The sequence below is a fragment of the Lolium rigidum genome, chromosome 4 (assembly GCF_022539505.1).
Source record: "Lolium rigidum isolate FL_2022 chromosome 4, APGP_CSIRO_Lrig_0.1, whole genome shotgun sequence".
NCBI classification, from domain to species: domain Eukaryota; kingdom Viridiplantae; phylum Streptophyta; class Magnoliopsida; order Poales; family Poaceae; genus Lolium; species Lolium rigidum.
Genome location: NC_061511.1, coordinates 35,914,294 through 35,986,159, shown reverse-complemented (window position 1 = coordinate 35,986,159; position 71,866 = coordinate 35,914,294). Strand labels below are relative to the sequence as shown.

Here is a 71,866-nt window from a genome sequence, read left to right as displayed (position 1 = left end):
AATCACCATATTTCTTACCTTCATGCTTCTCATGTACTAAAGTACTCCTCTGTTGAGGTAAAGCATGAGTTTAGGTTGGTACTTCCTTCGAGTATTGTGGTTGCTTCCCACAACTTTGTTTCCTTTATCTGATGAACCTTCTTCTTGTCTTCAAAATATACAGAATTCGTCACTTCCTCACACGAATACCATTACCCTCTAGATCTATAGCACCAAGTAAGGACTTGATATAGCAACATGCATTTGCATATCAAAGTCAAACTTCATGTATGGATCTAGTCAAACAGTGAAAATTCAATAAAATCCAAGAAGATTCAGCTTTGTGTTTATAGTACACACCATCATAAGCCTGAATATGCTTGTTGAGTAAGACATCTCTAAACATCAGGCTCTGATGTGTAGTATAGAACACCACATAATTTAGGTTTATATCGTGATACTTAGCACGAATATAGGGAATTTCTATTATTTGTATCAACATTTATCTTAATTGCACATTTGCAACGAGATAAACTTGAAACAAAGTGGCCTGGAATAGTTGAAATTAATTTAGTTTTCTTTGGAAGTACTAATTTAGCTTCCCCTTTTGTTGAGGAATACCTCACATGATATCTTTAGGTTCCAACATCGTTACTCTAAACATATAACTATTGGAATATAACTCTTATACTTCCATGTGTTCTTACCATGTAACTAGGGTTCTAATGTACTTGACACAGTTCCCATGGTTTTGGAATACCAATGTTGAACTATTGTTTAACACTTGGCTTCTTATTGTATTCCTCCTAAATATTCATGATGTTCTAGTCCATCACCTAATGATTCTCAGGTGATTCATATGTGATTACTATTTCTACCATATAAGTAGACACATATTATTCCTATCACTCTTCCTTATTTCCCATGATTGACTCATCATGGTCTATACTACTTTATCTAATTTATATTTATCACTTACTATCAAATGTTTCACAAGTTTGGATAGATTTTACTTACCCATTACTTGTCTGGCTATACACCTTCTAGTAGGATATATTCCTTATATACTTATCTTCATCACTTGATATCACTCTTATTACAGATCTGAATAATTCTTACTTAACCATAACATGTGTTGATACACATCTTCCAATAGGATATTTTCCTTATGGTTGTATCCTCTCTTTGGACTACCATGTATTGTATACCAACTGGGGTCTACTCATCTATTGTTTAAGGACTTCATGGTGTACTATATGTTTGGGATTAGTTACTAACTTTGGAAGGATAGGTAAGACATGTTGACTCAAGTGTGTCAGGATTATTCTCAAGTGAATATCCATCTCAAGTCCTTAGAAGTATTTGGTTTAACTAAGATAACTTCCTATAGACACTACCAATCCTATAGGTCTCCTTTAAAGGGTTTTAATCCTAGGTCAAAGCATTTGCTCTGATACCAACTGTGGTGACCCGACATACCACTGCATGGTGTAGTATGCAAGTCTGATATAACACCAATGAAACACCGTTCCACTAGCATTATATCGCTCAGAGTGGTACAACAGAAACATATGCGGGTCCAAGACATGTCTATAGAATTACAACACTGACTCTGTTACATAAGATCATCATAGCCTCCTACTTTACAATGAGGTAAAACTGCAAATAAACTCCAGAAGAACGACTCGTAGTCTAATCTTATCACGAACTCTATTTGTAGAGTATTTGACTAGCTATAAGGACTATGAATAGATTCTAGCTAAATAGGAGCTAGGTTTAGGAAGCTAGTTCCTTTCTATTGCTAATCTAGGTTTTCTCCTTGCTGGATGTGGTATTTGACTCTTCCGGCAGGTTCCTGTCCCCTTGAAGTATTTGTAGACTCTTCGGTCTTCGAGTTGCACGGTAGATCCTCCTTCGATGCCTCCATATCTAAGCAGGGAATTTAAGAGTGGGATGAGTACGAGCGTACTCAACAAGTTCATTATAGGGAAGAGGTTTTTAATGCACTAGCTACAGCATTAGACCAGACAGTCTAATACCAATGCAAGTTTTCATAACCATTTCTTCAAAAGGTTGCTTTTATTCAGAAGAACTATGTCCGTCAGCCTTCACCGGTTTACTAGAACTTCATGGAGCTCCTTTCCGGCCGCGTTCGCAGTTCCATATCCCGGAACGAGGAGTGACGAGTCACGGTTCTTTACACTCGCGAGAGGTGTGTTGCTTTACCCATAAGAGATCTTAACCTTGGTGCCAACCGGGCGCGCAACCCGTCCACACTTCCTATGGTGTGAGGCCCGATATAAGGTCATAGCCAATCATATTCCTCCGCTACCTCGCACACCCACCCTTTTGTAAGATTGTCTTCCCCTATATCTATGGTGAGACCGACCCAGGCATTTGTTCTCTCCTATACCAATTAAGGTAGACCGTTCCGAACAATTTTTATATGCCCTGCCCTATCAACCATAGATAGACCGTTCCGGACACCTTACAATCCATCATAGACCGCATTACCGTGGGGACTTTAGGCTTCCCCAGCCCACCGCTTGTCCCTCGGGATACAAGTGTCTACGGCAAGCGCATCCGTTGATGTACAAGAGGTGGAAATACGATTGACTATTCCGTCCCACTCCGGATCTTATGGTTAACACGGGTATTACGGCACAAGAATCATCTGGCGACATTTGTTGTTTAATCCTAGATGGATATAAACCCGTGCAATGGAACCTCCACCATATCAACACAATCCATGGTTCCATTGCCCACCACATAGTCATATTCATAGTTATGAAAGTAGTGGTTTTGGTTTTTATGCAATAGTGATAATCATAGTACTTTGCAATTAATTTGATAGAAATACTCAAATGACATGAGCAAGTGATGAACTTGCCTTTCTTGACTGCAAGATTATGCAGGCAAGGTCTTCGATACGCAATAACTCCAAATTCTGAAATAGCATCATCGTCCGGTAAGGACGATGTTTAAAAGATTGGCAAGGATGCAATAATGCATAATAATGAGATGCAATCGCTCTAAACGTGACCTAACCCCGATGATTTAGGATTAGTGATTGGTAATGATTAATTCAGGGTGTGTTGCACTTTTAGAGTGATTCACAAACAAGGTTCTTATTCAGGTTTGTGTTGCTTTAGAATCATAAGCAAGTGGTATAATGTAAAGTAACAGTCATACACACCAAAGCTTAGTAGTACTATAGTAAGTAAAGAACCGTTGTCAGTTTTAATACCATATGGCATGGTTAATGATTACTTGTTATATTCTTCAAAAGAATATCTTTTGAAGAACATGTTCTTTAATAAAGAACAAGTATGACAATTGGGTTTGGGGTCTGCTATAATTTATTCTGGTTCCAGGTAGTTTCTGGGTAAGTATAAGATGGATCACAACATAGTTGGATTCATCAGCAACTAGACTTGATTTGTTTTACTTAAGCATGGCAACTTAAGCAATTAATTATCCATGGTTGCTATCACGGTTGATTCATCTTGCTGGTGATTGCTAGCTAGGGTTTATAGGTCCTTATAAGCAGGGTTGATGAGAATTCCTTATTTTCTTCAAAAGAGTAACTTTTTGAAGAACATACTTTTTAAGTAATAAGATGTATATCAATTAGGGTTGAGGTTACTCTCTATTTTCTTCAAAAGAATAACTTTTGAAGAACATACTTCTTAAATAATAAGAAGAACAATAATTAGGTTGGGGTTGTTTAGGTTTGCTATTTAGTTCCCTAAGTAAAGATTGGTTGGTTCCTAAATAGGATGTTCGTTAATTATCTAACACTAGTAGGGTTTAGTGGTATGGTGTGTGATGCACAATTAATGGGCATGGTTGATATTAGGGTTCATCACAATGGTGTGATGCTAAATAGGGATAAATAATGATGATGGCTTTGGTAATAGGATCTAGGGTTTTCACTTGGTTGACCCCCACTTGATTAGTTAGGTCAGATGAGGATGATCACATGGGATACCCATATATTAGTGATAGGTATTCTACATTTTATGTGGTCATGGCAATTATTTAGTTGCTATTATTGTTCTATGTTTGAAAATAAAATATTATGATCACCTGTTCTAATCTAAGGTTTAGGTTAGAAGCACTTTAGGGTTTACATGTAATAATGGAGCTAGGGTTCCTAATGATATTAGGGTTTTAGGGATCACATGAAATGATGGGTTGTAATATCATTCAATTTGGAATTAGGGTTTACTATTTACCATATAGTTCTATGATTAATAACTTCATTCTAAAGTTGAAGTTATTAATAACTTAAAAATAATATTCAATTTGGTATTTTATTATTTTTAATTAATTAATAATTAGGTAATTATTAATTAGGGTTTAAATCTTCCACTAATAAAAATGAATAGGATAACAAATTAAGAAAATTAGTTTTCTTGTTTTCTTTATTTGCTTACTGGTTTTATTTATTTTATAAATGTTTTCTTAATTTCTGAATTTTAATTGTATTTAAAATTAAAGGAAAGGACTTAATTAACAAGTATTAAATAATTAAATTTTTATTGAAAATAAAAAATTTCATATTATATTTTTATTGGATAGATCTTTCTTTTCTAAGAATTTTGATATCTTATTTTCATTTTTCTGAGTTATTATGAATTTTACAAATTCATTTGAAGTTTCAGATATTATTGAGTTTGAATTAAAACAAAAGGAACTGCTAAATCTACCCGGGTTGGCTACCCTCAGGGACACTGACGAGTGGGCCAAGGTCCACGTAAGCTGCCACTGGGGCGCCGATGTGGCAGGGAAGTGGCCGGCCGACGGCCAGTTGCCGGCGGCGACGTCGATTCAGGCCCCCCGCGCCCATCCTGAGCAGCTGGGGAGACGCACGGCGTTGTGCTGAGCCAGAAGGGGGCGGCGCCGTGACCAAATGGTCGCCGGAGCCTTGCCGGCGGCAAGTCCGAGCGGCGGCGGACGGTGAACGACGACGAGGCAGCGCTACAGGGCACGATTGAGCAGGCCAGAGGCACTGCGAGATGCGGGAGCTCACCGGGAGTCTGTAGGGCTTGATGGCGAGGCCGATGGAGCTCAGACGGCGAGGATTTCTTCCCTGGACATGACGGCAGTGGTTGGAGGAAATGGCGAAATTCGTCGGAACGGGGGCTTCCCAGCTTGCACGCGTCGAGGAAAAGAACGAGGGGAGGACGGCGGTGCTGGGAGCATCCTTGGCGAGGCTCGGGGCGGCCCCAATCGCCGGCGGTTTGACTTGGGGTTCTCACTTCCATGATCAAGTGTTGTCTTGATCAATTAAATATAGACTTTCCTTTATGGTTTCTTGAATGGGCATGGTTATAGTTGTCTCAATTATCTTGAGTATAACACCATAGGTTGAGCTTTCTCATTTAAGAATGGTTATTCTAGGGTTTATGTGTACTCCTAATATCTCCTTAGGTATCTATGCTAAGGTTTCATTTGTCTAGCTTAATTGGGTTAGTCTCTTCCTCACCTTATCAATTCAGGGTATAGTATTATTCCATGTGATATTAGGTTATCACACCACTCCAAGGGAAATGGTTTTCAACCTAATACTTTAATTCAAAGGTTGTCCTTTATTCTTAAATAGGTATAGCTAAGATTGGTATGAGTGGTCTCTCTCTCATCTAGGAAAGGACTTTTAATACCATCTTAAGATTTTGTTCCATAGATAATGAGGTGATCATCAATATCTATGTTTAACATAAAAGGTTCTCTTTCTAGGGATGGTCTTGATTAGTATCCTAAGGTTATGTTCTTAAGATGAGGTTTTGTTTACATGGATGTATATCCAGGGTTTAACTCAAGGTTTGTTATTGCTTCTCTAATAATTAATAGAACTCTCACTTCTCTAGGTTTGATGCTTAATAATTTGGAATAGAGAAGAGTTGTATTCCTTAGTTGGATCTCCTTGTCTTGTTTCCAAGATTAAAGTAGAATGGATATCATAGGGTTTATGATAAGTGCATGGATTAATTTAAGACATGGAGAAGATAAGTGAAGAATAGTTTCTCCAATTATTGTTACTTGATTTCAAAATAGATTGATGTTCTTAGGTTATGGCAAGGAATTCAATGTTATGATCTTTAATAAGATCCGATAATTGTTCCTTGATTCATATGTTCTTGTGTTGGTTTTAATTCCATTTGATCTAACCCCTTAGATCAAATCATCTCTACCCAAAACAAGGTTTTAGTAAAGTCACATTGAGGTTTATAGCGCTTGACTTGATGAGCTACTTCAATTCCACCAAGGTCAAGTGAAACTTCGATTCATTGTGAACTGTTTTACTTTAAAGCGCGAAAATTCCCCAGATTTTCTATGCATGAATGCAATGCACACATCTGTTTCCTCTATTTTTGTAACCCCATTACCTGGGATATTACAGTTCACCCCTGGACTATGGGTCCATAGCAGTAGCTAGATGGTTGTCTTCTCCTCTTGTGCTATCATGTTAGATCTTGTGAGCTGCCTATCATGATCAAGATCATCTATTTGTAATGCTACATGTTGTGTTTGTTGGGATCCGATGAATATGGAATACTATGTCAAGTTGATTATCAATCTATCGGATATGTGTTGTTTATGTTCTTGCATGCTCTCCGTTGCTAGTAGAGGCTCTAGCCAAGTTGATACTTGTAACTCCAAGAGGGAGTATTTATGCTCGATAGTGGGTTCATGCCTCCATTGAATGCGGGACGATGACAGAAAGTTCTAAGGTTGTGGATGTGCTGTTGCCACTAGGGATAAAACATCAATGCTTTGTCTAAGGATATTTGTGTTGATTACATTCCGCACCATACTTAATGCAAGTGTCTGTTGTTTGCAACTTAATACTGGAAGGGGTGCGGATGCTAACCCGAAGGTGGACTTTTTAGGCATAGATGCATGCTGGATAGCGGTCTATGTACTTTGTCGTAATGCCCTGATTAAATCTCATAGTAGTCATCATGATATGTATGTGCATTGTTATGCCCTCTCTATTTGTCAATTGCCCAACTGTAATTTGTTCACCCAACATGCTATTTATCTTATTGGAGAGACACCACTAGTGAACTGTGGACCCCGGTCCATTCTTTTACATCTGAAATATAATCTACTGCAATACTTGTTCTTTACTAGTTCTTCGCAAACAAACATCATCTTCCACACTATACATTTAATCCTTTGTTTACAGCAAGCCGGTGAGATTGACAACCTCACTGTTACGTTGGGGCAAAGTACTTTGATTGTGTTGTGCAGGTTCCACGTTGGCGCTGGAATCCCTGGTGTTGCGCCGCACTACACTCTGTCACCAACGACCTTCACGTGATCTTTGACTCCTACTGGTTCGATAACCTTGGTTTCTTACTGAGGGAAACTTGCTGCTGTACGCATCACACCTTCCTCTTGGGGTTCCCAACGGACGTGTGCTTCACGCGTATCAAGCTGCTGGTCCAGCTCCTCCCGCCGCTGATCTTGATGGAGCTCTCGCAGCTACAGACGCTCCTGCAGCTCCTCAATGCGTCGCAGCTCGTGCAGCTCGTCCGCACGCCGCCGTTGCAACTGCTCTACACGTCTTCGCTCGCCCATCTCCTCCGCCCGGTGGAGGCAGGTCTCTTCCGCCGTGGCGGCAGCGAACGCAGCTATGGTGGCCGCTTGCGCCGCCTCCTCCCACGCTTCGTTGTCCGCTGGCTCTGGGTCAACGTCGAACTCCGGTGGTGGTGATGGAGGTGGAGGTGGAGATTGTGGTGGAGGCAACTATCCGCCACTAGCGTGGCTCATCATTGCGTAGGTGGTGAGCATGCGACGAGGCATGTGTTGCGACGTAGAAAGGGATGCCGACGGCTGTGATGACATCCATTGAGCGGAGGACGACTTTTAGGCGCCGACGACGCAGGAAGAGGCGAGAATAAAGCGCAGGAAGACGCCAGAAGCGAAGAAAGAGCGGGAACGCGCGAACGGCAGCAACACGTGGAAGAGGCGCAGCGCCGACAAGACGTCTCGCCTGCCCCTCCGCCGCCATTAAGGCAAAGCTGCGACGCCTCGTTCGTGTCTCAATGACGCGTCGAGCCTGCCACTCCCCACCTCGCTTCGCGCTCTGTCCGGCGCGGCCGAAGCGTCTCCTGTAGAACAGAGACATCAGAGTGCCGGACAGCGTATTGCGTCACGGCGACAGAAAGGGCCTTTGGACCGTGCGAATGAGGCAGATAAACTGTCTGGCGCGCCCCCAAAACATTTGAGGGCTGCTTTAGGGGGACGCTCTAGTGCCACCTTTATAAATAACCGTCAAGCTTTCTTCTAATTACTAGCCGCAACCTTCACACATTTCTTCTCCACGCCCTCACATTTGCGAAATTGCCACACAAGCCCTTACGGCTGCCGCCGCGATGAAGTCCGGTTCAGGAACAGACCACAACCAAGAACCGGTCCATGGGCACGGGCAACGCCAGGACTCCAAGAACGGCGCTGAGGCAGCCCAGGGCGGCGCCGAGGCCTCCTCGCCGTCGCGTATCCCTGCAGCGCCCGTCGACCGACCGCAGGAACGCGTCCGTGAGCAGGCCGGAGGCGGAAGCCGCGGCGCCCATGGATCGAGCTCCGCCTCGGTGGGGGTCGACCAGAAGGGCAAGGGCCCCGCCGCTACTCCTCTTCCGGAAAGCTCCGCAGGAAGCAGCCCGTCCACCCCCTCCCCAAGCGCCTGGCCATTCGGAGCCGGGACGGTAAGCTCCGCGACCATCGACTGCAAGGAAGTGTTCGACCGGCTGGTTCGAGCGCAGGCGGCTATCAACGGGGCCGGCAGGGGATCGGCCGAGGAGGGGGAGAGCAGGAGGAAGAACCCAGATGCGGAACAGGTGATGCCGCACGCGTATCTCCTGTCCGCCCGCGATTTCGGGACGTGTTGTTTGTTGTTCCTTGGAGTTCTTGGAGCTGCGTTCTTGAGCGCGCGTTTCTTGGGTTTCTCTCGAGCAGGTGGAATCGTCGCGCCCCAGGGAGGCGCTCTGGAGCAAGCTTAAAACCTTATTCGCCCGCAAGGTATATCCTGGTTCTCGCTTGTGATTCATCGGTTCGTCTGTGCATTTGTGTGCCATTCTCAATTGCTCTGGATGCGGATCGTTGAAATCCTGGGGGATGATTTAGAGTAAACAGAAGCCGAATCTTTGGGCCAAGAGTGTACCGAGCATTCCAGTAGCTACGGATGTGGAATCGGGATTATGGATTTTCCTTCTTGATGCAAGAACTTGGTTACACCCAATCTGGATTAATTTCGGGGCTAATGCCTGCAATCAAGGCAAGAACTTGGTTACAGAATGACGATGTGGCATCCTAGAGTAGAGGGGGAATCTTGGACTAATGTTAGGAGTGGCTTGGTCTTTTGATTTTGCCAAGAGCACAGGCTTCCTTGTTGCTTGTCGGTCTTCCCGCAGTGTGGTATTTGAAACAAATGGCTATCTTGTTGTAATTGCTTCAAGTCTGTAAATTGTGGGGAAATCATGAGGTATGTCCCTATTACTGCAATATTTTGGTACTAGAGCTTGAATAATCAAACTTGAGCTTTCTTTCTAACCAAATGTTGTTATCAGAAATTTAATCTAGACAGTTACTTGAGATTGCATAACTTGGACATAGTTTCTGTAAACCATTTGGCATTTACATAAAAAATCGCTGACCTCCTACTATGCAGTTTTGTGGACAAATTCACCATTTGGTTGATTGGTACCTGGAACTTGCTCAGAAGCCTCAAATTATTCATGTAAAAAGTTGGCAAAATCAAAGAAATTTTTGTAGTCTTGCTATTACATTGTTGTTTATCAATTACATTCATTTCTTGTTCCCCTGTTTCTTATTTTCAAATGTTTGATCCTTAGATTAATTCTGTAAAACAGTTAGTCTGGCACGATTATATGGATTTTAACCTGTTTTCTTGTCGAATAGGTTGTTGATAGAGAAAAATGGGAAATGTATGAGGAACATGTGGGTCGCCAGGTTTGGCTTCATTCTTTTCCTTTTATAATGTTCAAAACAAAAGTGCATGAAATATCAGGATCAAAATCCTAGATCACATAACTCTGATTCAGAAAAGTGGGTCACCCTGTACAATCAACTGTTCAGATGGATGATGTTCTCTTTTATGGAATACTATATTATGTTACCTGTTGATTGTGTTCTCAAGTTCATCTAACATTAATATATACTATATTCTTCTCTTATTGAACAACATCCAATCCGTATCAATGATAGAATTATACATGTTAGTGGTCTCATACATTTTCAAAGCAAACGGAAACCTGAAAATTGAAATAAAAACAAAATGTCCCATCACATTTGTAATATGATGTTTCGATGTTCTACTCAGTGTAATTTGAATTCCTATATTTGTGTGTTTGTTGCAGACAAATCCTATCGCTGAAGTCTTTGATTATTATCGTGTTCCCGAAGATATGGCTATTTGTCTGAATCTTGATGCCTATTTGAGATTCAGACCGGTGTATGGAGATGGGGAGTGTTTCTACAGGAGCTTCATATTTTCCTACCTTGTAATTTGTCTCCTCTCTTTTCCTTGGCACATGATGTATCTTTAGTAATTTAATTGTATTTCTTTTGTGCGAATGTCCAACAGGAGCAAGTTCTTGATAGGCAGGACACACATGAGGAACACCGCCTCCTTGATACCATTAATAGAGTGTCTACGCAACATACAAATCTTGGATGGACCTCCTCTGGGTTTCGCAGGAGCTACAAAGTAAGTTCTCTTCTCCATTTTTTTTCTTCTGAAATGAACAGGCTTGTAAGGGATGATTCTCTACAGGTTACAGTAACTTCAGGCTGGATCTGGCATCTCACTATCTTTGTTTTGTCATTTGCAGGAGATGCACAACTGCTTAACAGTAGTGGCATGCCATCACAGTTTTACACACTGTTGGCATAAACTCAAATTCGAAGTTTACAGTAAAGTTAACAAGCCAATTCTAACAACAATGAACCTTAAGAGAAATCTACTTCCAGAGGAACAATGAGACAATATAACGGGGAGGAATAGAATTGTATACTTGTTTCATTTGAAACCAAACGATGCACACATGCTGCTGCTTCTTATGGTGCAGCTACCTCACTGTTCTGTTACCAAATATTTTCTGCCATAACTACTATGCTACATTATGTGCTTAATGACTGAAACTTTCAGACGTGTTGTTCTGTGTTCTTTCATACCCTGGTACAATTCAACATTCTGTAACTTAATGTTGTAACCTATGATAATGATTATCAGATGTAAACTATTGAGTCGCTGATTCTTTCAGGCATTTAAGAAGCTGATAAAGAAAGTAATGGGATGGAAGAGACAGGGCAGGTGGAACAGCATAGCATCACCTAACAGGTTTTTGATTCGCTTGGTTTTCTGCAATTCCATCAAAGTATCATGGCCAAATGCATTCCATCTTACTGACATAACATGTGTGTTCTTTTTAGCTACCGTAAAGAGAAACTTCTTGCGTTCTTCAGCACCTACAATAAAACGGAAGACAGTGAGAAAAAAAAACACCCTTGAACTTATCATTCCTTCAGCTCATCATAATTCTTGTTTCTGACAAATTTTGTCGGTTAGTTTTTGTTTTCCTCAGATTAGTAGTAGCTATCCAGATCTGCTCGCACGCGGAAGAGTATGGACAGCTTATCACTGGGCTCAGCCAACATTACACTCTGAAAGATGTCAGTATCAACATCTCTTCTTCTCTTTACATTCTTGGATATACATACGGTCACTCATTTTACCTGACCCATTTCTGTACAAACAGTGGTGCTTTTTGTACGTCACCCCAGCTCGTGAGTTTACGGACCATATTATGATGACGGCCTTGGCCAGAGCGCTTGAGGTACCCCTCAGACTGGAGCGGCTCCATGGAGTAGGATCTGATGAAGATAACATCTACACTGGGCCTGGAGATGTGAGTGTGACGTTGCTGTACACGGGTAATCACTACGACGTCATCTACCCACGTCCTGTGCTGGTAGAACATCCTGCTGATTAGAGTTCAAGTCAACAGATTCTGCTGTGTTGAAGTTGAGTTTGGCTGCTGCCTATGAACGAGAGCGTTGCTGGGTTTGGTGGTAGAGAATTAGACACGGACTGATGTAGTAGGAGTAGGCATGGCATAAACTTGTGCATTCTTCTTCTGTTTGCCCAAACTGCTGGTGCCGATTGATTGATCACAGGATGCTCCCTTGTCTGAAGAAGAGCGGTGTGTTGTATTTTGTTTGAATTTTTGGCTGGTATATATACAGTGAATCTTTGGTTATCACACTCAAACTTCTTAATTGTGTCCATTTTTAAGCGTCTATAATCATAGACGTTATTTAACATTTCAGCAATGATGAAGCAACATTTGCTTACGACAGTTGGTACTGTAGCTTCCTGATATCATCTTCTGTGGCATGGAATCAAGGCATGAATTGGTCTGTCCGCTTGTTGTGGAAGAAACAAAGTATTGCCACTTTCGTGGCTTCCCGGTTGGTTGATGCTCTTCATTTGGTATCCTGTTTTTATATCATCCTACCAGTACATTTTATTAACCACTCAAACAAAGCTGAATTAAGCTTAGTTAGGCTGGTGCTGATCACAATATAAGCCAAGAGATCCCCCATGTAGAAATTTAACAGATGAGACTGGGTTCAGTTTGTTTCTATGACTGGTTTACATGTGCTGAAATTTTTTCTGTCGTTGCAAATGTCAGTTGTAATGATCTGCATCACCGAAGTCCACCGTTGAAGAAGCAGGCCCCTCAGACAACCCTTGCAACTCGGACATGATCTGCATCACCGAAGTCACCCTAGAGGCATCTTTGCTCTCAAGCTGCAATGGGCTACGGCGTCAATTAATTTGGATCGAAGGGACTAGTGTTACCTGAGACGCTAGACAAGCGAAACTAGGTGCCAGCCCATTGGGCAGATATGAGCGTGAAATGTGAGAGCATGGATGGGGTGGCGTGGCGGCCGCCGTTCGTAGTGGCAAAGGGCTCTCTCTGCACCGTCCACCATTACCAGCACGTAGGTAGAGGCGCCGAATTCTTTTGTCGCATAGAAGTCGGCAGAAAGCTGACGTTTTGTTCATGTCCGTGCCGTGCGATCAGTGACACGTGGCCGTGGCGCGCATCCCGTGAGGAGGCTCCGTGCCTTCACAGCCACTGCTTCACCTCTCTCTCACTGTACTCTATCTTCCTCCTCCTCGCAGTCCCTGTACCACCTTGTCATTCAGTCTCAGACGCACGGCAGCGCTACCTGCGAGAGATCGGCCGGCAAGGTTGCGGGAGGAAGGATGCCTCGCGCGGGGTTCTCGGCCGGGTCGCCCAAGGTGGAGTTCGCCATCGACATGGGGAACCCGCTCCTCAACCGCACGGAGGAGGAAGCGCATTTGTGCTCCGTCATGCCGCTTGACCGCGTGGGCCCCACTCGATCGCGCGCGCCGTCGATGGTCTTGTGGCCAACCTTTGCTCTCTCTCGCTAATAACTAATCTCTGATCGCGGTGCTTCCACTTCTATGCGTACACGGCCTGCTGGATCTTTCACCACACAATTAATTAGTGCCTAAATTTACACGCTCGGTGCCCCGTCAGGAAAACCCATTTTCATCAACCCAACGCTAGCTGCATGTCTCCTTCTTTTTTCCACCGAAATACAGGAGTACATAAATTTGGAGGGCTCGGGTGTGTGTACACGGCTCAGCGCCGAATCCTAGATGGGATATTTTTTTCTCACCCAAATATATAAACTTGGAACACATTCAAATCCACCAATTATATATTTTCTTATTTAAATCTCAGAAAATCTATACCTAAATTAAAATAAATTTATATTTCTTCCGATTTTTCTAAATATGTACACGTGCACATGCACATGCCACCACTACTTTTCACCGTATCTATCTTAATTAGTACGGTTCCATCCAATTTTCTCCGAAAAATATGTTCATGTCAGTCAGCTTCAACGTCTTCGATCTCACCACCATGGCGAGGAGGCAGAGAAGAGGAGAGAAGCAAGATTCCCCAACGGCAGTAGCCATCCACTAACCTGGATCTAGTCGCCGGAGCACAGTGAGATGCCCCGCACCCTTTCTCTCCCTCGCCACCACCACTATAGGGTAGCCGCCCAATCTCTGGCAAGACGCCAACAACAACACTAAAACTAACCCTAAACTACTCCGGCGCCCTACCAAGACTCACTCCATCCAGCTATTCCGGCGGAGCGGTCGTCGGCGGCCTGGCCAGCGATGGTCGACCCTCAAGGGTACTATAGAAGCCTGAGAGCTAAGGAGGGGGAGATAGCTAGCTTATTCACTTTCTGCTTTAGATTGTTGGGTCGGCTTTTTTTTTGCTAGTGTGAGGACGTGAGGTAGTGTGTGAGTACAAGAACATATATGTGTTGGGGATGCCCGAGCATGTGATGGAGGATGCAACACATGCAAGCGGTGACTGTAAACTCAGATATCTTCCCCTGCATATCGAACATCAACTAAGAACCTAGTTCAAATATTCTCGAGGAGTCTGGTCGAGGCTAGGTTGTAAGGCCATGTCTCCATCCGTTCGTCCCATGTCATTGTACATGCTAGTTTCATCATTAGAGTCACCGGGCCCCGGTTCATCGATGATCTTGTGAGCAGAGTACACCGGCCGGGGAAGGGCAGGTGTCTACATGTAACCATTAGTGTATGCAACAATGCTTCTCCGACTTGCTCTCATGAAATCGTCGACTCACCAACAGTGGGAGGACGCCGACTGTGCTCGTCCATGTTCTCTCGATCGAGTTTGTTTATTATTTGCCCCCTAAAAAGAAAGTATAGACCCGGCCATATGCATGCAACCGGTACATGTTAGCAAATCACACATGACATGTGCAAACATCGTGCATAAATAGGAAAGAATCAATTTATTCAAATAGGTTGATGAAATGTGTAATTGCTTGCCCTAGTACGTTCCACATGGAAGGGCTACTCCCTCCGTTTGGGTATCCAAATTCCCTCCTCTTTTTCAGATAATAATATTTGAGTAATAATCCAAGAACAGACTATTATGTACTAGTAGTACTCTATTGCCAAGAAGATCAATGGCCATGTCCATTTAAATTCTCTCTAGCATCAGAAACTACCACTACCAATGCATGCCGCATTATTTTAGTAACCAGGAATGGAATGGGAAGAGAAAAAGAATTGAAGAGTCATTAATGGTGGGTAGCAATTACCGGACCACGATATATTATACGTAAATCCAATGTCTCCGTAATATGCGTGATTTATGCATCCTAAATAACTGCGCTGCCTGCTGCCGTGATACAGTAGTACTTTGTGAGTCAACAAAATTTAATACTCCGTAGTAGCCTGGAATATAATGGCCTTAAAAACTACAGCGCATTGAAACGTAAAAACCAATAGTAGTAGGCAATTCATCCGCACCCATCCATCTCCTCGTACCCACCTCATTTCATCGATATTATAAAGGATCTACCTAGGCAATATTAATTAGTATCACTTAATTACCGGATGATATACTACCCGTAAGTAAATATCTTTCCAAATAGCGTCCAACATCTATCAAACCAAATTTAAAATTTACCTACGTAGAATTTATAAGTCAAATTTGGCTAAAACTACATGAAATTTACCCGCCGAGCCTTTTCTTACACCGGTCGGTACGTACCAACAAAACCGGTTACCCTGGCCAAATCTCGGAAAGTTCTACACATAAAATAAACCCTGCTTTATTTATTAGTATGTGTGCCGCTGGAACATGACGAACAACAAAAATATCATTAGCAAGCATGAAATTCGCATAAATTCGCCGCTTTGGATAAACAAGCTAACATATTTGCGAGGGCCGTACAACACGGGGAATCTGGTGCCACGTGATATCGGTCATCTGTGGTCTTTAGGCTTCACCAGTAATACACAAAAGCATGCATCTAGCTATAGTATTTCATTCTGGCTCTAGGTTTCTCTTTCATGTTGGTCTCGGTTTGCGTTCAACTTCTCATATATATATATAGTCTAATTGGGGGTCACATGGACATCGCGCCGATGCATGTGTCGTGGTCTCGACTCCGATATAGGTCCTCCACAACCATCAACCCACCGTCTCTTCACTCGAGGTGTCAAGGCCTTCACTAGAATCCGTGTCTTCCCCGGACTCATCACGCTTCAACGAAATTCTCATTCATTAGTCGTCTCCGAGAATACTCTTTATAAGGTGAAAACTATTGGAAACCCTACAATACCACCAGGTGTTTTCATTTTACTTAGTCCCATGCAAAGTTAGGTAGGTGTATTGGTTGGCTCCCGCTTTCGACCATGGTGATGACACCTCGGTGGCTGATAGAATCAGTCATGTAAGTCATGTACGTGTTATCATTCAGCTTCACCAACAATGCACAATGATGCCACACATGGCCTGGCTCCGAGAAAACTCTTTATAAGTTGAAAACTGTCGGAAACCCTACATTACTACTAGGTGTTGTCTATGTAATCTCATGCAAATTAAGTTGGCTAGGTGCATTGGGGTGGCGCCCACGAGGTCTTTTCGACCCTAGTGAAGACACCACGGTGCCTCATAGTCTTGGTCATGCGTTGTCTTTCGGCTTCACCAACAATGCACAATGATGCTACGTACTCTTGCCCACTAAATGCCTCTGGGTTGTGCTGTAGACACCACTCGGTGCTATTGCGTTTGGTGTATTGTGTTACAGCGGCGTGGCATCGGGTGGGGCCGAGGCGCGCGGCACGGCCACAGGATGGACCGGCGTGAAGCAGATGCGATCGTCCATGCATCAAATAGTTGCCCTCACCGACGAAGGTGTGCTCGGGGCTCGTCTCGACACCCAATCCAGCGCAGCGGGCTGTCCACAACAAGTAGCCAATTAGATCACGCTAATTGTGTTCCAGTGGATCCCCCATTAATCTCAATTCGAGTCGTACGTCCATCCGGGCTGCATCTAACAGCCAGAGTCTCATCACCGCCACTAGTCGATGTGGTCGTGGCTGATGTCGGTGAGCTTCTCATTGTTGCCGACAACCTAAATTAGCGTGTGTGGGTTGAGGAGCTCGAATTCAGACATAACGACAATGTTAGGACGCGGTCAACACAAATTAAGGATTTGTATATATTTTTTAGTTAATTAGAGGCGTGCAAGAATTTTTGAAGTTGACGAAGCGGCAGGAATATTTTGGCCGAAGGCCATAACCATTTCTCCCGCCCCCCACTCACCCCGAACCCCTTGAGCCAATTAGATCACGCTAATTGCGTTCCCGTGGATCACCATTTAAACTTGATTCGAGTCGTCCATTTTGGATGAATCTAACGGCCAGAGCCTCACATCAGGTCCCGAGGCGTCTCCCGAGAGCGCTCGTCTCCCGACTCACATCACGCTAATTGTGCAGTCACACTAATTGTAAAAAAAAATGATTGGCCGTACTGGGGAAGAAACCCAGCAGCGCTGTGTATTGATAGCGGTAATTGTGTGCACAACACCAAGAATGCGAGTAGGGACACTCGAACTCGGGCGGGCTGAGAGCTATCAGCAGCTCACTGCCACCAGGCTATGCCTTGGTTCACCAGTCACACTAATTGTAATTAATGGATTGCGTGAAATACTCAACTAACCTCCTAATACTCCCAGGATTCATTCATTCCCCATTCTGTTGGTTCTCCCCGACGCCTCCTCTCCCTGAGCGATCTCGCCGCCCTCCGCCGCCGCGGCCCCTCGCCGGCCACCCTCCACCGCACCGCAGCGCCGACCCACTTCCAGGAAGAGGATGCTCGCGGGGATCCTGGTGGTGGCCGCCGTCCATGCTCGATGGGATCCTGGAGGTGGCCGTCCGAGCAACAAGGGCGGCCGGCCAGACCGTGCGTGGCTCTCGGCGCCGCCGGACGCCGGCAGGGGGATCCTGGAGGTGGCCGTCCGAGCAACAAGGGCGGCCGGCCAGACCGTGCGTGGCTCTCGGCGCCGCCGGACGCCGGCAGGGGGATCCTGGAGGTGGCCGTCCGAGCAACAAGGGCGGCCAGACCGTGGCTCTCCGCACCGCCGAACGTCCGCAGGGACGGCGGGGGTGGTGTGGTGGTGGCCTCACCAAGATGCTGCAGCCGGCGACCTTCTCCCCACGCGCTCCGGCAGCATCCCGCTCCCACGCGACGCCATCCACCATGATCTCCCTGCCGCTGCTGCCTCCCCAGTAAGCCTCCTCCAAATCCCGTTGAGTGAAATACAGTACCTCTTTCTGGGTTACAAATAATCTCTGTTTCACGTGACTTTCCATGGATGGATTCAGAATCACCTCCTCACATGCCTATTGTTCTGCACTTAATTATGGACAGTAGTGGGATATGATTAGTGGAGATCAAGTGGGATACGATTACCACTACCAGACAGTGGGGGTTCATCATGTATGTCTTCTGCAGGACGTGACTATTTGTCATTTGTCAATCTACCATAGCAGGCTGCTCATATTAACGAAGCTAAGTGTGCAAATGCTGCTCACCGGAAACGATAGGTTTATTTAGGGTGCCAAAAATTCTGCTCAATTTATATATATGTCCCTCACAACTACAATTTCGCATTGGTAATCTTGTAGCTTCATCAAGTTATCATACTGCACGTGTATGTGTCACCCATTGATTTATGCATGCTGGTTAAGCAAGGGCAAGGCCTTATTTAGAATAACAGCTTCATATAAATTCAGATAAAAAAATTTTGAGGGCGAAAATTCAGATAATTTAACCAGCCATCTCAAACGTTAAGAAGAAAAAAAGCACTAAAGTCTAAAGTTCGAACTTATCATCGGAGTTTAAGCCTTGCCATCTCCGTGAAGAGCCAATAACCTTTTTATAGTGAAAATTGCATGCACTCTGTTTTGCTTATACTAGTAGTTCTGTCTCCCCCTTTTGGACTAATAGTTCTGTCTCCCCCTTTTTTGTTTGTTTGTTCCTGGTCCAATGGGTTACTTGTGCAACCCTGATGTTTTGACCATGGGCATTGAGTCCTCTGTTTTTTTCCAGAAAATTCAATGGCTCTGCTCTACTCTCAAATTTCAATTTTTGTTTTTGCTTACAAGGAACACTTGGATGGGCTGGACACGGAGAGGAGCAAAGTCCTGGTGGATTACTTGGCGTTGTCTGACCTGTGGGAGTTGCTGAGAGCAGTGCCTACGGTCTCGCCGTGCTTGTCCGCCTCCTCGGCCACATCCTACCTCTCCGCCATCCAGCTGTACACAACCACCAGCCTCACCATCTCTAGGTAATCAAATGGTTCTGGTACTGAACGTTTTCTTAGTGCAAACTTCAAAATTTTATTCGGAACCGACCACTAGTTTGTTGGTTGATCAGAACTTACATGCAGGAGGAGAATGGGGAGCGAAATGGATTTCAACGGAAGAGCCTGCTCTCGCGCGGGGATCCTGGTGGTGGCCGCCGGCCATGCTCGATGGGATCCTGGCTGTGGCTGCTGTCCTTGCTCGCGGGGCCTCCTGGTGGTGGCCGTCCGAGCAAAGGGGCGGCCAGACCGTGTCTCTCGGCGCCGCCGGACGCCAGCAGGAACGGCAGGAGGATCGACGGAGGAAGGCCTGACCAAGACGCTGCAGCCGGCGACCTTCTCCCCACACGCGCCGGCAGCATCCCTGGACCTGCTGCTCCCGCGCGATGCCATCCACCTCTCCCTGCCGCTGCCGCCTCCCCAGTAAGCCTCCTCCAAATCCCGTTGAGTGAAATAATCTCTATTTCACGTGACTTTCCATGGATGTATTCAGATTCACCTCCTCACATGCGTATTGTTCTGCACTTAATTAGTTCCTGCATACTTGTTTGCTTCGACAGCGGGATATGGTTAGTCACGTATTACCACTACCAGGCAGTGGGCTGATCTTGCATTTTTTTCTGCAGGACGTGACTATTTCTCATTAGTCAATCTACTTTTTTACGCGATATGCCATAGCAAACTGCTCATATTAATGAAGCTAAGTGTGCAAATGCTGCTCACTGGAAATGATAGGTTTATTTAGACGTGCCGAATATTCTACTGAATTTATATATGTCCCTCACAACTTTAGTTTCGCATTGGTAATCTTGTATCTTCATCAAGTTGTCTAACTGCACGTGTATGTGTCATCCATCGGTTTATGCTTGCTGTTTAAGCAAGGGCAAGGCCTTATTTACAATAACGGGTTCAGATTAATTCAGATAATTTTTTTTTCGAGGGCGAAAATTCAGATAATTTAACCAGCCATCTCCAACATTAAGAATAAACGAAGCACTAAAGTCTAAAGTTTGAACTTATCATCGGAGTTTATGCCTTGCGATCTCCGCGAAGAACCAATAACCTTTTTAAAGTGAAATTGCACGCACCCTGTTTTGCTTATAGTAGTAGTAGGATCTGTGTCCTTTTTTTTTTGTTCATGGTCCTATGGGTTACTTGTGCAACCCCAACGTTTTGACCATGGGCAGCGAGTCCTCTGTTTTTTCCAGAAAATTCAATGGCTCTGCTCTACTCTGAAATTCTCAATTTTTGTTTTTGGTTACCAGGAACGCGTGGACGGGCCGGACACGGAGAGGAGTAAAGTCACGGTGGACTACTTGGCATTGTCTGACCTGTGGGAGCACTTTGCTGAGAGCTGTGCCTACGGCCTCGCCGTGCTCGTCCACCTCCTAGGTCACGTCCTACCTCTCCGCCATCCAGAAGCTATACACAGCCACCAGCCTCACCATCTCCAGGTAATCAAGTGGTTAACGTTTTCTTACTGCAAACTTCAAAATTTGATTCGGAACCGACCACTGGTTTGTTGGTTGATCAGAACTTTTAGTTTATATGTTCCAGATTGTTACTATTAGCACATAGCGTTAACTGGTGTGAAGGTGCTTTGGTTCCTGAGGAAGGTTGGCCTCAAGTTTTTTGAAGCATGTCCTGGTCGCGAACATACGTCCTTGATTGATTTTTGTTACTTTTATTTCCCGTTCATGGATGAATGGCTAGGCGGCATGTATACAACCCGGTTCTTTTTTCTTTCCTAGTTCTCTGCTTATAATTCATAGGCGGTGATGAAAGTATCATTCTTGTTTGAATCAACTACTTACTAGTCGTTTCGGGTTTCACTAAGATTTCCTTAATAACTTTTGCAGCTACCCGTGGCTGCGGCTTCTGGCTCAGCATCGACATCGGCATTGGATGCACCCGTGCTCTTGGCAACGGATGATGGGTGCTGCTGGTGTCACCAGAGAGAACACCGTCGTCTTCGCGTCCTGCTTCTTGGAATCAACTATAGCTATGAGGTAATCTCACTCTCTTCAACTCTTCTGGTCTGATATTCATGGTTGCTGCAGATGGTGATCTGCTGTGTGTGTTTGCCAAATGCAAGCAATAGGCTATGAGAAAGCAGGATTTCTGTAAGAATTTTTTCTAGGAAATTTTGGTGTCTTGTGGCCAGTCTGGATGTATGTACATGTTTGCACAATGTTCACATTCTACACATGTTTTCTCTAATTTGCAGCAGTCGTTTAGACAACTAGTGGCCCCTTCATGTTTCATTGTGATATGATTGTCTTATAATTGTACCTTTTCGTTCATGTTGTCTTGCATACAGGGTTAAGCCCCCTTATTCGGGTACATGTTTTGCTCTGTTGTTTTACAATGGCGAGCCTCTGCTACGCTTCTTAGTTACTCTTCTTTTCATGTCGTGGATTCTTTGTATGATTTTCTCTGGTTCTGCGTGAAGATTCTTACTACCAAAATTATGTCTTGTCTTATTTTCTCGACTTCCCAGGCATAATCTTTGATCCTATGTTTTTCTTGACTAAACAAAAATAAGGAAAATGGTTCACCTGGGTACATGTTTTTCTCTAGTTTGTGCAAGGGCGAGTGTATGTTTTGCAAACCGCTTCTCCCTCTTATTTTCGTGTTTGGAGGGTTCTTTGCAAGATTTTCTCGGGTTCAGTGTGAAGATTTTTGCTACCAAAATATGTCTTGTCTCTGCTTCCCTGGTGAAGTGTGAAGATTTATCTGATTCATTGCAAATATTCTTACTACCAAATCCAGTCTTGTCTTCTTTAGTCACCTTCCCAGGAATAAATTTGGAACACTGTTTTTTAGGATAAATAAAAATAAGGAAAATGCTTTTTGTTTGACCAAGTGAACACCACAATTCCTCTCCGTGCCTCAATAATACACAATGCTGCGTTTTATTTGCTTCAACCATGGATATCAATTTTGCATAGTGACTTTTGCATACTAGTTGAGTATTTCAGTTTCCTGAATTTGAGTGCTCGGTAAAGAATGAAGAGCATTTCTTCATGATGGCAGTAGCATTGGATCAATTTTCAGTAACATTTCAATTAGTTTCCATTTTGACTCTAAATGGTCTGCATCTGGTACAAGTGTAACAGTACACTGCTGCTTCTTTTCTGAACATAAAAAAGGCTTGGCTTATTGACCCAGCAGTCCAATATATGACTTATTTGCAATTGGTTACTTGGATGGCTGATTTATATTGTGCGAACTATGTTTGTTTGATCCTGATGTAGTTCATATAGTGCGATTTCATCTGATTTCAGAGCATTTTGTCACCCATGATAGGCTGGTTTGTTTGTTGCGGTTGCTGAAACAAGAAAAAAAAGTAGTACTATTGTCTTACAGTTTGTTTGCTCTGAATGTGCTAGTAGGTACTACTAGCTAACTATGCATGGCCCATTTTTATTCTTCTTCACGAGTATGTTTGCGTTGCCGTGGCGCATCAACTGCTGATTTAGCTACTCATTTGCCGTTATGTTTAAAAATTCGACCGGGGAATGTTATGCGTCGGGTCAACTTTTAGAGCGACAAGTATTATTGTCTTATGGGGGTCATAAAATAAGCCTTGATTGGCTTGTTTATTGATTAGTGTTTGGGAACATGTGCTTTCCAAGTACTAGCCTATAGTACTTGTAAATTGAACATATATTATACTACTAGTAATAGGATACAGTAGGATTAGCCCAGATAGCAGAGGGTATTGTTGGGAGTAAAACACTTTAGGCATTTCACTTCATCTCTATTTTTGGCTTAGTGGCGTCAGCATTTTAATGTACTACACTGCATTTCTCTTGTTGTGGTGCAGCAGGTGCTTATGGAATATTGTAACGTCCATTCTTATTTGGATGATGAATTTATCTCAACTGGTTTATATTTAAGCTGTACTGGATCCCTTTTACTTCCTACCATGGATAGCAATTTGCATAAGGACTTCTGCATTCGATTTAGTATTGTTGTTTTATGAATTCGAATAATTGGTAAAGACTAAAGAGCATTTGTACACAATGCATGGCAGTAGCATTGCTTACATTTTAAGTGTTACGAACTAGTAAAATTTAATAGAATTTGTTACTACTCTCGCTATTGGCCAGTTGGATTCCATTTTGAGTTCAAATGCTCTGCATCTGTTACAAGTAGAACATTTGCACCTGCTGCTTCTTTTCTGAAAATAAAAGGCTATGCTTATTGACCCAACAGTTCAATATGAATGAACGTTGGTAACCAGATGGATACGTGAGCATGTCTTGCCCATCCAACACGTGTCTAACGCCGTTTAGTAAAATGATAAGGTTGTCGACGCTCATGTGGTCACGTGTAGCGCCTACTACATACTTTCTGATATCCTTGACACCACCTAGTGACCAGATCCCCCACCACGGCAAAGCAGCTGCACAAGTACTACTCCCCACCTCAGTTCCGCGTCGCGAGCCATGGCCACCCACCGGTCACCTCCATCACCCTCTGACTGGCTGCTGCGGCCGTGTCCGCCTCCTTGGCCGCCGTCCATCGCGTCGCTTTCTACGCATGTGTGGTGGTGCGCCCCGTCAAAAGAAAAAAAAAGTAACGGGATTGATTTGCCAGTTGAGCACGTCTCTACTAAGAGAGATCCTACCCGATTGGGCGGGCATTGAGGCCGGTGCGATCTGGACAAGGAGGCCGCTGTGAGATCCCAGCTGGTCCGTCGACGGGAGCTCGAGGGTGGCCATGCGGCCCAAATCGAGAATCAAGGTCGGAGTTGACGGCGGACTCGGTGTCGCCCCTCGAGGTGAGGGCGGGCTTGGTGTCGCCGGTCAAGGCGAGGCTGGAGGCTCTGCCGGTGGGCGGGCGGTGGTGTCCAGCTGATGCAGCAGCGCCATGGAGTCGGGATGTGTCGGGACATAGTCAGTGGTGTTAGAGGGTGCCGCCATGGGCTCAGTGGTGTTAGAGGGTGCCGCCGGAACTGGGGAATCTCCCGGGAGGCGAGGCGCAACAGGGAGGCGTTCCAAGCAACACTCGAAACAGATGTTTGCTGGTGTAATCGGGGAAACACGTGAATCATTTTCTTTATGAGCTAGGGTTATAGTAGTGCAAGGGGTCTTTGCTGTGCTAAATTACTTTCGTTTTGAGAAGAGGTTGGCAACATAGATACTCCCTCCGATTCATATTAATTGACTTCAATATGGATGTATCTAGAACTAAAATGTGTCTAGATACATCCACATTAGAGAACTATCCTGCTTATTTTCAGGTTGGAAACATTCAGGTTGAAAGAACTATCCTGCTTATTTTCTGTGGAACTTAACTATCACTATAATTCCTTTTTAGAATGAGTTTTTATTCTTGTACTCATCGAACTCTTTGTACTTGCAGACTAAAATTTGAAGTTGAGTGAATTGGAACCAATGGATGAATTAAAGGAAGAGGTAGCAGTATGCATGATGCACTTCAAAGGTTGGCAGCCAAGTGATTTCCAATGTTGGTTTGTCTAATTTGAGAATGGCATCGTATTTTATGTTTATTTTTACATGCCATGCTGGTCTAGCCAACCAACTGCCAGCTTATGACTTTTACAGTGTATATGCATGTTCTAAGATAGCACTTTGTTGATATATGTAGCAGTCATACTTCAACCTCCATTCATGCTGCCATGCTATGGTGGTGAGTCAACAATGACGCAACCGTGGCAGCGGTGGCCTTCTTCTACACCTCTGTGTTTTAGGTGAGTCCATGGGCTCCTCTTCTTTCTCCTCTACATGCCAAAAATTCCTATGTTATGGAGACAGTTCAGAGCATAGCTCTACTATTTGTTATGTCTGATTTAAGTTGCAGTTAACAACCAGCTTATGATGCTAGTGTTGTATGCATAATTGTTTGATCTCTTGTCCAGTTTAAACCAGAATTATCTCATTGCTGTAGCTTTTAATTTCCTCTGCTCCTGTACATAATGGTTTGTAAAACTTTGAGAGATTGATATATTGTCATCCTTAAAGTTGGCCTTTCAATGGTTAATTTCTAGTTACTGTTGTAGTCAAGTTAATGTGTGGGCCTAAATTAACATAGGATCTAGTTGTTTAGTCTCTTTCTTCTCTAACTGCAGCTCCATTATACCTTGCTGTTTTAAAATAGAGTTCACTTAAAATTGCATCAGCTCTTTAACCTGCACATGCTAACTACATTGTCACGTCTCTCAGGGGTTCTAGAGGAAGGAGCATCTTCAGTGGTAGTTTGGAGCTGCAGCTCACCTTCTCCCAGACGCAAGTAGAACTTGTGACATGTGTTATGCAGGCTGGTAAAAGTTGTTTTCTCTTTACTTTAACTATCGATTGTCTGCACCCGTGTGTTGTTGTGAGCTCAAGAAAAGTCCGTCCCTGGAATTTAGACATGCTTTTCTAGATCATGGCATGCGTAGGGTACTCTGTATCCTAGTCAAACAGTGGATGATGTTCTTGAACCTGTCATGTTGTTTATACTATCATGGTCTCGAAATACTGTAAATTGAGTACCGAAACTGTATATATTGTTTAGTTGTGCAATGTTGTTACCCTTGTCTGCTTGTTTTTTTATGATGAATCATAAGGACCTTATCTGATTAGGCTTAATTAGCTGGACTAATAAGAAGAGAATCTAGCTCTGTTATTTAAGTGATACTTTTCTGATTTTGCAAGAGCTATAAATTTGACAAATGTAGTGATTGATGGATAAGACGCTGCCCAGTGTGATGTTGAACAAGTATTCTTCTGCAGGTATGGACGAGACAGACCTAGAGGGTGCACTTACTGGTTTTGTGGTTGTAGTTCCTACGGAGCCTGGAAAGGCTGAGTGGTAAGCATTATAGCATTTAATTATTCTGATTCACCATTCCGTTGTATCTGCAATTTGGCTATGTTTGCTCCACAACAATATGAATGCTCAAGTCTATTCGCAATCTTAATCAATATTAATTATGCCATATCTGAGATATTATTGCTGAATTTGCTCTGCTGACCATTTTTTTGTTTCTTTTTGAGGATAACGAGGTCTAGATGATAGCCGGAGGACCTCATGCATCACTTGTAAGCTGGAAGACAAGGAAATGTCACCATGTGCCTTGGTCCAGCTGCTTTCTCTATACAGTAGGTTTTTTTTTTCTAGCACCTCATGTGCGTGATATAGATGGTTTCGATGCTTTGATGCGAGACTTGGAAACATTGATGATGTGCATCATCTTTCCTTGATGTTCGTTGTTTTGTATGAGTTGTGCTTGATGCACCTTAGTATTTTTCTTATGTATATTGTTGCTATGTGATCTGGATGTCCAATAAAGGGCAAACTTTTTTTACTAACATTATGTTTCGCCGGATTGAATTATGAATTTAGGTACATGTACCAAAACTTGGCATCTAGTTTTTTTGGTGTTTACTATCACCATTTGGCCATTAGGGACTGTAATTATAACTCAGTTTGTGATTAGAAAGTTCAATTGCGACCAGATCGTTGCTCACTGTTTAATAGTAGTGTGTAGATATCTAACTTGTACTCTTTTATGTGTCTGCTGTAGAGAGCTTTAACTAATTGTTGTAATATGGTTAGAGCGTTAGTTTTTACATTTCTGGAAACCCATGTGTAGTTTGCATGCTTATTTGGCACCTACACTTTACAGGCAAAACATAAGTCCACTAACCCCAAAGATGATAGAATCAACTGCCGATTTATTGTCTCTAACCAGAAGGATTGAAGAGGAGTTAGCAAAGAGGGATGCCCTTATCAAGGTATTGATACTTTATGGGATCATATTCTTCATCACTATGTATTATTTGTTCCGCCTAAATGCATGGAAATTTCAGGTTTTTTGATTGAGTATATGGATGTTATTAAAAAATTACCTTCAATGTTCGGGTCTTTCAGTAATTTAGTTGACTTTAGACTTCTATTTACCAGCTCATTTCCACCCAGGCAGCGAATAGTTGTGCAAATTATTATTGGTCAAACTGCTCGTTCTGTGTGCAATGAGCGCACTCTCCATATACTGTCGATTTCAAATGCATCTGCATGGAGCTTAAGTGTTTGCACCCTACCTGGACAATGTGCAAATTCAGAAGCAGGGCAATGTCTCTGAACATTGTTGGCTTGGTTGTGTTTCATGTTCCCGTTCATAATAAAGCTACATTGTAGTTGTACATTATAATTTTCATAAAGCGATACTTATTTACCATGGGCCTGGTTTATGTACTCATATCGTGAGACCTGGTAGCTTAATGTTTTTAGCTCTATCTTTGATCATCTATCCCGTGCTAAATTTTAGAGGCCTATCTGCATCCAGTTCCATTCATTCTAGTAATTGATTTGTAATTTCAGAAGAGTTATGTTCACTTGTCAAACTGGTTTTGCATATCCATTCATTGTTGTTTTATTATGACCACTGCCTTGTACCAAAGCTTTAACCTGTAGTGAACGTGTTGTTAGGTCATTTATTCGTAGGATTGGAACTCCAAGGTCATGGCTAAATTTCCAACACTACAACTAATTAAACTTGCATTTGTTAATCATCTGAAGTAGTACAAATTTTTTCTTGACAATAAAACATAAGTGGCCCTGGCTTTTTGTCTTGCATTATTTGTTTATCTCTTTGCCGTAAGAAACTTGCTTGTGTATGGCAGGGATCACCAAAACAGTTCTCGCGCTACAGTGCCTGGGTGTGTCCCGTGCCGAGCAGCGCACCATCTTTTTGATGACATAGAGATACATCTCTATCATCAAACTTTGGGATTCCCAGGTGGCACTCCATGAGATTGAGGTTAGAAGAACCCAAATTCATCCTATCTCCTTTTCTATTTTGGGGACTCAATATATAGGGTATGTGTCCAAGTCAGCAGGCCATCATTCTTCATAATTTGGATCAAATAAATGTTAGGAAGCATGTCACATTCAAAGTTGGCTATGACTCTTTACTAGGAACCTACCCCACAATCTAGCAGTAGAATTGGTGGAACTAAAACAAATATTGATACTTGCAAGGTATTCTTACTTTCTTTTGTAAAATTGCAAGGTATTTGCTACTGAGATACCTGGGGATACTAAACAAAGATCTAGAATGCTATGTTCTATGCTTTGATTGCACCTACAACCTCCTTGCATTGTCTAAATACTTGACTTGAACTGGAAAACGAGTAATCTCTGCCTAGTTCTAGTATCTATAAGTGCTAAAATTTATTCTAGGAATGAGTAGTGACAATACCTGAGATTTGACTTCTTGGATATTATTTGTACGGTACAAGTTATGTATTCATGGTACCTCAAATTATGGCTAACTGCCAAGAAATAAACTGGTTTCCCTTTTTCTTTTTCTTTTTTTGAACCAGGACTTAGATTGTGGTCAGCTTGAATGCTTTGTGTTCTCTGATCTAGCACTTGCCATGTTTAAATACATGCTCTTTCGATTGCGTGAAGGCATGTAGAGTTTCATGGTGCTGCAGTGTGGAGTGGCTTTAAGTCAAAACCATCCTCCAAATTTGATGTTGTTAAAACTGATCTGTTGACCATCATGTTTTTGTTGAATGATAGTTGTAGTCAAACTAATGTGTGGACCTAAATGAACATAGGAAGTTGTTTGGTTCCTTTTTCTTCTCTAGCTGCAGCTCCAATATACCATATCAGTTCTTCAACTGTGTAATCTACTTGTGCATGAAGGAGTGCAATTGCATGTTCTGGCTACGATGGTGCATTTTCTGATGCGAGTATGTGATGAACAAGATAAGCAGCGAATATTTTTAAGACATGTTGTAGTGATGTCTTGAAGCTTAGAATTATCGAGGCCCTTGAATCGACATGGATCTTTGATCTTATCAGTTGCATGGTAGTTGAAAGTATTATTTTGTTCTCAATGACATAGTTTAATTTCTCTTGTTATGAAATATGTGAGCATATCCAGAACCATCCATAATTCAAAATAACTTTTTTGCTTTCACGTAAATTTCCCATTTTTTCAAATAGTGCTTAAATCAACAATATAACAACTAAGTTGGCATCAACATCACCCAAACAGTTTAGATTCCTGAACTGTTTCGTCACAGGTAATTCAGACTTTGTATGTCCCAGGAAAGGATGAAGTGAAAAAATTAGAGCAGATCGTTCCAAGTTGTACACTTCTGCCTTGTTTTTTCATCTCTAGCTTGAGATGATGCGTGCTTGATATGGTCCCCAGCTTGGACTACCTCCTTGGCTTGGAAGCGGCGATGTTCAGCCTCGGTTACATGCTCTCCGGACTCCGGTGAACTACTGGTTCACCTTCAGTTTTCTAGCTCCCATGTGCTCTGTGATTGGCAGTGAAGTTCAGCCTTGGCTATATGCTCTCCGGTGAGCTACTGGTTCACCTTCAGTTCACTGGCATCATTGTCCTTAGTCGATCTTGTGGTTAGAAGAACCCAAATTCATCCTATCTCCTTTTCTATTTTGGGCACTCAATATATAGGGTATGTGTCAAAGTCAAGAGGCCATCATTCTTCATAATTTGAATCAAATAAATGTCAGGAAGCATGTCACATTCAAAGTTGGCCATGACTCCTTAGTAGCAACCTACCCCAATCTAGCGCTAGAATTGGTGGAACTAAAACAAATATTGATACTTGCTTGTCATTCTTACTCTCTTTTGTAAATTCGCAAGGTATTTGCTACTGAGATAACTGGGGATACTAAACAAAGATCTAGAATGCTTTGTTCTATGCTTTGATTGCACCTGCAACGTCCTTACATTGTCTATATACTGAAATTGAACTAGAAAACGAGTAATCTCTACCTAGTTCTAGTATCTATAAGTGCTAAAATTTATTCCAGGAATGAGTACTGACAATACCTGAGATTTGGCTTCTTGGCTTCATTTCTTTGGTCATTTATATCATTCACACTGCCTTCTCATGTTCCTGGAGGTGATAGTGTAATATCACATCAGCCTTGTTTCTTTGAGTTTAGAAAATAGGAATTTGCCTCACTAGCTAAGGACAGTTAAGTGGCTTACTCAGAAAAAGTATCATGTGCACTGAGATCATCTGCTATTTAAGAAAACTATTTTACTTTCACCTCACCTGACTAGATATGTACTTTTTTAGCCTGCTATTTAAGCAAACTTCTAGTGGTTGTCATTTTACTATCCGATCCTTAAGTTCTCCTATTTACTTGGCATTCATACACTTGAAATCTTAGTTTTTATGATGATTTTATATTTCTGAAACGTGTCAATTTAATGTAGTTAGAAGGATGATTAAATAGCACTGAGGTTGTTAATCAAGTGTTACTTGAGTTCTGTCCCAGCCTTCCTTTGGTTTCTAAAATGTACTAATATTTTAGTGTCCATGATGAGGTGAGGTGAATCCGTCCATGATGTAGTAATATAAGCAAAAGTGATTTTAGTGTTAGCAGAATAAAATGTATACTAGTTAAACGGGGATGCCTTTGGTTTAAATGAGATTGTCTAACAATAAACATAAAGATTGCCGGCCCTGGGGACCTTGGGAGTTTGGATATAACACTAATGGATTCAGAATTAATTTACATTGTTTGGAATCTAGAAAACAGTGGCAACATTGCTCTAATCCGGCATGGCGAGTTCAATGGACATTAAAATAATGTAATATTGTCGCTTATGAGAGAGGTTTCATGTTTATCCTGTGTACATGGAAGAGATTCATGGAGAGACTTCATATGGCTTCTGAGCTGTTGTTTGTACAGGTTTTGTAGAGATTCATGGCTACTTGAACAAGCAATCATGAACTATTTATTTGCCCTCAAAACGTTACCTGCTTTGTTTTTTTTTTTCATTGCGCTTTAGAGCGTGTAACCTGAATGAAATTGTGATTGTGAGATTTTGCGTGTGAATTTGTCAACTTGTCCCAGTTTTTCACTTTGATTTTTTGGTTGGTTAGCCAGTAGTTCTGGATGTAGATACATGTCATGATCCATGACAACAAAAGTTTTAAATATTTTATCTTTTCTTCAATATTTTTTCGAACCGAATATCTGATGATGTGTAAATATTTATGCAGCTGGGTCAAGGACATGAAGTTTACGAGGGTGAAGGATGTAAGCAGCCATAAACTTTCGACTATTGATTCAGTTAAGGACCATTTTGAGAAGCAACCAATAGTAAAGCTTGTGCACGTTAATCCCATAACTCAATTACTGATGTGAAGTTCTAAATTTTCTCAGTACTTTACTCCTCCTTCTAGTGCTTCTTGTTTCTAGCTGTCTGCCTTGCTGGTATCTTTTTGTTTTGGATCTTGTGAACTAAGAAGCTAGGTTGACTAGAAATAAATTGCACTATCAAGTTTATAAAGTTCAAGACTTGGCTTGTTGTGTGAAATCAGGTTCTTAGTATTTACTTGTAATGGGTACCTAATATGACCGAGGATACTAATCCCTACAGCTTAATCTATTGTTTTACTTTTGGGTATTTCCTTCTGATGGATGCCCATGAGATAATATAGTTTAATATTTCTGTTGTTGCTTCATCATCGATTGATTATGTTTCCCTTGTCTTCTTATGCTAAGAGTGATTGAAACATGCAACTCTGTTGATATTTATAATATTCAGTCTGTGTTGGTATCTTGCATTAGCCAATTCCTTGCTTCTGGAGTGAAATTTGCCAATGGATGGCATGTCCTCATTTCCTGTTGCTAGTTCATCTATATGTATCATCATCTGGTCAGGATTCTAAACCCCTTTCGTATCATCTCTGCAGCTAGTTCTCTCATCATCAGCCATTGTCTATGGTTGGCCCAAGGAAGTGCCTTTGACAGGAATTCTGTGATGAACCCTTACGATGAAGAAAGGTAGTAAAAGCCTGGCATACCCTGTCATGGCTGATTTTGCGCAGATGGTTATGAACGGCATTGAAGAAATCTTATCTGATTATCTGTCGATTTTCATCCAGCTCGTCATCGAGGGCATCTATTGTGACCTAATGCTGGGACCCTGATGGAATATCACTGCTGGCCTATGGCTGGGAGGCCGACGATCCTCCCCTCCCTGGCGCGAACTTATAACTTCAGCGCCATGTTGACATGTCCAATCGTTCTCCTTAGGTAAGAACAATGTGTTTCTGTGATCACTGGTTTCCCAAGTCGCAATCCATATACTTGTTTCCTTCTTGCTGAGTTGAGATGGTACATACTCCCTCCGTTCCTGTTTAATTGACGCTCTATATGCATGCAATCTCTACTATCTAGGCTGTACTGCCGCGTCGATTAAAAAAGAACAGAGGTAGTACCATGGATGACTAAGTCCAGAAATGAGGCGCTTCTAGCACTGCTTTGCAAATTTAAACTAAGAAAGGTTTCATTGGGGTTGCTGAGCAGAACATTCATTGTCATTTGGCTCATTCATCAGTTTCTGCTGAACAATTTTTGTGTTTTATTCAAGGGCAAGTGGAATTGTTGAGGCTCCTTTACTAGTGTGGTGTTTATATGGATCTCCTATCTTATACATCAACAGAGCTTGTTTGTGTTGAGCTGCACAAATTTTACTTAAGTTTGTTGGTGTGTATGTGTAGGCAGGGGTGGTTGTTGAAGATTTCTCTTCACGCCGCTCTGGTTGGTCCATTGTATCCCTCGCTATCTGCGGCATTTTTGTTCCAGATCTTGCATAGGCAGTGGTACACCCTGAGTTGCTGTCGGTGTCAACGAGGAGCTGCACCTCTGACCTGCTGCTCCTGCTTCCGGCCAGCACTCCAGGGGCCTCTGCTAGACTGGCGAGTGGAGCCCCAGCCTTGGAGCCAGGGCATGGCAAGGTACCAAGTCAACGCGCAGGTATGACACACACATGCGCATGATTGAAGCGATCGATATATGTAGATTCTTGTAGTTGCACAAACATGTCATGATGCAGAATGTGAAAAATTGATGTCCTGGAATTTTTCCATTTCCTTTGGGAAGAAGTAGAAAAAAATGTGTTCTTTAGAGTGAATGTCTGATTGATTTCCTGGAAATGTTGGCGTGTTCCATAATTCCATTAGCTTGTTGTAGCTGATCTGAAGTAGATCTCCAAAACAATTAATGTTGCGTAAGACGATATTGCCTCCTTGTTTTGAACCTTTCATAAACTCATTAGTAGCTATCTATGATGTCTATGCTAGTTGGTTCATGGTTGCTGCTTCTTGCAATTGATAAGATTCGTCGGATCTGGCACATGCCTTGACTAAATACAAGCACTTTTTGATTGTGTGGTGGCCTGTAGATGTCCTGGTGCTGCAGTCTGGTGTGTGGATTATGTTGAAACCATCCTCCGGATTTGTTGTTTCTAAAACTTGTCTGCTGACCATCATGTTTTTTCCAGGATATTGTGGAGGACTACATGGTTGTTACCAACTATGTATGTGGAAAGGCATCTCGGCTCCAGTGGTGCTGCTGCGGGCAACATCTGTGATCTATTGTTGAAGTTGCTTGTAGTGTTGAGTGGTAGTCGATTGTCCATTTTCCGTATTTTGGTTAGGTTGTATTCTTGGTTAATTAATCTGTGTTGTGAATACTAGTATGTATGCATGCTCTAGATGGTTATATTTTTGGCTTGGACTTACCATCAAGGTGGGCCTCTCTAGGTCGCTCAAGGTTGCACTAGATGGTAGATGCATGCTTGGCTAGCTGGTGCTGCATGTTCTCATGTATTTATATCCATAATACTACCTACTTGGTACAGATAGAATGTACTAGCATGAGTTTGTAAACTCAAATATTAAGGCTTATTGAAAGATTTTGTCACTCTCATTCTATAACATGTACTAGCTGATGAAATTGTCATGTGCTGATGGAGAGTTGTGATGTTTGCACTTTGTTCCACATTAATCATCAAATACGTTTTTTGCCTTGTTATAAAAATGTCCAGAAAACTGGAATCCTACCTATCATGAAATTTGTAACACTAGGGTGATGCTGTGAAATCGCGAGCAACGGGGCACTAGATTTTGTTTGCAGCTAGCTAATAATAGATTGATTTCACTTGAGTAGCAGTGTAGCTTGTATGGGTTGGTTTCGCCATTGACTAATAGCACTAGCTCGGCCAAAGGAGCGACCAAGCTAAGGTTTTCATGATAGATTTGCCCAAAGATCAACACATATTAATACAATTGGGAAGAAGCAAGCAGAGGTTTTGTACACTTGTGCCTTTTCTCTTGTTCAACTTGTCAAATAAACAACCAGGTTACAAGCCTTTATATAATAGCTTGGTCAAGCCAGACTAATTGATCCACTAACCACTCTGTAGCAGCTACACACACGCACACATTTAGAACTTGGGTGGCTCCTTATCAATGGCCACGCGTACCAAGCCAACAAAATGCATCTTGACACTACAACACCAACACTTGCACGTAGGTAGACCACACATCTTTCTACATGCACTGCACTGCCCTACTCACCCTGTCACCTAATACACATGCATATGACTAAGTTTAACTAAACCACGTACACTGGCATGCACTCATCTCCTGGCTTGCTGATCTGCTTGAATGCACTCACTCCGCTATATCTCGGTGCTGTTGATCCATCGCTACGCCATGCTGCCGTACATTTGATCGACTAGAACTTAGACAATACTAATACAAAGCAAAATAAACATGATCTAATCTCTGTATTTAGCACTAATAATAATAATTCAAGATACGGATGGGCAAAGAAATCATGCATGGCCAGTGCCTCCTCGATTGTGCTTCCCTGCCTGTTAGTTTTACTTGTCATCCGTGTTGTTTCCTCTTAACCACACGTCTCCTAGCCGCAGCAAGATACGGCTCATATTCCGGCGCGCTGATCTCCTATTCCCTCCCAGCAGCAGCAGGAGTGAAACTAGTACTACTCCTTCTGGGTTGTGCACTTATTAATAGTGGAAAGAAATCATGCATGGCCATGCGCGTGTGTGCCTCCTCGATTGTGCTTCCCTGCCTGTTAGTTTTCCTTGTCATCCGTGTTGTTGTGTTTTCTCTCAACCACACGTATCCCAGCAGCAGCAAGATACGGCTCATATTCCCGCGCGTTGATCTCCTATTCCCTCCAGCCATACCTTGCCTCCTCCTCTATAAGTACAAGAAGGTGGTCACCCAGCCGCGCGTCGGCTAGCGCGTCGGCAATAATCAGGGAAGAGTTTCACATAAAGTATAGTGCTCCTTGAATTCTGTTGTCATCCGCAGTCATCAATTAATGGTACAGGGAAGGAAATCAACACGATTTTCCATTCATGTGCGTTAATGTCTCAGCGTTTAATTTGGCTTCCACCTAGGCAGCTCATCGATCTCCCAGCCCTCCATCTCTCCCAGCAATCAACGTGAAAAGGAGAGGTCTGGAAATTTAGCTTTCTTCCCGCCCCACCTTCTTCCCTCCACAAATTTTGAACCGAGCGTGGAAAATCTAGTTGAGTTGTACTCTATAAGTAGTAGCGGGGGTTGAACCAACGCGTGCGTCGTGTGTGACGACTTAGACTTTGACTCTTGCGATGAGAGGAGAGGAGAGGAGGCTGCCGTGATGCTCCGTCGGAGGCGCGCGGGCACGGTTTCCGGCCGGTGGCGATGCTGGGCGGCCGTGGAGGCGAAACCACGCACGTTGCCATGGTCGGAGGCGAGCGTGGCTCCCAAACGGTTCGGTTTTGTCTTGGTCGCGGGCGGGCGCGCGGGCGGGCAGTGGCTTTCAGGTCCAGGCAGAGGCAGGCAAAACCGATCGGCACCGCCGCGCGCGGAGCTCACCGAGTCCCCTCCCTCCCTCCCTCCCTCCACGCCCTCACATTAGCGAAATTGCCACACAAGCCCTTACCGCTGCCGCCGCGATGAAGTCCGGTTCAGGAACAGACCACAACCAAGAGCACGGGCAACGCCAGGACTCCAAGAACGCCGCCACTCCCTCCTCCGATGGCGGCGCCGAGGCCTCCTCGCCGTCGCGTCTCCCTGCAGCGCCCGTCGGCCGACCCCAGGAGCGTGTCCGCCAGCAGGCCGGAGGCGGAAGCCGCGGCGCCCATGGATCGAGCTCCGCCGCGGTGGGGGTCGACCAGAAGGGCAAGGGCCCCGCCGCCATTCCCCTACCGGAACCTCCCGCTCCAAGCTCCGCGGGAAGCAGCCCGTCCACCCCCTCCCTCGACAGCGGCTGGCCATTCGGAGCCGGGACGGTAAGCTCCGCGACCATCGACTGCAAGGAAGTGTTCGACCGGCTGGTACGAGCGCAGGCGGCTATCAACGAGGCCGGTAGGGGGATGGCGGAGGAGGGGGACAAGAAGAAGAAGAAGCCGGAGGAGGCGGAACAGGTGATGTCGCGCGCGTATCTCGTTTCTGCGACGCATTGTTGTTTCTTGGTTGGAGTTCTTGAAGTGCGTTCTTGAGCGCGCGTTTCTTGGTTTCTCTTGAGTAGGCGGAATCGTCGCACCACAAGAAGGCGCTCTGGAGCAAGCTTAGGAACTATTTCACCCGCGAGGTATAGCCTGAATCTGCTCACTCGCTTGTGCTTTATTGGCTCGTCTGTGCATTTGTATGCCATTCTTAGTTGTTCTGGATGTGAATCGTTGAAACCTTGGGGGATGATTTAGAGCAACAGAAACCGAATCTTTGGGCCAAGAGTGTACCCAGCATTCCTGTAGAACCAAGTTTTGTGAATCGAATGTGGAATCAGGATTATGGTTTTCCTTCTTGATATCTGTTTCTTCATGATTAATTTCGGGGCTAATGCCTACAATCAAGGCAAGAAATCTTGGTTACAGAATGATGATGTGGCATCCTAGAGTAGAGGGGGAATCTTGGACTAATGTTAGGAGTAGCTTGGTCTTTTGATTTTGCCAAGAGCACAGGCTTCCTTGTTGCTTGTCGGTCTTCCCGCAGTGTGGTATTTGAAACAAATGGCTATCTTGTTGTAATTTCTTCAAGTCTGTAGTAAGTTGTGGGGAAATCATGGGGTCATGTCCCAATTACTGCAATTTTTTGGTAACAGGGATTGAGTCAAATATGAGCTTTCTTTCTAAACAAATTTTGTTATCAGAAAATTTAATCTAGACAGTTGCTCGGGATTGCATAACTGGACATAATTTCTGTAAACCACTTGGCATTTACATGCAAAATCGCTGACAGCCTACTATGCAGTTTTGTGGACAAATTCACCATTTGGTTGATTGGTACCTGGAACTTGCTCAGAAGCCACAAATTATTCATGTAAAAAGTTGGCAAAATCAAAGAAAATTTTCTTGTTTATCAATTAAATTCATTTCTTGTTCCCTTGTTTCTTATTTTGAAATGTTTGATCCTCAGATTAATTCTGTAAAACAGTAAGTCTGGCACGATATCTGGATTTTAACCTGTTTTCTTGTCGAATAGGTTGTTGATAGAGAAAAATGGGAAATGTATGAGGAACATGTGGGTCACCAGGTTTGGCTCCATTTTGCCTTTTATAATGTTCAAAACAGTAGTGCATGAAATATTGGGATCAAAGTCCTAGATCACATGATACTGTGATTCATGGCCCTGTACAATCAACTGTTCATATGGATGATGTTCTCTTTTATGGAATACTGTATTATGTTAACTGTTGATTGTGATAGTCGGATAGAACCTGAACTGTCTTTGTAGTGTTGTTGAGTTCATCAGACATTAGTATATACTTTATTCTTTTCTTATTGAACAACATCCAATCAGTATCAATGGTATAATTATAGTACATGTTAGTGGTCTCATACATTTTCAAAGCAAACGGAAACCTGAAAATTGAAATAAAAACAAAATGTCCATCACATTTGAAATATGCTGTTTCCATGATCTACTCAGTGTAATTTGAATTCCTATATTTGTGTGTTTGTTGCAGACAAATCCTATCGCTGAAGTCTTTGATTATTATCGTGTTCCCGATGATATGGCTATTTGTGTGAATCTTGATGCCTATTTGAGATTCAGACCGGTGTATGGAGATGGGGAGTGTTTCTACAGGAGCTTCATATTTTCCTACCTTGTAATTTCCCTCCTCTCTTTTCCTTGGCACATGATGTATCTTTAGTAATTTAATTGTATTTCTTTTGCGCGAATGTCCAACAGGAGCAAGTTCTTGATAGGCAGGACACACATGAGGAACACCGCCTCCTTGATACCATTAAAAGAGTGTCTACGCAACATACAAATCTTGGATGGACCTCCTCTGGGTTTCGCAGGAGCTACAAAGTAAGTTCTCTTCTCCATTTTTTTTTTTTTGAAATCAACAGGCTTGTAAGGGATGATTCTCTACAGGTTGCAGTAACTTCAGGCTGGATCTGGCATCTCACTATCTTTGTTTTGTCATTTGCAGGAGATGCACAACTGTTTAACAGTAGTGGCATGCCATCACAGTTTTACACACTGTTGGCATAAACTCAAATTCGAAGTTTACTGTAAAGTTAACAAGCCAATTCTAACAAAAATGAACCTTAAGAGAAATCTACTTCCAGAGGAACAATGAGACAATATAACAGGGAGGAATAGAATTGTATGCTTGTTTCATTTGAAAAGAAACGATGCACATGTGCTGCTTCTTATGGTGAAGCCACCTCACTGTTCTGTTACCAAACATTTTCTGTCATAACTATGCTACATTATGTGCTTAATGACTGAAACTTTTCAGACGTGTTGTTCTGTGTTATTTCATATCCTGGTATCAATTCAATTTTCTGTAACTTAATGTTGTAACCTATGATATGTAATGGTTATCAGATGTGAACTATTGAGTCGCTGATTCTTTCAGGCATTTAAGAAGCTGATAAAGAAAATAATGGGATGGAAGAGACAAGGCAGGTGGAACAGCATAGCATCACCTAACAGGTTTTTGATTCGCTTGGTTTTCTGCTATTTCATCAAAGTATCATGGCCAAATGCATTCCATCTTACTGACATAACATGTGTGCTCTTTTTAGCTACCGTAAAGAGAAACTTCTTGCGCTCTTCAGCACCTACAGTAAAACGGAAAACAGTGAGAAAAAACACCCTTGAACTTATCATTCCTTCAGCTCATCATAATTCATGTTTATGACAAATTTTGTTGGTTAGTTTTTGTTTTCCTCAGATTAGTAGTAGCTATCCAGATCTGCTCGCACGGGGACGAGTATGGACAGCTTATCACTGGGCTCAGCCAACATTACACTCTGAAGGATGTCAGTATTAGCATCTCTTCTTCCCTTTACATTCTTGGATGTACATACAGTCATTTATTTTACCTGACCCATTTCTGTACAAACAGTGGTGCTTTTCGTGCGTCACCCCAGCTCGTGAGTTTACGGACCATATTATGATGGCGGCCTTGGCCAGAGCGCTTGAGGTACCCCTCAGACTGGAGCGGCTCCATGGAGTAGGATCTGATGAAGATAATATCTACACTGGGCCTGGAGATGTGAGTGTGACTTTGCTGTACACGGGTAATCACTACGACATAATCTACCCACGCCCTGTGCTGGTAGAACATCCTGCTGATTAGAGTTCAAGTCAACAGAAAATACTATTTCCTTATAGCTTCTCGTGAGTCTTACTGCCTTGCACACATTCTATTTTTCTTACTCGATGTTTTGTACTGTAATTGATGATTATGCATGCCTGCATATATAAATGTGTGCAACTTCCACTGGATTCTGCTAAGCATTCAAGTTGACGCTGCAAAATTTGATATCATGGACCCATTAGACAAAGATTGTAAGAACTTACGGGATATGGTGCAGAGGTAATTTCAATCATCATCACAATATATCGACCTCTTTTGTTCATTTCCTCATTTCCTTGGCATTATCGCCGGGTTTGGAAATAGTTCATCAAGAAGGTTCGCGGTGAATGGAAAAAAAGGAGCTTTCTTTTATAAAGCAGAAAGTAACTGGTACTAGATCCGCACATCTCTTTAATTCTAGTTTCAATACTATTATCATTCTTGGCTGATATTTGATTGAATTATATTCTCGTAAAGTGGTTGAAGCAGGTGGACGGGACTAATTTATGCGCATTCTACATTTGCGAGTATATCCGCATGAGTACTAGTGAGTGGTGCAGGGAGGATTTTCCTTGAAGTACGTTAACAATATTCACACATTTCGTTTATTACCATCAATCGTGTTGAGTTTCATTCATACTACTCATATATTCATAGTGATCTCCTTCTTTTAAAGGCCGATAATCTGCGGGACCAGCTCCTACCGAAGGACCGCGTACAAGCAATTCAAGAGGAATTGGCGAAATTTTTGCTTAACGCGGTCATACATCAAGCTGGAGAATTCCATTCCACTAATGCCTCTATGTAATCTAGTGATCTCCTTGTAATTGGATAGAAACTATGCCAAATTGTATATATATGTATAATTAATCGTAAGAGACATTATATTATATGTGTATCAAAGCATAGTTTTAAAAACCGGACCGGACCGGCGGTCCGACCGGAAAAAACCGGAACCAGCGCCTCCACTGGTTTGTTAGGCGCAATGGACCGGACAAGGAAGTGAACCGGATTTTTTGTGGTTGAACCGCCGGTTTTCATCCAAACCAGAGGAAACCGGAGACTGGTCCAACCGGGACAACGGGATTCGAACACAGAACGTGGAGTTAGAGCGCATGCGCTGTTGGTATACGTGATGACCATCTATTCCATGCTTATTTTGTGATTATAACACTGAAGTCAACCTATTTGATACAATATTTCTCTATTATATAACTAAAAATAATAATAAATTTTCAATTTCCGGTTCAGCTATTGAACCGAGCGGACCAACGGTTGGACCAGTGAACCGTGAACCGAGAGCCTCGCTGGTTTGGTCACCGGTCCGGTTTTTAAAACTATGTATCAAAGTGGACAATATATATGTATTAGCATAGAATATGTATAAATAAATAAGATTAAAAGATAATGGAAAACATAAAATACAGGTGTTAGAACCCTAAATCCTGGTCCGGACTTTAGTCCCTTTGGTGTTACCAATCAAAACTAAAAAGAGAGCTTTGGTCTCGATTTAGCAGTTTTGGTTGGACAACCATGACTAAAACCCCTCCCAAACCAGGATAAAAGGCCCGTTTCTAGTAGCAAAAGAAGATGAGTTGGTCACGAAATTGTCTCCAAGTCCATCTTTGTGTTGGGTTCCGATGTATTTTTCGTAGCTCTCTTTGCAATTCATGCTGCGACAGGTGTCTTTATGGTTACTTCTAGGCTGCACAGGTGGAAGTGCAAGCAAGCGAGCGGTGGGTGGCCGCCGCCGGGTGCATATGTTACCAGTCTTCTTCTGTCACCTACCTGCTGACGTATATTTGCTTACTTTCTGCGCTATCTTGAGTTACATAATGTTAACGGAGGAGCTGAGTAGTAGTGGGTGCAAGCGCGCGAGGATCGAAATGGTGGCGCACGTTCTGGTGTTCCCGTGCCCGGTGCAGGGCGACATCAACTGCATGCTCTACTTCGCCGCTGGGCTCCTCGACGCCGGCCTGCATGTCACCTTCCTCCACAGCGACCACAACCTCCGCAGGCTAGGCCTTGCCACCGCCACTAGTACTTCCCCGCGGCTGCGGTTCCTCTCCGTGCCCGACGGCCTCCCCGACGACCACCCCCGCTCGGCCGGCGACCTCGTCGAGTTCTTCAACTCCCTGCGGACCAACACCAGCGTCGCCTACCGCGCTCTGCTGGCGTCCTTGTGCCCGGGCGCACCCAGCAGCATCCACAACGACAAAGGCTTCCCTCCCGTGACATGCGTCGTCGCCGACGGGATGCTGCCGTTCGCGATCGACGTCGCCGAGGAGCTCGGCGTCCCGGCGCTCGCCTTCCGCACGGCCAGCGCGTGCAGCTTCCTCGCCTACCTGTCCATGCCCAAGCTCGTGGAGCTCGGCGAGGTCCCCTTCCCCGCAGGCGCAGGCGCAGGCGCCGACCTCGACGCGCCGGTCCGCGGCGTCCCGGGGATGGAAGGCTTCCTGCGCCGGCGAGACCTCCCGAGCTTCTGCCGCGGCCGCGGCCACGACCCCTTGCTGCAGATATTCAGCGAGGTCACCGCGCACAGCTGCAAGGCTCGGGCGCTGATATTCAACACCGCCGCGTCGCTGGAGCGGTCGGCGGTCGCGCACGTCTTGCCGCGCATGCGCGACGTGTTCGCCATCGGGCCCCTCCACGCCATGTTCCAGGCGCCGGCGGCCGGCGGCGCCTTGTGGCGCGAGGACAGCGGCTGCATGGCGTGGCTCGACGGGCACGCGGACCGGTCCGTGGTGTACGTCAGCCTGGGCAGCCTCGCTGTCATCTCGCTGGAGCAGTTCACCGAGTTCCTGTCCGGGCTCGTCGGCGCCGGCCACCCCTTCCTGTGGGTGCTCCGGCCGGACATGGTCGGGGCGAGCCACAGCGCCGTCCTGCAGGAAGCGATCGAGGCGGCGGGGAGGAGCAAGGCCCGCGTCGTGGACTGGGCGCCGCAGCGGGACGTGCTCCGGCACCGCGCCGTGGGCTGCTTCCTGACGCACGCCGGGTGGAACTCCACGCTGGAGTGCGTCACCGAGGGTGTGCCGACGGTGTGCTGGCCTTTCTTCGCCGACCAGCAGACCAACAGCCGCTTCATAGACGCCGTGTGGGGGACGGGGCTGGACATGAAGGACGTGTGCGACAGGGCGGTCGTGCAGAAAATGGTGAGGCAGGCCATGGAGTCCGGTGAGCTAAGGAGGTCGGCTCAGGCGCTGGCGCGGCAAGTCAGGCGGGACATCGCAGAGGGGGGCTCGTCTGCCACGGAGTTCAACAGGCTCATCACCTTCATCAATCAACTCAGCTTGCACGCCACCATGTCCGGATCGGATAAAGAGTAGCACAGGCCGAGGGCTACAGAAATTTAAACAGGAGGCGCAAGCAGAATACAGTATCTTCTCACTTCTACAAAAAGGAATGAAACAGGGGAAAATAAATGATCGCAAAATATCCACCAAAATAAGGAAGTTCATGTTAATTTTTTTTTTAATAAAGGATGCTTTATTACTTTTTGGGAAAGCAATTACATCTAGCCTCTGCATAACCAGGATGCACACGGCCGTTTTTGAGTCTCAAGTCCAAAAAAGATGCCAAACTAAAAAATATCTAGGCGAAATACATATCGGAACGATGAATCATATAACGCCTAAGGTGTGGGTGGGGCTTCAATCCGTAGACTATGCTGCCACCCATGTAGGGAAAAAGTATCCCTCGCCGTAGCCTCCAACCGTGTACAGACCTCCGTAAATAGGTCTCGGTTCTCCATGCGCTGAAGAGGTAACCATGAACGAAGAATCCCTGTACATCTGTAGATGACCTGCAACAAGGAGAAATTTTTGTCATTAAAAATCTTGTCATTTCTACTCAGCCAAAGCGCCCAGATAACTGCTAGCGCCCCCACCCTAAGAAGCAGCTTGAACCTTGAATCTATTCCATGAAGCCAATTACCAAAGACATTGGCCACACTAGTGGGAGGATACAAGGTAGACGCTACTTGGATGACAGACCAAATAGCTCGCGCAAACTGGCACCGGAAGAAGAGGTGTTTAATAGTTTCATCATGATGACAAAAAACACATCGAGTACTTCCGTGCCAATTCCGCTTAACAAGATTGTCTTTGGTGAGGATGACTCCTCGACGAAGATACCATCCAAATATTTTTATTTTTAATGGTATCTTCATCTTCCAAATTTTCTTATTATTATCAACCGGTAAATCAGAATGAAGTATGGCGCTATATAAAGATTTTACCGAGAAAGAGTCATCTACATGTAAATTCCACCTAAATTCATCTGATTCAGGCGACAGGTTAATATCCCCCAACCTATGAATTAAAGCATTCCATGCCAGTAGCCTTTGTTCTAGCAAAACTCGTCGGAACGTCACATTCGGTGGAGAGGTAGCCATTACTGTGGCAATGGTATCTCCTTTGCGACGAACGATACTATACAACGCAGGATACTGTTCACTTAGAGGTGCATTGTCTAACCAAGCATCTTCCCAGAACCGTATCTGTGCTTCATTCTTAATTGAAAAAGTACCATGACGAAAAAAGACATTTTTTGTCGCCATTAGACCAGCCCAGAAGTGTGAATCTCCAGGTTTCCAAACCACCTGAGATAACGTCTTGGAGCCGATATACTTTCTCCGAAGAATAGTTCATGTTAATTAGTACTACCTCAGTTTCAAATAGTTAGTTTATCGATTTTGCTAATTCTCAGTAAAGTGAGATTTAGCTTAGAGCTCAGTAGATTTGTGGGTTTTCTCGTTTTTGGGCTGGTTATTTCTGTCACCTGGGCCTTTGTTTACTGGATGGAATTTGTTGTGCGTCATCTGTTTTCGCGGATCCACTTTGCAAAGGGATGCGAGAACAACATCAGGCAAGAAATTATGGATGTGTTGGAAATACTTTTGTCGGCTGCAGGGAAGAAGGTATTTATTAAATCAGTAGCTCAAGCAATCCCCACTTTTCTCATGCCTTGTTTCAGATTACCAAGAGACCTATGTCATCACATAAATAGCTTGCTACGGAATTTCTGGTGGGGTAGCAAGGAGGGTAAACGGCAAACCTATTGGGTTTTTTGGGAAGATATGACAAAGCCGAAGTTTCTCGGTGGGTTTAGACTGCTCATAGTGGGGGTAACTTCAGCAGTAACATTGGGTCCAACTCAGCAAATTTGCTGATGTGGCACTAATTTAATGAAGAGAGAGTCAAACCAAGTAACATAGCTGGTTACCGTAACTTCGGACTCGCTACAGGATTTTTTAATTAGAAATCGATCCGGTGTGGTGGGCGACGTCAAGTAGGAGTACTACTTCTCTTTCCTACCGAGCTCCCCATCCATCTTCCTACCCCATCTCAATCTCCATTGCTTGTTCTCCATCTAACCTGCGCCATGCTCTTCATCTCACCTGCTGGCGGCGGCCCTGGCCGGTGGCCGGTGGCGGCTTTGGCCAGCGGCGCCACCCAAAAAAACATCTAAATCATGGCCAAATCCGGCAGTCGCAAGGAGACGGCGCCCTCCTGGTCGTCGGCGACCTTTCCAACGGAGCAGTTCTACTCCGGCGCCCCGACGAACTGCGCCAACCATTACTGGCGCCAACCCCACTCCACCGCCGCACTTCTACCCGGCGCCCCCACAAGCTCCTCCGCTAATCCATCGATAGCTCCTTGACCAACACCTCGCTGAATCAGTGGTGATAGCTCCTGAACCTGAACTGGTTGGGCTACTCCATGCGCTAGGCGTTGGTGAATTTCTTTTCTAGAACCTTTTAATGTGTGAACCTGGATCGGTTTCTAGTCAGTTATTGTATGAACTTGATGGATCAGTTTCTGCCTTTCTGGTCAATTATTGTGTGAACATTCGGCTGGTGAATCGTTTCAGATTATTGCACTATATATACAAGAGTACAGTGCACTATATATTGGCACTTTACTTTTCTTTTACTATGGTTCATGTATACATCCGGGTGTGCCAATAAACTAATTTTAGATTGATACGTGCCACAAATAGATCACAATGTTCAAGTACCACTATAGATCCTATATAGTACTAAATGAAACTTTCATGTTACTACATCTATGACACTACCCACTATGGAGGTAGTAACTAAGACTAGTAACATGCATAATGTTACTACTCTTAGTTACTCCCCACTATGACTAGCCTTAGCTTTCGTGATATAGAGTTGTTCAATCTTGCTAAATGGTGTGACGGATTCTAAATGAGCCAGCCTCGCTAAGCGCACGGATTCTTAAAGCCGTGTACTTTCCAAATGGTGACTTCCTGAATGCTGGTGTAGGCTCATCCCCTTCGAGAATATGGCGTGCAATTGTTGATGGGAAGGATATACTACAACAAGGTTTAATTAGAAGGATAGGTACAGGGGAAGGGACAAATATTTGGAACACTAATTGGATTGTCTGCTTCGGCCTGTAGCTTGCTTACATGATGATTTGCATGCTGTACCTCCTCAGAACGTAAGCGAGCTGTTTGATCCGCATACTGTGGCATGGGACATACAAAAGCTACAGACTTTCATTTTGCCTATGGATGTGGAAGCGATCATTACTATCCCGCTGAGCACAAGGAGACATGACGATTTTTGGGCTTGGCACTATGACCGTAAGGGAATTTTTTCAGTCCGTTCCGCTTACCATATGTTGGTTAATACGCGGGATCAATGATCAGCATGGCTTGATGAAACGGCTGGATCGTCTGATACTAGAGCAGATGAAAAGAGTTGGTCTCAGCTCTGGACAGTTAAAGTTCCAGCCAAAGTCTGAGTGTTTTTGTGGCGCCTCGCGAGGATTTCTATCCCTACAGGAGATGTGCTACATCACCGGAATATGACACATTACAGTACTTGCGCAATATGTGGCGAGGAGGATTCCTGGAAGCACTCCTTGATTGATTGTCACATGGCAAGGAGCGTCTGGGCTCTTGCACCTGAGGAAATCAATGGTTTTATTTTGCACATTCAGGAGCCTCATGCAAAAGCGTGGCTGGAGACTGTGATCAAAGCTCTACCACATGTGGATCTCACCAGGGTAGTGGTGACATTGTGGGCGGTGTGGCATTCGAGGCGGAAGATCATCCACGAAGAAATTTTCCAAAGCCCAATTTCTACAAATTGTTTCATTGACAGGTTCATATCGGACCTGCAACTGACGAAACCTGAACCAACAAGTGCGCATGTTCAGCAATGGGTTCCTCCTCCAAGGGAAATGGCGAAGATTTTTTTTTTTTTTTTTGAACGGGGAAGAGGCCCGAAGGTCCCGGAAGCTGTATTAAGCGGTGGGACAGTTTACAAAGAGGACCCTGACAAATATAGCAACAAGAAAGCAGTCCCTAGATTTTACAAGAAACACCTCCACAAGAAAACAGAAAACGCAATCAGGTGCTTCTTCTCCACCGCAGCTCTGCCATGGTCTGGAAGCACGGCCGCCGTCGTCGACACCGGGGACTACGCCACTTGGATCGCCGTCAGCGTGGAGCGCCGCACTGAGACCGAAGATCCTCCGCATCGGCACAACAGCCTGGAGGAAGAAGATTATGTGGTGCCAGCCGAACACCACATCGCGGAGTGGCCTCTGTTGGCCAAGAATCACGTCGGCGACCTTGTCCTTCGTGGATGAACTCCGCTCAAGAGCTTCACGAACCATTCCCCAAGCTCCAGCCTCCAAATCCGCTACCCACCTTCCGCCCCCATGGCGGCGAGATGGAGCAAACAGAGGAGGAGGAAGAGCTCCGACATACGTCGAGCTTATTGGGGGTAGCGCCTTCGTTGACCCTCCCAATAGCAAACAGCGCCTCGCTGCTGCCACCGGGAGCATCATCAACTCTAGCCGCCGGACGCTGCTCGTCCACGCCAGCGGCACACCACCCATCGGCATCACGCCAAGACACGGCATCGCGCCAAACCTCCCAGCGGAGAAACACCTAACGCTACTATATACAAGAGAGCACCGAGCTCCTCCCCCATCTCGTCTCCAACCAGCTGCGCCGGCGGATCTGGTCCGGGGTCGGGCCGGGCAGCGAAGCTCACTCACGACTCTCAACGGTGGCTGGCGAAGATTAATGTGGATGCAGCTACCTCGAAAGGCTCGAGTACTGCGGCGTTCGCAGCTGTCGCGAGGGCACACAATGAAAGTTTTCTGGGTGCTTCGTCTGTGGTGATGCAGGGGATCTCGAACCCGGAGACTCTTGAGGCCATGGCGTGTCGGGAGAGCCTAGCACTGGCTGCTGATATACTCCTTCAGCAGTTTCGAGTGGCTAGTGATTGCAGAAATGTTGTCAGCAGCATTGACGGTGATGGCATGGGCTCCTATGGCCACATCGTCAAAGAGATCAAGGGAAGAGTGAGAGACTTCAGGACGGTACAATTTGTTTATGAAGGTAGATCGTCCAACATCGATGCTCACCGTCTAGCGAGGAGTTCTATTTATCTAGACCTGGGCCGGCATGTCTGGCTCCAGTTTCCACCTGAGCGTGTTTGTAATAGCTATAATAACATTGCTTAAATAAAGAGGTGGAGGAGATTCTCAAAAAAAAAATCTGTTTTCGCGGCCAATCTGAGGAGCATGCGGGAGCTAAAAAATTCACAATTTTTTTTAGCATAAAGCTACCACGTTTGTGCTTAAATTTCGGAAAACTACAACTTTTCAACAAATTCACAAAAATCTGCCACTTTGCTACATATCTTTTCTGCAATGTGCACTAAAACTCGAATTAAGCGGAACTGACACCCAATCTAACAGTGGGTCCACCCACCTAGGACAGTTTTGTTGAGGTGGACTAGATCCCACTTGTCAACCCAATTTAAAATTTTAGATATTCTAAACATGTAAAACAGGGAGTCATTGATACGCGTAAAGCACACGCCCGTTGGGAACCCCAAGTGGAAGGTGTGATGCGTGTAGCAGCAAGTTTCCCTCAGTAAGAAACCAAGGTTTATCGAACCAGTAGGAGTCAAGGATCACGTGAAGGTCGTTGGTGACGAGTGTAGTGCGGCGCAACACCAGGGATTCCGGCGCCAACGTGGAACCCGCACAACACAATTAAAGTACTTTGCCCCAACGTAACGAGTGAGGTTGTCAATCTCACCGGCTTGCTCGTAAACAAAGGATTAACCGTATAGTGTGGAAGATGATGTTTGTTTGCAAAGAACAAGTAAAGAACAATTGCGGTAGATTGTATTTCAGATGTAAAGAATGGACCGGGGTCCACAGTTCACTAGTGGTGTCTCTCCCATAAGATAAATAGCATGTTGGGTGAACAAATTACGGTTGGGCAATTGACAAATAAAGAAGGCATAACAATGCACATACATATATCATGATGAGTACTATGAGATTTAATCGGGGCATTACGACAAAGTACATAGACCGCTATCCGAGCATGCATCTATGCCTAAAAGTCCACTTTCGGGTTATCATCCGAACCCCTTCCGGTATTAAGTTGCAAACAACGAGACAATTGCATTAAGTATGGTGCCTAATGTAATCAACACAAATATCCTTAGACAAAGCATCGATGTTTTATCCCTAGTGGCAACAGACACATCCACAACCTTAGAACTTTACGACACTCGTCCTGCATTCAATGGAGGCATGAACCCACTATCGAGCATAAATACTCCCTCTTGGTGTTACAAGTATCAACTTGGCCAGAGCCTCTACTAGCAACGGAGAGCATGCAAGAACATAAACAACATATATGAGGGATTGATAATCAACTTGACATAGTATTCAATATTCATCGGATCCCAACAAACACAACATGTAGCATTACAAATAGATGATCTTGATCATGATAGGCAGCTCACAAGATCTAACATGATAGCACAATGAGGAGAAGACAACCATCTAGCTACTGCTATGGACCCATAGTTCGGGGGTGAACTACTCACACATCGATCCGGAGGCGATCATGGCGATGAAGAGCCCTCCGGGAGATGATTCCCCTCTCCGGCAGGGTGCCGGAGGCGATCTCCTGAATCCCCCGAGATGGGATTGGCGGCGGTTGCGTCTCTGGAAGGTTTTCCGTATCGTGGCTCTCGGTACAGAGGGTTTCGCGACGAAGGCTTTACGTAGGCGGAAGGGCGGAGTCGGAGGAGTCACGGGGGCCCCACACGCTAGGGCCGCGCGGCCCCCCCTAGGCCGCGCCGCCCTAGTGTGGCGGCGCCCCGTGGCCCCACTTCGTTTCTCCCTCGGTCTTCCGGAAGCTTCGTGGAAAAATAAGACTACGGGCGTTGATTTCGTCCAATTCCGAGAATATTTCCTTTGTAGGATTTACTGAAACCAAAAACAGCATAAAACGACAAGCGGCTCTTCGGCATCTCGTCAATAGGTTAGTGCCTGGAAAATGCATAATAATGACATATAATGTGTATAAAACATGTGAGTATCATCATAAAAGTAGCATGGAACATAAGAAATTATGGATACGTTTGAGACGTATCAAGCATCCCCAAGCTTAGTTCCTACTCGCCCTCGAGTAGGTAAACGATAACAAGGATAATTTCTGAAGTGACATGCTATCATAATCTTGATCAATACTATTGTAAAGCATATGCGATGAATGCAGCGATTCGAAGCAATGATGAAGACAATGAGTAAACAACTGAATCATATAGCAAAGACTTTTCATGAATAATACTTTCAAGACAAGCATCAATAAGACTTGCATAAGAGTTACTCATAAAGCAATAAATTCTTAGTAAAAAGCTTTGAAACAACACAAAGGAAGATATAAGTTTCAGCGGTGGCTTTCAACTTCAACATATATATCTCATGGATAATTGTCAACACAAAGTAATATAACAAGTGCAATAGGTAAACATGTAAGAATCAATGCACATAGTTGACACAAGTGTTTGCTTCTGGGATAGAAAGAATAGGTAAACTGACTCAACAATAAAGTAGAAGAATGGCCCTTCGCAGAGGGAAGCATGGATTACTATTTTTGTGCTAGAGCTTTTCATTTTGAAAACATAGAAACAATTTTGTCAACGGTAGTAATAAATCATATGTGTTATGTATAAGATATCCTATAAGTTGCAAGCCTCATGCATAGTATACCAATAGTGCTCGCACCTTGTCCTAATTAGCTTGGATTAACACGGATTATCATTGCATAGCATATGTTTCAACCAAGTGTCACAAAGGGGTACCTCTATGCCGCATGTACAGAGGTCTAAGGAGAAAGTTCGCATTGGATTTCTCGCTTTTGATTATTCTCAACTTAGACATCCATACCGGGACAACATAGACAACAGATAATGGACTCCTCTTTAATGCATAAGCATTTAACAACAGATAAAATTCTCATGAGAGATTGAGGATTTGTGTCCAAACTGAAACTTCCACCATGATTCATGGCTTTAGTTAGCGGCCCAATGTTCTTCTCTAACAATATGCATACTCAAACCATTTGATCATGAAAATCGCCCTTACTTCAGACAAGACGAACATGCATAGTAACTCACATGATATTCAACAAAGGTGTAGTAGTTGATGGCGTCCCCAGAAACATGGTTACCGCTCAACAAGCAACTTATTAAGAAATAAGACACATAGCAACATATTCAATACCACAATAGTTTTTAAGGCTATTTTCCCATGAGCTATATATTACGGAGACAAAGAATAGAATTTTAAAGGTAGCACTCAAGTAATGTACTTTGGAATGGCAGAGAAATACCATGTGGTAGGTAGGTATGGTGGACACAAATGGCATAGTTTTTGGCTCAAGGATTTGGATGCATGAGAAGAATTCCCTCTCAATACAAGGCTAGGCTAGCAAGGTTGTTTGAAGCAAACTCAAGTATAAAACGGTGCAGCAAGACTCACATATGAACATATTGTAAGCATTATAAGACTTTACATCGTCTCCTTGTTGTTCAAACACCTTAACCAGAAAATATCTAGACTCTAGAGACCAATCATGCAAACCAAATTTTAACAAGCTCTATGTAGTTCTTCATTAATAGGTACAAAGTACATGATGCAAGATCTTAAACATGATCTATATGAGCACAACAATTGACAAGTATCAAATTATTCAAGACATTATACCAATTACCACATGCAGCATTTTCCGTTTCCAACCATATATCAATGAACGAAGTAGTTCAACCTTCGCAATGAACATTAAGAATAAAGCTAAGAACACATGTGTTCATATGCAACATCGGAGCGTGTCTCTCTCCCACACAAAGAATGCTAGGATCCGATTTTATTCAAACAAAAACAAAAATAAAAACAAACAGACGCTCCAAGTAAAGCACATAAGATGTGACTGAATAAAAATATAGTTTCACTAGAGGTGACTCGATAAGTTGTCGATGAAGAAGGGGTGCCTTGGGCATCCCCAAGCTTAGACAGCTTGAGTCTTCTTGAAATATGCAGGGATGAACCACGGGGGCATCCCCAAGCTTAGACTTTTCACTCTTCTTGATCATAGTATATCATCCTCCTCTCTTGACCCTTGAAAACTTCCTCCACACCAAACTCGAAACAAACTCATTAGAGGGTGATGTCTACGTGTGCTTCTATTCTTGTAGACAGTGTTGGGCCTCCAAGAGCAGAGGTTTGTAGAACAGCAGCAAGTTGGATCACCCAAGGTTTATCGAACTCAGGGAGGAAGAGGTCAAAGATATCCCTCTCAAGCAACCCTGCAATCACGATACAAGAAGTCTCTTGTGTCCCCAACACACCTAATACACTTGTCAGATGTATAGGTGCACTAGTTCGACGAAGAGATAGTGAAATACAAGTAGTATGGATGTATATGAGTGGTAATAGCAATCTGAATAAAATATGGCAGCGAGTAAACATGCAACGAACAAGTAAATAAACGGAGATTCGATGTTTGGAAACAAGGCCTAGGGATCATACTTTCACTAGTGGACACTCTCAACATTGATCACATAATAAAACCACTCTACACTCTCTTGTTGGATGATGAACACCATTAATTGTGTAGGGCTACAAGAGCACCTCAATGTCGGAGTTAACAAGCTCCACAACATTCGATGTTCATATTTAAATAACCTTAGAGTGCATAATAGATCATTGCAATTATACCAAGTACTAACATAGCATGCACACTGTCACCATCACACTATGAAAGGAGGAATAAATCACATCAATACTATCATAGTAATAGTTAACTCCATAATCTACAAGAGATTACAATCATAACCTACGCCAAGTACTACATGATGCACACACTATCACCATTACATCATGAAGGAGGAATAGAGTACTTTAATAACATCACCAGAGTAACACATAGATGAATAGTGATACAAAGCTCATATGAATCTCAATCATGTAAGGAAGCTCATGAGATCATTGTATTGAAGTACATAGGAGAGAGATTAACCACATAGCTACCGGTACAGCCCTTAGCCTCGATGGAGAACTACTCCCTCCTCATGGGAGACAGCAGCGTTGATGAAGATGGCGGTGGTGTCGATGGAGATGCCTTCCGGGGGCACTTCCCCGTCCCGGCGGCGTGCCAAAACAGAGACTCCTGTCCCCCAGATTTTGGCTTCGCGATGGCGGCGGCTCTGAAAGGTTTCTCGTACCGTGGCTTTTTCGTATCGAAGATTTAGGTCAGGGGGCTTCTTATAGGCGAAGAGGCGGAGTCGGAAGGGCTACGGAGCCGCCAGACAATAGGGGGCGCCCCCCCCTTGGGCCGCGCCGCCACCCTGTGTGGTGGGCCTGTGGCTCTCCTCTGGTCCCTCTCGGGTGTTCTGGAAGCTTCGTGCAATTATAAGATGCTGGGCGTTGATTTCGTCCAATTCCGAGAATATTTCCTTACTAGGATTTCTGAAACCAAAAACAGCAGAAAACAGGAACTGGCCCTTCGGCATCTCATCAATAGGTTAGTTCCGGAAAACGCATCAAAACGATATAAAGTGTGAACAAAACATGTAGGTATTGTCATAAAACAAGTATGGAACATCAGAAATTATAGATACGTTGGAGACGTATCAAGCATCCCCAAGTTTAGTTCCTACTCGTCCTCGAGTAGGTAAACGATAAAAAGAATAATTTCTGTAGTGACATGCTACTTACATAATCTTGATCATACTATTGTAAAGCATATGAGATGAATGCAGCGATTCGAAGCAATGATGAAGACAATGAGTAAACAAATGAATCATATAGCAAAGACTTTTCATGAATAATACTTTCAAGACAAGCATCAATAGGACTTGCATAAGAGTTACTCATAAAGCAATAGATTCAAAGTAGAAGGCATTGAAGCAACACAAAGGATGATTAAGTTTCAGCAATTGCTTTCAACTTGCAACATGTATATCTCATGGATAGTTGTCAACATAAAGCAATATAACAAGTGCAATAGGTAAACATGTAAGAATCAATGCACACAGTTGACACAAGTGTTTGCTTCTAAGATAGAAAGAATAGGTAAACTGACTCAACATAAAGTAGAAGAATGGCCCTTCGCAGAGGGAAGCAGAGATTAAATCATGTGCTAGAGCTTTTTGAGTTTTGAAATCATATAGAGAGCATAAAAGTAAAGTTTTGAGAGGTGTTTGTTGTTGTCAACGAATGGTAGCGGGTACTCTAACTACCTCATCAACCAGACTTTCAAGAGCGGCTCCCATGAAGGACGTTATCTCTACCAGCAAGGTAGATCATCCCTCTTCTCTTTTGTTTACACATGTACTTTAGTTTAGTTTTTAGTTTTTTATTTTTTAGATGACACTCCTCCCAACCTTTGCTTTCTCAAGCCATGGCTAACCGAATCCTCGGGTGCCTTCCAACATTTCACATACCATGGAGAAGTGTCTATTTGCAAAATTAAGTTGCTTACTGATGAATCAGAGCAAAACATGTAAAGAGAATTATTAATGCAAGTTAATTAATTGGGGGCTGGGAACCCCGCGCCAGCTCTTTTTGCAAAATTATTGGATAAGCGGATGAAGCCACTAGTCCATTGTGAAAGTCTGTCAAAAGTAAATGACAAGATCGAAAGATAAAACACCACATACTTCCTCATGAGCTATAATACATTGACACAAATAAGAGATAATAGCTTTTGAATTGTTTAAAGGTAGCTGATGTCTACGGGTGCTTCTATTCTTGTAGACAGTGTTGGGCCTCCAAGAGCAGAGGTTTGTAGAACAGCAGCAAGTTTCCCTTAAGTGGATCACCCAAGGTTTATCGAACTCAGGGAGGAAGAGGTCAAAGATATCCCTCTCATGCAACCCCGCAACCACAAAGCAAGAAGTCTCTTGTGTCCCCAACACACCTAATAGGTGCACTAGTTCGGCGAAGAGATAGTGAAATACAAGTGGTATGAATGAATATGAGCAGTAGTAACGGCGCCAGTAAAAGTGCTTGTCTGGCGTGCGATTGATGGTAGTAAAATTGCAGGAAGTATAGATGCAGTAAAAACGAGTAAACAAGCAGCGATAGCGTATTTAGGAACAAGGCCTAGGGATCATACTTTCACTAGTGGACACTCTCAACATTGATCACATAACGGAATAAATAGATAGATGCTAGACTCTACACCCTCTTGTTGGATGATGAACACCACTAAGCGTGTAGGATTACACGAACCCTCAATGCCGGAGTTAACAAGCTCCACAATATTCAATGTTCATATTTAAATAACCTTAGAGTGCATAACGAGATCAACATAACCAAACCAAGTACTAACATAGCATGCACACTCGTCACCTTCACACTACGAAAGGAGGCATAGATCACATCAATACCATCATAGCAATAGTTAACTTCATAATCTACAAGAGATCACAATCATAGCCTACGCCAAGTACTACACGATGCACACACTCGTCACCATTACACCGTGCGGGAGGAATAAACTACTTTAATAACATCACTAGAGTAGCACACGAGATAAATTGTGATACAAAACACATTGCAATCATAAAGAGATATTAATAAGCACTTCACTATGCCATTCATAACGAGTGAATAAGTATTCTGTGAAATATAGCCTAAGAGACCCACACGGTGCACACACTTGTCACCTTTACACACGTGGGACAAGGAGTCTCCGGAGATCATATAAGTAAAATCCACTTGACTAGCATAATGACATCTAGATTACAAGCATCATCATATGAATCTCAATCATGTAAGGCAGCTCATGAGATTATTGTATTGAAGTACATAGGAGAGAGATGAACCACATAGCTACCGGCATGACCCCGAGCCTTGATGGAGAACTACTCCCTCCTCATGGGAGACAGCAGCGGTGATGAAGATGGCGGTGGTGTCGATGGAGAAGCCTTCCGGGGGCACTTCCCCGTCCCGGCGGCGTGCCGGAACGAGAGACTCCTGTCCCCCGGATCTTGGCTTCGCGATGGCGGCGGCTCCGGAAGGTTTTCTCTGGTTTCGTCGAACGTGTCGAGGTTTTTAGGTCGGGGACCTTTATATAGGCGAAGAGGCGGAGTCGGGGGTCGACGAGGCGATGACACACTAGGGGCGCGGCCAAGGCTCGGGCCGCGCCACCCCGTCGTCCGGGGGCCCGGTGGCCCCCTCCGGCGACTCTCGGGTGTTCTGGAAGCTTCGTGGAAAAATAGGATGCTCGGGCGTTGATTTCGTCCGATTCCGAGAATATTTCCTTACTAGGATTTCGGAACCAAAAACAGCGAGAAAACGAGAAGCTGGCCCTTCGGCATCTCGTCAATAGGTTAGTTCCGGAAAACGCATAATAATGACATAAAGTATGCATAAAACATGTAGATATCATCAATAATGTGGCATGGAACATAAGAAATTATCGATACATCGGAGACGTATCGGCATCCCCAAGCTTAGTTCTCGCTCGTCCCGAGCGGGTAAATGATAACAAAGATAATTTCTGGAGTGACATGCCATCATAACCTTGATCATACTATTGTAAGCATATGTAATGAATGCAGTGATCAAAACAATGGTAATGACATGAGTAAACAACTGAATCATAAAGCAAAGACTTTTCATGAATAGTACTTTCAAGACAAGCATCAATAAGTCTTGCATAAGAGTTAACTCATAAAGCAATAATTCAAAGTAAAAGGTATTGAAGCAACACAAAGGAAGATTAAGTTTCAGCGGTTGCTTTCAACTTATAACATGTATATCTCATGGATAGTTGTCAATGCAAAGTAATATAACAAGTGCAATATGCAAGTATGTAGGAATCAATGCACAGTTCACACAAGTGTTTGCTTCTTGAGATGGAGAGAAATAGGTGAACTGACTCAACATAAAAGTAAGAGAAAGATCCTTCAAAGAGGAAAGCATCGATTGCTATATTTGTGCTAGAGCTTTTATTTTGAAAACATGAAACAATTTTGTCAACGATAGTAATAAAGCATATGTATCATGTAAATTATATCTTACAAGTTGCAAGCCTCATGCATAGTATACTAGTAGTGCCCGCACCTTGTCCTAATTAGCTCGGATTAACACGGATTATCATTGCATAACATATGTTTCAACCAAGTGTCACAAAGGGGTACCTCTATGCCGCTCGTACAAGGGTCTAAGGAGAAAGTTCGCATTTGGATTTCTCGCTTTTGATCATTCTTCAACTTAGACACCCATACCGGGACAACATAGACAACGAGATAATGGACTCCTCTTTTAATGCTTAAGCATTCAACAACAGATAATATTCTCATAAGAGATTGAGGTTTTATGTCCAAACTGAAACTTCCACCATGATTCATGGCTTTAGTTAGCTGCCCAATGTTCTTCTCTAACAGTATGCATACTCAAACCATTTGATTGTGAAAACCGCCCTTACTTCAGACAAGACGGACATGCATAGCAACTCACATGATATTCAACAAACAGTAGTTGATGGCGTCCCCAGGAACATGGTTATCGCACAACAAGCAACTTAATAAGAGATAAAGTGCATAAGTACATATTCTTCACCACGATAGTTTTTAAGCTATTTTGTCCCATGAGCTATATATTGCAAAGGCGAATGATGGAAATTTAAAGGTAGCACTCAAGCAATTTACTTTGGAATGGCGGAGAAATACCATGTAGTAGGTAGGTATGGTGGACACAAATGGCATAGTGGTTGGCTCAAGGATTTTGGATGCATGAGAAGTATTCCCTCTCGATACAAGGTTTAGGCTAGCAAGGTTATTTGAAACAAACACAAGGATGAACCGGTGCAGCAAAACTCACATAAAAGACATATTGTAAACATTATAAGACTCTACACCGTCTTCCTTGTTGTTCAAAACTCAATACTAGAAATTATCTAGACTTTAGAGAGACCAATTATGCAAACCAAATTTTAGCAAGCTCTATGTATTTCTTCATTAATAGGTGCAAAGTATATGATGCAAGAGCTTAAACATGAGCACAAAAATTGCCAAGTATCAAATTATCCAAGACATTTTATCAATTACTACATGTAGCATTTTCCGTTTCCAACCATATAACAATGAACGAAGCAGTTTCAACCTTCGCCATGAAAATTAAAAACTAAGAACATATATGTTCATATGAACCAGCAGAGCGTGTCTCTCTCCCACACAAGCATGATGGATCATATTTTATTCAAACAAAAACAAAAACAAAAACACACAGACGCTCCAAGTAAAGTACATAAGATGTGACCGAATAAAAATATAGTTTCAAGAGAAGGAACCTGATAATTTGTCGATGAAGAAGGGGATGCCTTGGGCATCCCCAAGCTTAGACGCTTGAGTCTTCTTAAAATATGCAGGGGTGAACCACCGGGGCATCCCCAAGCTTAGACTCTTCACTCTTCTTGATCATAGTATATCATCCTCCTCTCTTGACCCTTGAAAACTTCCTCCACACCAAACTCGAAACAAACTCATTAGAGGGTTAGTGCATAATAAAAATTCACATGTTCAGAGGTGACACAATCATTCTTAACACTTCTGGACATTGCCCAAAGCTACTGGAAGTCAATGGAACAAAGAAATCCATCCAACACAGGAAAAGAGGCAATGCGAAATAAAAGGCAGAATCTGTCAAAACAGAACAGTCCGTAAAGACGAATTTTAAAGTGGCACCAGACTTGCTCAGATGAAAATGCCCAAATTGAATGAAAGTTGCGTACATATCTGAGGATCACGCACGTAAATTGGCATAATTTTCTGAGTTACCTACAGAGAATTAGGCCCAGATTCGTGACAGCAAATAAATTTGTTTCTGCGCAGTAATCCAAATCTAGTATCAACCCTACTATCAAAGACTTTACTTGGCACAACAATGCAATAAAATAAGATAAGGAGAGGTTGCTACAGTAGTAACAACTTCCAAGACACAAATATAAAATAGAGGTACTGTAGCAAAATAAACACATGGGTTATCTCCCAAGAAGTGCTTTCTTTATAGCCATTAAGATGGGCTCAGCAGTTTTAATGATGCACTCGCAAGAAATAGTAGTTGAAGCAAAAGAGAGCATCAAGAGGCAAATTCAAAACAAATTTAAGTCTAACATGCTTCCTATGCATAGGAATCTTGTAATTAAACAAGTTCATGAAGAGCAAAGTAACAAGCATAGGAAGATAGAACAAGTGTAGCTTCAAAAATTTCAGCTCATAGAGAGGTGTTTTAGTAACATGAAAATTTCTACAACCATATTTTCCTCTCTCATAATAACTTTCAGTAGCATCATGAGCAAACTCAACAATGTAACTATCACATAAAGCATTCTTATCATGAGTCTCATGCATAAAATTATTACTCTCCACATAGGCATAATCAATTTTATTAGTTGTAGTGGGAGCAAATTCAACAAAGTAGCTATCATTATTATTCTCATCATCAAATATAGGAGGCATATTGTAATCATAATCAAATTTATCCTCCATAACGAGCGGTACTAAAAGACTACTATCATTATAATCATCATAAATAGGAGGCAAAGTATCATCAAAGTAAATTTTCTCCTCAATGCTTGGGGGACTAAAAATATCATCCTCATCAAAGCCAGCTTCCCCAAGCTTAAAATTTTCCATATCATTAGCAACAATGGTGTTCAAAGCGTTCATACTAATATGTTCCATAGGTTTTTTAATTTTCGCATCAAACCATCCATGTCTTAAATCAGGAAATAGAATAAGAAGCTCATTGTTGTCCATTATGCCAAACTAGTGTAAACAAGAAACAAAAAGATGCAATTGCGGGATCTAAAGGAAATAGCTTCGAGCACACACACAACGGCAACAGAAAAGTACTTTACCTGGGACCGGATCGTGAGTGCCTTTTACCTTTCCTCCCCGGCAACGGCGCCGGAAAAGTGCTTGATGTCTACGGGTGCTTCTATTCTTGTAGACAGTGTTGGGCCTCCAAGAGCGAGAGGTTTGTAGAACAGCGAGCAAGTTTCCCTTAAGTGGATCACCCAAGGTTTATCGAACTCGGGGAGGAAGAGGTCAAAGATATCCCTCTCATGCAACCCCGCAACCACAAAGCAAGAAGTCTCTTGTGTCCCCAACACACCTAATAGGTGCACTAGTTCGGCGAAGAGATAGTGAAATACAAGTGGTATGAATGAATATGAGCAGTAGTAACGGCGCCGGAAAAGTGCTTGTCTGGCGTGCGGTTGATGGTAGTAAAATTGCAGGAAGTATAGATGCGGTAAAACGAGTAAACAAGCAGCGATAGCGATATTTAGGAACAAGGCCTAGGGATCATACTTTCACTAGTGGACACTCTCAACATTGATCACATAACAGAATAAATAGATAGATGCTAGACTCTACACCCTCTTGTTGGATGATGAACACCACTAAGCGTGTAGGATTACACGAACCCTCAATGCCGGAGTTAACAAGCTCCACAATATTCAATGTTCATATTTAAATAACCTTAGAGTGCATAACAGATCAACATAACTAAACCAAGTACTAACATAGCATGCACACTGTCACCTTCACACTACGAAAGGAGGCATAGATCACATCAATACCATCATAGCAATAGTTAACTTCATAATCTACAAGAGATCACAATCATAGCCTACGCCAAGTACTACACGATGCACACACCGTCACCATTACACCGTGCGGGAGGAATAAACTACTTTAATAACATCACTAGAGTAGCACACGAGATAAATTGTGATACAAAACACATTGCAATCATAAAGAGATATTAATAAGCACTTCACTATGCCATTCATAACGAGTGAATAAGTATTCGTGAAATATAGCCTAAGAGACCCACACGGTGCACACACTGTCACCTTTACACACGTGGGACAAGGAGTCTCCGGAGATCATATAAGTAAAATCCACTTGACTAGCATAATGACATCTAGATTACAAGCATCATCATATGAATCTCAATCATGTAAGGCAGCTCATGAGATTATTGTATTGAAGTACATAGGAGAGAGATGAACCACATAGCTACCGGTACAGCCCCGAGCCTTGATGGAGAACTACTCCCTCCTCATGGGAGACAGCAGCGGTGATGAAGATGGCGGTGGTGTCGATGGAGAAGCCTTCCGGGGGCACTTCTCCGTCCCGGCGGCGTGCCGGAACAGAGACTCCTCTCCCCCAGATCTTGGCTTCGCGATGGCGGCGGCTCTGGAAGGTTTTCTCTGGTTTCGTCGAACGTGTCGAGGTTTTTAGGTTAGGGACCTTTATATAGGCGAAGAGGCGGAGTCGGGGGGTCGACGAGGCGACGACATACTAGGGGGGCGCGGCCAAGGCCTGGGCCGCGCCACCCTGTCGTCTGGGGGCCCAGTGGCCCCCCTCTGGCGACTCTCGGGTGTTCTGGAAGCTTCGTGGAAAAATAGGATGCTGGGCGTTGATTTCATCCGATTCCGAGAATATTTCCTTACTAGGATTTCTGGAACCAAAAACAGCAGAAAACGAGAACCGGCCCTTCGGCATCTCGTCAATAGGTTAGTTCCGGAAAACGCATAATAATGACATAAAGTATGCATAAAACATGTAGATATCATCAATAATGTGGCATGGAACATAAGAAATTATCGATACATCGGAGACGTATCAGTAGCACATGAAGTATTTGCTTGGAATGGCAGAGAAATACCATGTAGTAGGTAGGTATGGTGGACACAAACGGCATAGTTTTTGGCTCAAGGATTTGGATGCACGAGAAGAATTCATCTCAATACAAGGCTAGGCTAGCAAGGTTGTTTGAAGCAAACTCAAGTATAAAATGGTGCAGCAAGACTCACATATGAACATATTGTAAGCATTATAAGACTTTACATCGTCTTCCTTGTTGTTCAAACACCTTAACCGAGAAAATATCTAGACTCTAGAGAACAATCATGCAAACCAAATTTTAACAAGCTCTATGTAGTTCTTCATTAATGGGTACAAAGTACATGATGCAAGAGCTTAAGCATGATCTATATGAGCACAACAATTGTCAAGTATCAAATTATTCAAGACATTATACCAATTACCACATGAAGCATTTTCTGTTTCCAACCAAATAACAATGAACGAAGCAGTTTTCAACCTTCGCCATGAACATTAAGAGTAAAGATAAGAACACATGTGTTCATACGCAACAGCGGAGCGTGTCTCTCTCCCACATAAGCATGAATTTATTCAAACATAAACAAAAATAAAAACAAACAGACGCTCCAAGTAAAGTACATAAGATGTGACCGAATAAAAATATAGTTTCAAGAGAAGAAACTCGATAAATTGTTGATGAAGAAGGGGATGCCTTGGGCATCCCCAAGCTTAGACGCTTGAGTCTTCTTGAAATATGCAGGGATGAACCACGGGGGCATCCCCAAGCTTAGACTTTTCACTCTTCTTGATCATAGTATATCATCCTCCTCTCTTGACCCTTGAAAACTTCCTCCACACCAAACTTAAAACAAACTCATTAGAGGGTTAGTGCATAATCAAAAATTCACATGTTCAGAGGTAACACAATCATTCTTAACACTTCTGGACATTGCCCAAAGCTAATGGAAGTCAATGGAACAAAGAAATCCATCCAACACAGCAAAAGAGGCAATGCAAAATAAAAGGCAGAATCTGTCAAAACAGAACAGTCCGTAAAGACGAATTTTTAGAGGCACTTGGACTTGCTCGGATGAAAATGCTCAAATTGAATGAAAGTTGCGTACATATCCGAGGATCACATACGTAAATTGGCAGATTTCTCCGAGTTACCTACGAGAGAACCCCGCCCAAATTCGTGACATGACGCAAATCTGTTTCTGCGCAGTAATCCAAATCTAGTATCAACCCTACTATCAAAGACTTTACTTGGCACAACAATGCAATAAAATAAAGATAAGGAGAGGTTGCTACAGTAGTAACAACTTCCAAGACTCAAATATAAAACAAAAGTACTGTAGTAAAATAAACACATGGGTTATCTCCCAAGAAGTACTTTCTTTATAGCCATTAAGATGGGCTCAGTAATTTCAATGATGCACTCGCAAAAAATAAGAGTTGAAGCAAAAGAGAGCATCAAGAAGAAAATTCAAAACAAATTTAAGCCTAACCCACTTCCTATGAAAAGGAATCTTGTAAATAAACAAGTCATGTAGGCATAATGCAACAAGCATAGGAAAACTAGACAAGCGCAACTTCAAGATTCTCAACATAAAGACGGGAAACTTAATATTATTAAGATGCATATAACCATGTTTCCCTCTCTCATAATAACTTTCAGTGGTGTCATGAACAAACTCAACAATATAAGTATCACATAAAGCATTTTTATTCACATGCATAAAAGTATCATTACTCTCCACATAAGCATAATCAATTTTATTAGTTGTAGTGGGAGCAAATTCAACAAAGTAGCTATCATTATTATTCTCATCAAGTGTAGGAGGCATAGTATAATCATAATAAAATTTACTCTCCATAGTAGGCGGCACCAAAAGACCACTATCATTATAATCATCATAAATAGGAGGCAAAGTATCATCAAAGAAAATTTTCTCCTCAATGCTTGGGGGACTAAAAATGTCATGCTCATCAAAACCAGCTTCCCCAAGCTTAGAATTTTCCATATCATCAGCAACAATGGTGTTCAAAGCGTTCATACTAATATCATTGCTACTAGCATGCAAATAAGATTCCATAGGTTTTTTAATTTTCGCAGCAAACAATCTATGTCTTAACTCAGGAAATAGAATAAGAAGCTCATTGTTTTCCATTATGCCTTACTAGTGTAAACAAGAAACCAAAAGATGCAATTGCAGGATCTAAAGGAAATAGCTTCGAGCACACACACAACGGCAACAGAAAAGTACTTAGTTACCTAGGACCGGAGTATGAGTGCCTTTTACCTTTCCTCCCCGGCAACGGCGCCGGAAAAGTGCTTGTTGCCGTGGGAGGCAATTCTCTGTGGTGTAACTTTTCTTCAGATCCCCGGCAACGGCGCCAGAAAAGTGCTTGATGTCTACGTGTGCTTCTATTCTTGTAGACAGTGTTGGGCCTCCAAGAGCAGAGGTTTGTAGAACAGCAGCAAGTTTCCCTTAAGTGGATCACCCAAGGTTTATCGAACTCAGGGAGGAAGAGGTCAAAGATATCCCTCTCAAGCAACCCCGCAATCACGATACAAGAAGTCTCTTGTGTCCCCAACACACCTAATACACTTGTCAGATGTATAGGTGCACTAGTTCGGCGAAGAGATAGTGAAATACAAGTAGTATGGATGTATATGAGTGGTAATAGCAGTCTGAATAAAATATGGCAGCGAGTAAACATGCAACAGAACAGTAAATAAACGGAGATTCGATGTTTGGAAACAAGGCCTAGGGATCATACTTTCACTAGTGGACACTCTCAACATTGATCACATAATAAAACCACTCTACACTCTCTTGTAGGATGATGAACACCATTAATTGTGTAGGGCTACAAGAGCACCTCAATGCCGGAGTTAACAAGCTCCACAACATTCGATGTTCATATTTAAATAACCTTAGAGTGCATAATAGATCATTGCAATTATACCAAGTACTAACATAGCATGCACACTGTCACCATCACACTATGAAAGGAGGAATAAATCACATCAATACTATCATAGTAATAGTTAACTCCATAATCTACAAGAGATTACAATCATAACCTACGCCAAGTACTACATGATGCACACACTTGTCACCATTACATCATGAAGGAGGAATAGAGTACTTTAATAACATCACCGGAGTAACACATAGATGAATAGTGATACAAAGCTCATATGAATCTCAATCATGTAAGGCAGACTCATGAGATCATTGTATTGAAGTACATAGGAGAGAGATTAACCACATAGCTACCGGTACAGCCCTTAGCCTCGATGGAGAACTACTCCCTCCTCATGGGAGACAGCAGCGTTGATGAAGATGGCGGTGGTGTCGATGGAGATGCCTTCCGGGGGCACTTCCCCGTCCCGGCGGCGTGTCGGAACAGAGACTCCTGTCCCCCAGATCTTGGCTTCGCGATGGCGGCGGCTCTGGAAGGTTTCTCGTACCGTGGCTTTTCTGTATCGAAGATTTAGGTCAGGGAGCTTCTTATAGGCGAAGAGGCGGAGTCGGAAGGGCTACTAAGCCGCCACACAATAGGGGGCGCGCCCCCCCTTGGGCCGCGCCGCCACCCTGTGTGGGCCCCCTGTGGCTCTCCTCTGGTCCCTCTCGGGTGTTCTGGAAGCTTCGTGCAATTATAAGATGCTGGGCGTTGATTTCGTCCAATTCCGAGAATATTTCCTTACTAGGATTTCTGAAACCAAAAACAGCAGAAAACAGGAACTGGCCCTTCGGCATCTTGTCAATAGGTTAGTTCCGGAAAACGCATCAAAACTATATAAAGTGTGAACAAAATATGTAGGTATTGTCATAAAACAAGCATGGAACATTAGAAATTATAGATACGTTGGAGACGTATCAGAGGGTTAGTGCATAATTGAAAATTCATGTATTCAGAGGTGACATAATCATTCTTAACACTTCTGGACATTTCACAAAGCTACTGAAAGTTAATGGAACAAAGAAATCCATCAAGCATAGCAAAACAAGCAATGCGAAATAAAAGGCAGAATCTGTCAAAACAGAACAGTCCGTAAAGACGAATTTTTCTGGGGCACTTAACTTGGTCAGATGAAAATGCTCAAATTGAATGAAAGTTGCGTACATATCTGAGGATCACGCACGTAAATTGGCAGATTTTGCTGAGTTACCTACAGAGAATTCTACTCAAATTCGTGACAGCAAGAAATCTGTTTCTGCGCAGTAATCCAAATCTAGTATTGACTTTACTATCAAAGACTTTACTTGGCACAATAATGCAATAAAATAAAGATAAGTAGAGGTTGCTACAGTAGTAACAACTTCCAAGACTCAACAAAACTGTAGTAAAATAAAATCATCATGGGTTATCTCCCAAGAAGTGCTTTCTTTATAGCCATTAAGATGGGCTCAGTAATTTTAATGATGCTCTCGCAAGAAATAAGAGTTGAAGCAAAAGAGAGCATCAAAAGCAAATAAGAAACACTTTTAAGTCTAACCCACTTCTTATGAAAAGGAATCTTGTAAATAAACAAGTCATGTAAGCATAATGCAATAAGCATAGGAAAACAAGACAAGTGCAACTTCAAGATTTTAAGCAAAAAGAGAGGTGTTTTAGTAACATGAAAATCCCTAAAACCATATTGTCCTCTCCCATAAAGATTTTCAGTAGCATCATGAACAAACTCAACAATATAACTATCACATGAAACATTCTTATCATGAGCTACATGCATAAAATTCTTACTCTCCACATAAGCATAGTCATTACTATTAATTGTAGTGGGAGCAAATTCAATAAGATAGCTATCATTATTATTCTCATCACCATAATCATCATATATAGGAGGCATATTGTAATCATAATTAATTTTCTCCTCAATAGTAGGTGGACTGAAAATAAGATAATCATCATTGTGATCATTATATATAGGAGGTAAAGTATCATCAAAGTAAATTTTCTCCTCCATGCTTGGGGGACTAAAAATATCATGCTCCTCAAAACCAGCTTCCCCAAGCTTAGAATTTTCCATAGCATTAGCAACAATGGTGTTCAAAGTATTCATACTAATAACATTGCCATTAGCACGCATATAAAGTTCCATAGGTTTTTTAATTTTCTCTTCAAACACCTCATGTCCTAACTCAAGATAAATACTATAAAGATCTCTAATATTTTTGTTGTTTTCCATTAAGCCTAACTAGTGAAATCACTCAACTTAGTGTTCTCAGGAGTATTCATTTTAGCAGTAGTAAATAAAGCAAACTAAATAAAGTAAATGCAAGTAACTAATTTTTTTGTGTTTTTAATATAGAGAACGCAAACAAGACAGTAAATAAAGTAAAGCTAGCAACTAATTTTTTTTGTGTGTTTTTGATATAAGAGCAAACAAAGCAGTAAATAAAGTAAAGTAAAGCAAGACAAAAACAAAGTAAAGAGATTGGATGTGAGAGACTCCCCTTGCAGCGTGTCTTGATCTCCCCGGCAACGGCGCCAGAAATTTAGCTTGATACGCGTAAAGCACACGCCCGTTGGGAACCCCAAGTGGAAGGTGTGATGCGTGTAGCAGCAAGTTTCCCTCGATAAGAAACCAAGGTTTATCGAACCGAGTAGGAGTCAAGGATCACGTGAAGGTCGTTGGTGACGGAGTGTAGTGCGGCGCAACACCAGGGATTCCGGCGCCAACGTGGAACCTGCACAACACAATCAAAGTACTTTGCCCCAACGTAACAGTGAGGTTGTCAATCTCACCGGCTTGCTGTAAACAAAGGATTAACCATATAGTGTGGAAGATGATGTTTGTTTGCAAAGAACAGTAAAGAACAATTGCAGTAGATTGTATTTCAGATGTAAAGAATGGACCGGGGTCCACAGTTCACTAGTGGTGTCTCTCCCATAAGATAAATAGCATGTTGGGTGAACAAATTACAGTTGGGCAATTGACAAATAAAGAAGGCATAACAATGCACATACATATATCATGATGAGTACTATGAGATTTAATCAGGGCATTACGACAAAGTACATAGACCGCTATCCAACGATGCATCTATGCCTAAAAAGTCCACTTTCGGGTTATCATCCGAACTCCTTCCGGTATTAAGTTGCAAACAACGAGACAATTGCATTAAGTATGGTGCGTAATGTAATCAACACAAATATCCTTAGACAAAGCATCGATGTTTTATCCCTAGTGGCAACAAGCACATCCACAACCTTAGAACTTTCTCGTCATCGTCCCGGATTCAATGGAGGCATGAACCCACTATCGAGCATAAATACTCCCTCTTGGAGTTACAAGTATCAACTTGGCCGAGCCTCTACTAGCAACGGAGAGCATGCAAGAACATAAACAACATATATGAGGGATTGATAATCAACTTGACATAGTATTCAATATTCATCGGATCCCAACAAACACAACATGTAGCATTACAAATAGATGATCTTGATCATGATAGGCAGCTCACAAGATCTAACATGATAGCACAATGAGGAGAAGACAACCATCTAGCTACTCCTATGGACCCATAGTCCAGGGGTGAACTACTCACACATCGATCCGGAGGCGATCATGGCGATGAAGAGCCCTCCGGGAGATGATTCCCCTCTCCGGCAGGGTGCCGGAGGAGATCTCCTGAATCCCCCGAGATGGGATTGGCGGCGGCTGCGTCTCTGGAAGGTTTTCCGTATCGTGGCTCTCGGTACAGAGGGTTTCGCGACGAAGGCTTTAAGTAGGCGGAAGGGCGGAGTCGGAGGAGTCACGGGGGCCCCACACGCTAGGGCCGCGCGGGCCCCCCCTAGGCCGCGCCGCCCTAGTGTGGCGGCGCCTCGTGGCCCCACTTCGTTTCTCCCTCGGTCTTCTGGAAGCTTCGTGGAAAAATAAGACCCTGGGCGTTGATTTCGTCCAATTCCGAGAATATTTCCTTTGTAGGATTTCTGAAACCAAAAACAGCAGAAAACAGCAACTGGCTTTTCGGCATCTCGTCAATAGGTTAGTGCCGGAAAATGCATAATAATGACATATAATGTGTATAAAACATGTGAGTATCATCATAAAAGTAGCATGGAACATAAGAAATTATGGATACTTTTGAGACGTATCAGTCATCTCCTTCCTTCTTCCTCAGCTCCGGTAGGGGCCAACCAGGAGGACCTCCGGCAGAGGTGGGGGCGCGCGAGGGGCGACGTGGACGCCCTCCAGCAGGGGCCGGCGCGGGCGACTCCGCCACGGGTCAGCGCCAGGGTGGCGGGAAACCACCGCGAGGGGCAAGCTCTGCCCAGGGGTGCAGGCGACCTCCGCTAGGACCCGACGAGAGATCTCCGGTAGGGCGGCGTCGGTTATCCCGGACAAGGGGGCGTGATCGTGGAGGAGTGTCTGGCGAGGGCAGCGAGGGCGGCACGATCGTGGAAGAGTGTTCAGGGAGGGTGGAGGAAGGCGCTCCTCCAGGGTGCTCCTCCAGGTGTGAGCTCCGGCGAGCTCCAGCAGGGGAAGCCTCGGACCTCGATATTCAGAATCTCAAGTCCCCCCTGCTTTGTTTTGAGGCCATATCTCGCCTCAAGATTAACTTTGACAAAAGTGAGGTAGTGGTATTGGGATACCCCCGAGGCTCAGTAGTGGATCGCTAACAACTTGAATTGCAAGTTGTCGACATTCCCTGTGAACTACCTGGGGGGTGTTGGTTATAGATTCTAGGATCCTCATTAGGTACCTTGCCCCCTTGGTGGGGCGGTTGAGGTCGAAGGCAGAGCCGTGGTGCGGGAGGTTCACCTCCAAAGGCAGCAAGACCGTTCTCATCGATTCCTGCTTGTCTAGCCTTCCCATGTATATTATGGGGCTATATCTCCTCCCCGAGGGAATTCATGGCGCCTTTGACAAGGAGTTTTCTTGTTTCTTATGACAAAGACCGGACAGGCCGTCAGAAATACCACATGGTCAAGTGGGACGATGTGTGGGCCCCCAAGATCTTGGGGGCATAGGCATTTTTTCATCAAGGCACATGAATGTTGCCTTGATGTTGAAATGGGTGTGGAGGATTATAAAGGATGACAGGGGTCTTTGGCTCAAGTTGGTGAAAGCGAAGTACCTCCGGGGCAACCGCTCCTTGCCCGCGAGCGGCGGGAGAGATCTCAGTTTTGGGGGTCCCTCTAGGACATTAAGCACGAGATCAGAGCTGGATTGTCCCTCTCCATAGGCGACGGAAGGGGGGCCATGTTCTGGCTCGACCCTTGGCTCCGTGACCACCCTATTAGGCTCGAGTTTTTTAGCTCTTGTCTTGTACTCGGATCGGATCTTGTATGGATGTGGGTGCTTTGTTTATAAAGCGGGACGAAAGACTATTGGGAAAAGATACCGAGCGACATATGGATCAGCAAAACATTATTGGGCCAATCACACGCAGCCTACCAGTCGAAATGAACGAAGATTTTGTGGGCTTAACTCCACCACTAGGCCCAATTTCGGCGAGTCTTCAAGCCACCTTTATAAATAACCGTCAAACTTTCTTCTAATTACTAGCAGCAACCGGCGATGCAAGTGGACGGTCCAGCGGACCTGACGGACAGTCCGCCAAGTTAGGTGCAAGGAGCGATTGGTTAATTCAAGTGAAAGGTGATTTTTTTTTTGACAGAGAACGGCACTTTATTGATCACATAATATCAATACAAAGAGTCTTCCGGATTGACACCGGAGCATAAAGGGAAATAAAACCTTGGCTAGATAAATCACACGACCTAGCCAAGATGTGTGCCGCCTCGTTGCAAGAACGCTTGGTATGTCTGATAGAAGCCGATACAAATCCACACAGCAACTGCTTGATGTCAGAGACAACCACGCCCACCATCGATCGGTCTCGATCATCCGAAAGAGAACGCTGGACAAGGGAAAGGCAATCCGACATGAAGATCACTTTGTCGAAGGCCCGATCAGATGCAATTTGCATCGCCCGCCTCAACGCCATCGCCTCAGCCATCTCAGGATCATGAAAACCCGGGATAGGCTCACTGACCGCCAAAACGCAGTGCCCCAGATGGTCTCGAAAGACAGCTCCGACTGCAGATCGACGCTGCTCTGGAAATAAAGCTGCGTCAACATTCACCATGATCTCCCCAGGCGACGGCGGTGTCCACTTCTGAATTTTGCTGGACTCACACCTATTCCCCGGTTTGATCTTGTAGCAGTGCTGCACTATCATGTCCACATACGCCATGATCTTCATACTGGTCTGCTTCGGATTAGAAAAGTTCTGGTTATTTCTTGCATCATTCCTCGCCTCCCAGATGTACCAACAGCCGACAGCCAAAACCGTGGCCTCCAGCTTCGTTGCTCGCCGCAGGAACTGAAACAGCCAGAGTTTTGGTGACATAAAATCACGACGCGCAAGCTGTAGTCTGAACCGATCCTTCACAGAACGCCAGACTTCATTCGCGAACTGACAAGACAGAAAAGTGTGCTCTACGTCTTCCTTCCTGCCACAAAAAACACACTCAACACTCGCGGGAATGTGCTGTCGAACAATGCCCCATTGAGCGCCCCGGATCAACAACTCTCGTCCGAATAAGATGCTGCGCCATGTGTAAGAGGCTGATCGGGGTTTTGTAGCATGCCAGAAATCGGTGAAGGGGAAGTACCTTCCTTTCAGTACCCTGGCACACAAAGAAGAGGTTTCGGTCAGCAGTCTCCACCCTTGCTTACCAAGCATAGCTTGGTTAAATAAGACCATGTCCCGAAAACCCATGCCGGCGAGAGGTTTGGGAGACGAGAGCCACTCCCATGATCTCCAATGTAATTTCCTTCTCCCTTCCTCAACACCCCACCATTGGGTCACCACAGTAGATCTCATCTGTTCACATGTTGAGACAGGGATTTGGAAACAACTCATGACATGTGTTGGAATAGCCTGGATAACAGCCTTGAGAAAAGTCTCCTTTCCAGCTCTTGACAGCGGCCTATCCGTCACACCATTCACCCGCTTCCAGATCATATCATGGAGGAAGCTAAAAGTTGCCGTGGGAGAGCGCCCTACCGAAGTAGGCATACCCAAATACCTATCATTGAGTATCTCACTTTGCACACCCAGGCTACTTTTCACTTTGTTCTTGATCAAATCAGCACAATGGTCACCGAAGAATACTGAAGATTTATCCAAATTTATTTTTTGGCCGGAACCATCACAGTAAGTCTTC

The 71,866-nt window shown here is 43.5% G+C and overlaps 4 protein-coding genes and 1 long non-coding RNA gene across 11 annotated transcripts; all 5 read left to right on the top strand.

Annotated features, from left to right (window-relative positions):
- Positions 1–8,604: 8,604 nt before the first annotated feature.
- Positions 8,605–12,288, top strand: LOC124707502 (OVARIAN TUMOR DOMAIN-containing deubiquitinating enzyme 1-like). The gene is made up of 9 exons (XM_047239163.1): positions 8,605–8,828; positions 8,947–9,727; positions 9,910–9,960; positions 10,368–10,511; positions 10,595–10,717; positions 11,274–11,350; positions 11,443–11,498; positions 11,579–11,682; positions 11,769–12,288. Exons 2-9 carry the CDS (start codon positions 9,653–9,655, stop codon positions 12,000–12,002), a joined length of 864 nt encoding a protein of 287 aa, XP_047095119.1. The 5' UTR covers positions 8,605–8,828; positions 8,947–9,652; the 3' UTR covers positions 12,003–12,288.
- A 7,269-nt stretch (positions 12,289–19,557) lies between these two features.
- On the top strand, positions 19,558–33,993 carry LOC124707503. Of its 7 annotated transcripts, none has more exons than XR_007004880.1 (15): positions 19,558–19,683; positions 20,526–20,714; positions 21,120–21,269; positions 24,634–24,714; positions 24,880–24,982; positions 25,455–25,552; positions 26,007–26,085; positions 26,271–26,375; positions 26,903–27,011; positions 27,900–28,036; positions 31,278–31,347; positions 31,974–32,064; positions 32,166–32,316; positions 32,784–33,039; positions 33,566–33,993. It is a non-coding gene; the product is annotated as an uncharacterized LOC124707503 (long non-coding RNA). The 7 variants fall into 7 exon arrangements; XR_007004883.1 differs by lacking the exon at positions 19,558–19,683 and adding an exon at positions 29,444–29,595 and having other exon boundaries at positions 19,860–20,714; positions 31,278–31,314; XR_007004882.1 differs by lacking the exon at positions 19,558–19,683 and adding an exon at positions 29,444–29,595 and having other exon boundaries at positions 19,860–20,714.
- A 2,044-nt stretch (positions 33,994–36,037) lies between these two features.
- On the top strand, positions 36,038–38,752 carry LOC124646887. The gene is made up of 6 exons (XM_047186930.1): positions 36,038–36,508; positions 36,613–36,675; positions 37,566–37,616; positions 38,050–38,193; positions 38,277–38,399; positions 38,524–38,752. The coding sequence occupies exons 1-6, from the start codon at positions 36,038–36,040 to the stop codon at positions 38,671–38,673; spliced, it is 1,002 nt and encodes a 333-aa protein (XP_047042886.1). The 3' UTR covers positions 38,674–38,752.
- A 194-nt stretch (positions 38,753–38,946) lies between these two features.
- Positions 38,947–39,932, top strand: LOC124707501 (OVARIAN TUMOR DOMAIN-containing deubiquitinating enzyme 1-like; the record flags this gene model as incomplete). The annotated part of the gene is made up of 5 exons (XM_047239162.1): positions 38,947–39,032; positions 39,125–39,180; positions 39,258–39,361; positions 39,448–39,722; positions 39,841–39,932. Coding segments are annotated over 4 exons (480 nt in total), but the record flags the coding sequence as incomplete, so codon positions are not given.
- Positions 39,933–41,516: 1,584 nt separating this feature from the next.
- Positions 41,517–43,007, top strand: LOC124646886 (myricetin 3-O-rhamnoside 1,2-glucosyltransferase UGT709G2-like). The gene has a single exon (XM_047186929.1). It carries the CDS (start codon positions 41,517–41,519, stop codon positions 43,005–43,007), a length of 1,491 nt encoding a protein of 496 aa, XP_047042885.1.
- The last annotated feature ends 28,859 nt before the right edge of the window (positions 43,008–71,866 follow it).

Excerpts from the sequence above, each read along its gene's own strand:
- LOC124707502 (XM_047239163.1), top strand. The coding sequence starts at position 9,653 with ATGCAGTTTTGTGGACAAATTCACCATTTGGTTGATTGGTACCTGGAA. Across the intron at positions 9,961-10,367 it reads AGGAACATGTGGGTCGCCAG|ACAAATCCTATCGCTGAAGT; the intron begins GTTTGGCTTCAT and ends TGTTTGTTGCAG. Across the intron at positions 10,718-11,273 it reads GGTTTCGCAGGAGCTACAAA|GCATTTAAGAAGCTGATAAA; the intron begins GTAAGTTCTCTT and ends TGATTCTTTCAG.
- LOC124646886 (XM_047186929.1), top strand. The coding sequence starts at position 41,517 with ATGTTAACGGAGGAGCTGAGTAGTAGTGGGTGCAAGCGCGCGAGGATC.
- LOC124646887 (XM_047186930.1), top strand. The coding sequence starts at position 36,038 with ATGAAGTCCGGTTCAGGAACAGACCACAACCAAGAGCACGGGCAACGC. Across the intron at positions 36,509-36,612 it reads AGCCGGAGGAGGCGGAACAG|GCGGAATCGTCGCACCACAA; the intron begins GTGATGTCGCGC and ends TCTCTTGAGTAG. Across the intron at positions 38,400-38,523 it reads GGTTTCGCAGGAGCTACAAA|GAGATGCACAACTGTTTAAC; the intron begins GTAAGTTCTCTT and ends TGTCATTTGCAG.